This window comes from Myotis myotis, unplaced genomic scaffold (assembly GCF_014108235.1).
Source record: "Myotis myotis isolate mMyoMyo1 unplaced genomic scaffold, mMyoMyo1.p scaffold_m19_p_23, whole genome shotgun sequence".
Taxonomy (NCBI): domain Eukaryota; kingdom Metazoa; phylum Chordata; class Mammalia; order Chiroptera; family Vespertilionidae; genus Myotis; species Myotis myotis.
Genome location: NW_023416328.1, coordinates 6,809,420 through 6,880,396, shown reverse-complemented (window position 1 = coordinate 6,880,396; position 70,977 = coordinate 6,809,420). Strand labels below are relative to the sequence as shown.

The 70,977-nt window shown below is 47.3% G+C and overlaps 2 protein-coding genes across 8 annotated transcripts in view; both read left to right on the top strand.

Moving 5' to 3' along the window:
- Nucleotides 1-1,361, top strand: part of LINS1 (lines homolog 1) — an 11,063-nt gene extending 9,702 nt beyond the window's left edge. For all 4 annotated transcript variants that reach the window (XM_036355730.1, XM_036355731.1, XM_036355732.1 and 1 more), the window contains one exon: nt 455-1,361. In XM_036355730.1, coding sequence (XP_036211623.1) covers nt 455-1,340 — 886 coding nt within the window. In that variant the 3' untranslated portion in view covers nt 1,341-1,361. The remainder of the gene's footprint in view (nt 1-454) is intronic.
- A 9,869-nt stretch (nt 1,362-11,230) lies between these two features.
- On the top strand, nt 11,231-70,470 carry CERS3 (ceramide synthase 3). Of its 4 annotated transcripts, XM_036355664.1 has the most exons (13): nt 11,276-11,694; nt 13,840-13,962; nt 18,530-18,624; nt 31,930-32,103; nt 38,972-39,086; nt 44,109-44,227; nt 46,055-46,112; nt 46,969-47,019; nt 47,550-47,642; nt 49,778-49,906; nt 51,547-51,653; nt 58,749-58,902; nt 67,066-70,470. In XM_036355664.1, the coding sequence occupies exons 4-13, from the start codon at nt 31,931-31,933 to the stop codon at nt 67,228-67,230; spliced, it is 1,164 nt and encodes a 387-aa protein (XP_036211557.1). In that variant the 5' UTR covers nt 11,276-11,694; nt 13,840-13,962; nt 18,530-18,624; nt 31,930; the 3' UTR covers nt 67,231-70,470. The 4 variants fall into 4 exon arrangements, with proteins under 4 accessions (XP_036211559.1, XP_036211558.1, XP_036211557.1 ...); XM_036355666.1 differs by lacking the exons at nt 13,840-13,962; nt 67,066-70,470 and adding an exon at nt 58,425-58,591 and having other exon boundaries at nt 11,231-11,694; nt 58,749-58,901; XM_036355663.1 differs by lacking the exon at nt 13,840-13,962 and having other exon boundaries at nt 11,277-11,694.
- Nucleotides 70,471-70,977: the final 507 nt, after the last annotated feature.

Genomic DNA, 70,977 nt, shown 5'->3' with positions numbered 1-70,977 from the left:
GACAGTACTTGTTGTCGGGCAGACAAAAACTAGAACTACCAAAGTCAGTGGGTTTTGTTTATTTCAGGGGTCCTCAAACTTTTTAAACGGGGCCAGTTCACTGTCCCTCAGACCGTTGGAGGGCCGGACTATAGTTTAAAAAAAAACTATGAACAAATTCCTATGCACACTGCACATATCTTATTTTGAAGTAAAAAAACAAAACGGGAACAAATACAATATTTGTATTTCCATGTGGCCCGCGGGCCATAGTTTTGAGGACCCCGGTTTATTTTATTGAGTCGGGTTAATATAGAGTTTGTGAGAAAGAGTTTGGCTTAAATTTTTTCTTTTAAAATAGTGCATGGATTACACTGTAATCTGGGAGGTGAATTATTGCATGTGAATTATACCTACCAGAACTTATTTTTGTAAAAGGTCATTAATCTGGGGTCTCCATTATCTGTATTTTCAGAGAGTATGAAGCTGCTCAAAACTTGGCCCAAGAAAAAGAAACATGGAACCAGCACACGCACGAAAACGGCTATAACCCGCACTGCATTTTTTTATTCTTTTTAAAAAATATAGGGTTTGATTCTACTGTTCTTCTCGACTTTTTGATTTCATCCGAAACCTGCTTCCTGGAATATTTTGTCCGATACTTAAAATTACTGCCCAAAGACTGGGATGCATTTTTCACCATTTGCAAGTACTTTGATGTAACCGAATGTACCGATAGCAGAAATACTTGTGGTCGCATCGCCTCACTTGTCCAAGACACAAGCAGCAACCACACAGAATCCAGGCCGCTGGCTGCCCTTGGCAGTCACAGGAGCGCGCAGGCCTGTGTCTCCTGGGCGTCGGAGGCTTCCCCTGAACCACCGAACCAGGTTGTGATCTCCCGGGAGAGCCACGCCACGCCCCAGGCTGGCGGTCGGGCGTCCCTGCCAGCGGCTCAGAGCCTGGTCGATTACGACACCTCCGATGAGTCTGAAGTAGAACCCCCAGACCTGTGCTCAGCAAACAGTAAGCAGACATCTGTACACCAAGACGCCACGGAGAAAATTCAGGACACAGTGGGGACAGGGAGGGGTAAGAAAGAACTGAGCTCAGAGCTTCAGTCCGGGCCTGCGGTTCCGAAAGCACCCGATGCGCCTTTCTCTGTGGATTGCGACGAAGCCCCAAGGAACGTTGTCCATGAAGTGGGAACGTCTTACCGGACAGTAAAATGCTTTCAAGAGCTGCAAGCTGCCATTTCCCGTTTGCAGAGGAAAAACCTTTTCCCCTATAACCCGACCGCCCTTTTGAGGTTGTTAAAACAGATCGAGGCAATTTGTAATAAAAGCACGAACCCTCTGTGAAACGGTGGCATTTTACTTCCAGGAACTGTTTGTTTTGCCTGAAGGAGGTGCTAGTAAAAGAGAAAACCTCCGAAGCGTTTTCTAAATGAAGGCTTTTCTTTTGGCCGATTAGAGGCAGCCTGGTGACTTACAAAGATGTAGCGAGCTGGACGTATGAACCAAGAGGTCCCGGTTCCATTCCCAGTCGGGGCACAGGCCCACCTTGCAGGCTCGATCCCCAGTAGGGGGTGTGCAGGAGGCAGCGGATCAGTGATCCTCTCTCATCATTGATGTTTCTCTCGCTCTCTCCCTCTTCCTCCCTCTGGTACATGGCCATAAAGGTAGATCTATCCTAAATGGAGAGAATTTAGATAAACATTGCCTGGTTTTGCCTTTTCTACAAATGGAACCCAGGCATATATATGTGTTCTTTGGTGTCTGGCTTCGTCAACATTATTTGGAAGCGTGTTCTAAATTATTATTATTTTTTTTAAAAAATATATTTTATTGATTTTTTACAGAGAAGAAGGGAGAGGGATAGAGAGTTAGAAACATCGATGAGAGAGAAACATCGATTAGCTGCCTCCTGCACGCCCCCCACCGGGGATGTGCCCCGCAACCAAGGTACATGCCCTTGACCGGAATCGAACCTGGGACCTTTGAGTCCGCAGGCTGACGCTCCATCCACTGAGCCAAACCGGTTCGGCTATTTTTTTAAATAATGGTCACGTCGCTGCATTTCCGCGATTAAACCTCTCCGCATTGTCGCCAGCCCTCCGTGTGTGCTGGGATGGTGACATTGACCAACAGGCTGTTTGTCAGACTCAAACAGGTTATGCAGGGCCTTGTGCAATGGGCCCCAACCTGCTGCTCTCAACCGCGGTTCTCCCCCACCCATGTCTGAGCAGCGTCACCTTGATTTTCTTACATATTTATTCCTCCATCACGCCCCATCTTCCACGTTGGATCTGGGAAGCCTCCCTCATCTATTTTGTTAATTCTCACCCGAGGATATTTTTCCGTTGATTTTTAGGGAGAGCGGAAGAGACGGGGAGACAGAGAGAGAAACATTGATGTGAGAGAGAGACACACACGCACACACACATCGACTGGTTGCCTCCTGCACTCGCACTGAGCAAGGCCAGAGATTGAGCCTGCGAGTGAGGTATGTGCCCTCGGCTGGAATCGAACCTGGGATCCTTCAGTCCGTGGGCCAATGCTCTATCCACTGAGCCAAACCGACTGTGGCCTCCCCCGTCTGTTTTGAACCAATAAATCGTACTCACTGTGTGCTCTTTCCTGTATTGTAGCATTTGACACTTCATTTGACATTATATTTTAGTCATGCGTGAACAGTCTGCTTGCCAAGCCCTTTCCATTGTCCCTAGTGAATAGCCTCCTGTCAGTCCCATTCTGAGCACATGACAGATGCTGAGTAAATGAGAAGGGCTCCCTCTTTAAGGATTTATTTTTTTTACCCCTCACCCGAGGATATTTTCACACAGCGGAGAGAGAGAAACATCGATGTGAGAGAGATACATGGATTGGTTGCCTCCAGCACATGCCTGACCAGGGTCCGGGCTGGGGATGGAGCCTGCAACCAAGGCATGTACCCCCAACCGGAATTAAACCTGGAACCCTTCAGTCCATGGGCCGGTGCTCTGTCCACTGAGCCACACCAGCCAGGGCTGGGAGAGCAATTTTAGTTGGATCCACAGGGGAGGAGGAAAGCACAGAAAAACAGCGGTTTTCAACTTCTGTCTGTTCACTGAATACTGGGAATTTTTGAGTGACAGAAAGGCGGAAAACCACACCATCACTGAAGGCCACGGCCAGGTCGGCCAGGTCACCGGGCCTCAGGCTCTGCCTGTCCGACTCCTCCCACCTCTTCTGGGAGCACACGGGGGCTGCAGTCACCAGGCTTGAGCTGCCAAGGTGTTTGGAAACTTGACCTAAATACTGACCTTTTAATTGGTCTCGTCCTTTATGTAAGATGGTGATGCTTTATTTGAATGCCCTCTCGGACACTGTGGTTGATGAAATGCCTTTCTGACTGTTACCACAGGTCAGACTAGCAAACCAATTCTAACTTCTGATCATGCTGAAGAAGGTAGCGCTGAGCAAAGCCACAGAAGCCTTTACGCGGTGTATTCCCTCCTAATTACAAACCTCGCTATATATATATATAATTTAAATATATTATTGATTTCAGAGAGGAAGGGAGAGGGAAAGAGAAACATCAATGATGAGAGAGAATCATAGATCAGCCGCCTTCTGCACGCCCCCTACTGGGGATCGAGCCTGCAACCCGGGCTTGTGCCTTGACTGGGAATGAAACCCTGACTTCCTGGTTCATAAGTCCTTGCTTAACCACAGAGCCACACTGGCCGGGCTGTACTTGCATTGAAAAGAAAGCATGAAGAGAGAAAAGCCATTGGAATCCCACCAGACACATTGCTCTTAACAGCACTGTCAAAAGTCAATGAACAGCCCAGCTGGTGTGGGTCAGTGGTTAAGCATCGACCTATGAACCAGAAGGCTGTGGTTCGATTCCCAGTCAGGGCACATGCCTGGGTTGCAGGCTCGATCCCCAGTGTGGGGTGTGCAGGAGGCAGCTGATTAATGACAATCTCTCATCATTGATGTTTCCCTCTCCCTCTTTGAAATCAATAAAAAAATATATTTTAAAAAAAGTAAATGAACAGTGGTGTTTATTTAGTTCTTTAATAATAGTCTGTTGTAGAGGATGGCAAGGCTCCTGTTAAGGAAGATGTGTCATTCCATTCCTGGCAGGTCAGCCGTGACATACCCACCGTGGGAGGCTGCGCTCACACACACAGCAGCATGCCATTTGCAACACTGACATAGCACCGGTGATACTGGGATGCTTATGCATCTATATTGTCCATCCTGCCTATTGTAAACGAGCTGTTGCAAAAAACCACTGTGGTATCTAAAGAAAAGTACATGGGGCCTGGCTGGTGTGGCTCAGTGGTTGAGCATCAACCTCCGGATCAGGAGGTCAGGGTTCGATTCCCGGTCGGGGCACATGCCTGGGTTGCAGGCTCCATCCCCAATGTGGGGTGTGCAGGAGGCAGCCGATCCATGATCCTCTCTCATCATGGATGTTTCTCTCTCCTCCCTTCCTTTCTGAAATAAAAATAAATAATAATAAAAATAAAAGGCCATGAAAAAGCCCAAGGTTACTAGGGTCTGAAACTCAGGGCTTGGGCGGGGGGCGGGGTCCCCAGACTACACCACCCCACCTCCTTTATGAGGATTTCCACAGGTTCTCTTTTCATCAAGGCGCGCACTCAGCGCAGAGCAGCGCAGCTCAAGCACGTGCCGCGGACAGGAAGCCGTTCTCCTTCCGGGGCACTGTCCCTTCCGGTGCACGCGGGCCGCCACCTGCGCGGGCCTCGAGCGCCGGCCCAGCATGCACCGCGCCCAGAGGCGCCGCTGCCGCGCCTGCGCAGCAGCGCCTGCCGGACCGGGCGGCAGGGACGGTGTGGGAGACGGTGCAGGAGACGGTGCGGACCCGGCAGCGCCAGGCCAGGCGGCCCAGGTGTGTGTGCGGCTCGGGGGTGGCCTTCCCCGCAGGTGCAGTCCTGTCCCCACGCAGGTCATGTCCCCTCAGTAGCCGTGTCCGGGCCCCTGTCCCCTCTCAGGCCGTGTGTCCCGGCCCCTGTCCCCTCTCAGGCCGTGTGTCCGGCCCCTGTCCCCTCTCAGGCCGTGTGTCCGGCCCCTGTCCCCGCACAGGCCGTGTGTCCGGGCCCCTGTCCCCTCTCAGGCCGTGTGTCCGGGCCCCTGTCCCCGCACAGGCCGGACTGTGTCCCAGGCGCGGTCTCCCCCCTTGGGCCTCAGCCCCCGTGTCCTGGGCCGTGCACAGCCCAGCAGGTGGTTCCCTTTGCCTGGGGGCGGCGGGGTGGGGGTGGGGGGGGCGTTGTGGGTTGCAGGGTTGGCTCCGTCATCTCTGGATCGGAACCCCCCTCCGGTGAAGAGAGACGGGCCCGGTTTCTGCCGGTGCTGAGGCAGGGGGTTCAGCAGGGAGCCCCGGAGCCTGGCCCGCGGGGAACGAAGGCCTAGACTCGGCTCCACAGCCACTGTGGCCAGCCTTCGTTTCGCTCGGTGCCAGGGCTTTCCACCCCGAAAATGCTCCTTTATTTACCCCGAAAGCCAACGGGATTGATCAGGGACCCACATGGCTCCGGCCGAGCGTTGAGGTCGGGGTGTTGGGACCTCAAAGGCGAGAACGCCACCTCCCCCCTTCCTTGTCCTAGTTTGTATGGGCCGGAGTCACCCGGATATTCCATGCTTACGCGTGTGCAGGGTGTCCCCAAAATGCGTGCACACTTTATCGCCTGATAGCCCCTTTTTGAAAATGTATTTTAATACATTTGTCATTGTTCAAAGTGCGTGTATGCGTTCTTCTGGGGCACCCCATATGTTTTTTTCACACCATCCTGACATGTCCTTAAACCCATGGGAGTGAGAAAAGAGGAAAGTAGTAGGTGGCGATGTCGAAAGGACAACAACAGTCCACGCGGGTCGGCCTGGGCAGCGTTCACCGTGCCCCGTGAACACAGCGGTTCTCAACCTGTGGGTCGCGACCCCTTCGGCGGCCCGACGACCCTTTCCCAGGGGTCGCCTCAGCCCGTCCTGCCTAGCAGATACTTACATGGCGGTTCATCCCAGGAGCAACGTGACAGTTGTGAAGTAGCCGCGAAAATCATTCTACGGTGGGGCCGCGACAGGAGGAACTGTATTTGAAGGGCCAGGAGGTTGAGAACCACTGCCTTCACAGGACAGTAAAAGCAATTTGGTGGGTCCAGAGTCTGTTCGGTTAGAACAGAATAGGACACCACCAGTAGGAGGGATGAGGGTTGTTGCTCTGGGTTTGTGCCCGAGGTGTGTTTGTATTGTAGGTGTATCTGTTCTAGGGTCACGAGGCAAAAGGTATTTATGGTGGATTCCGTTTGAAAAATTACAAGTGACCGGTTGGGACCGGGGCGAACGTGTTCCGTAATCACACCGTCCCCCTGGCAGCAGTCACCCTCCGTCTCCACACCCACTGGCTACGTGATTGAAACCCTGGGAGCGTCAGGCGGCGTTTCTGCCCTCATTAGCTCCGCGTTTTCTACTTACTTGACATGACGTTGGCGTGGCATCCGTTTGGGTATCTGATCCGTCACAGCCAGTGCAGATCGCTGCCGATGGGCCAGGAATGGAATGGCAGGGTTGCTGTCGCGTCTGCCATCAGTCGCGCTGATGGTCGCCGATTACCGAAGCCACAGGCCATCGTTGTTACTGTGGAAATGTGCATAAATTGCACTCGGAGTACAAGGCCGGAGAAAGCGTGTGGCCTGGCCCTGCCGAGGCATCAGGGGTGAGCTCATGAAATGTTGGACCAGATACGGCAGGCTGATTTTAAGTTGATAATTGTGTATGGCCCGCGGATGATGTTTTATTTCTTATATTTTTCTTTTAAAAATATCTTTATTGATTTTAGAGAAGAAGCAAGAGGGAGGAAGAGATAGAAACATCAACGATGAGAGAGAATCGTTGATTGCCTGCCTCCTGTGTGCCTCCCACTGGGGATGGAGCCTGCGACCCGGGCATGTGCCCTGACCGGGAATCGAACCGTGACCTCCTGGTTCATAGGTCGATGCTCAACCACTGAGCCACACCAGCTGGGCAAACGTGGTGTCTCAATTTTTAAATCAAAATCAGCCTTAAAAAAAAAAAAAGAATATTTTTCCTCATTTGAGATCTCAGTAGAAGCCAGTGAGGAACACTTTCTAATCAGCTTGGTCTAAGGCATTTTGCTCATATCCCTTTACTGTCTTCTGAGGAGTTAGCCCCCACCCCTTGCTGTGTAGCTCAGTTGACCTGCTGGTAGACGCCCACGGAGGGAGAGCGAGTGACTGTCGCCATTCAGAGAGTGGGCCTCGCGTTCCAGCCAAAGCCCAAACTCGAGACTCCAAGTCTGGAGAAAGCAGGGCCCAGAGCTGCCTTGTTCACCGTGATCTCCCTATTTTCAGGCACATGGGAGGTGCTCCGTGAATCACCGTTGAAGGAATGAACATCCCATGGAAGGAGGAAGAGCAGCTGCACAAGGTACATCTGGCTTCCAACATCCGGGCAAAGAGTGGTATCACATCCTTAACTAATATTTACCCAGAGTCTCCCGTGAACTTGGGAGTGTTTGTGGGGTGAGATCTGGGCTCAGAGGGTGTTAACAGCCCCGTGCAGACAAGGCACCGACCTGCGTGTGTGTCTGTGCACAAATACACACACCGGTCAAGTTGGAATACAGAAGTATTTTTTGTACTTTATTATGAAAGAATGGGGCTGCGCATAAACGGGGAATCCTGGTGTGATTTGGATAATCAGTGTGAAGACTCAAGGAAGAGAAAGGTTGACCCAGGCCGGTGTGAGGAGCATATTTGGGTGGGGCATGAGCAAAGGTCAGAGGGGACGTAGCCACTGGCCCAGCCCAAGGGGAGATAGGAATTGGGGTGCATTTGGAGCATGAAGTGGGATAAGCTGGGTGGGGATCACATTGTAGAGGGGAGTTTCTAGGAAATAGGTAGCCATCGAAGTTTATAGTTAATGTAACCAGCATAAAGGAGCCATACATTTCAGAGCAAGGAAGGAATTTGATGAGGGCTGTGTTTTAAGATTATGTGGTAACCTGCCCAGCATGGCTCAGTAGTTGAGTGTTGAACTATGGACCAGGAGGTCAGGGTTCGATTCCCAGTCAGGGCACATGCCTGCATTGCGGGCTCGATCCCCAGTGTGGGGCGTGCAGGAGGCAGCCAATCATTGATGTTCTGTATCTCCTTCCTTCTTCTCTGAAATCAATAAATATATATATATATATTAAAAAAAAAAGAATTCATACGCAGAAGAGAAGGGCCCATTCTTGGGTTAGCCGAGCAGATCTTCCCCCAGTTCTTTGTTGGAAGGTGGCCTGTGGGTAAGGGATAGAAGGGCGAACAGGAGCGAGAGGGGAAAGATAGATAGTAATCTCCACGAGGTCAGAAACATCGTCGCATCTTTGTTTCAAACACTTTACATAAGCCATGTGTCGAATGAATGATGCCGGGAGGGATACAGGACATCCTGTTTCCTTATTGATTTGTCACACAGAACGTTGTATTGGCAACTCACATATTTTTTAAAATATGTTTTTACTGATTTCAGAGAGGAAGGGAGAGGGAGAGAGAGAGAGACATTAATGATGAGAGAGAATCGTGGATCGGCTGCCTCCTGCACGCCCCACACTGGGGTTTGAGCCATAACCCAGCATGTGCCCTGACTGGGAACCGAACCGCGACTTCTTGGTTCATGGGTCGATGCTCAACCACTGAACCGCACTGGCCGGGCGTTAAGATTGTAATAAATGCCTCAACATCTGTGAATGAGGATTCAAAATGTAAGACTAATTAAAAAATAACTTACTCCTCAAGTTTTCCCAGAAAATGAAACAGTTAAGTGTTATACTTAGAAGAAATGACCCTCACACATACTAAGTACTCTATCGTGCTTCCCAGGGGTTTCCCTCTCTGTTAGCAGTGGACTGATAAATTTATCACGAGGCACAAGTGAGACAGAGAAAGAAAAAGAGGAAGAGAAAGGCCTTGCCTTAGGACTCCTCCAAAGAACTGTACTGTTCTCCACTTTCCTCAGAGGGGCTGTGCGCAGACACGCCAGGCTTGTGCGGAGAGACACAGCGCCCCCCTCCCCTCCGCCCACCGACCCCTCTCCCCACCCCAGACCACACCTAGCAAACCCTCAGAACCTCTCACTTCCACTTTTCTGGCTGTTGCCCCGTCACGTAGGGTGGGAGGCAGGTTAATTTTACATCCGTCCTGGAAGAATGAGGAGGAACTACACCTTGACACTGATTCAAGAAATACAGCCGATAGCGATCTGCTTTTTGATGACAGAGGAGATACGGAGCTATGTGCAAATACTTCAGACTCAATGTGAACATTCCATTTCTTCGGTAGATGACATGTATTTAAGTATCAAATGACTAAAGGGAAAAAACCCCACCAAAACCCCATTAAACGTGACGGCAGTACTCTCTGGCTTACTCAGTTCTGAGACAGGGAATCTGCAGTGGAGTTCAGGCGTCTTCTCTTCCCCAGATTTCCCGGGAGTGGACGATTTCCCTGCCAAACACTGAGCCACGATGGTGTTAGAGTTGGACAGGCATTGGGCAGCGAGGCACGGTGTGAAGCTCCAGGATAGAATGATGTGTAAAGCGTGTCCCGGAAGGACTCCCAGTGCAGTGGGGAAGCAGATACGGCACCAGCTAAGTTGTAACAGTGGGGACGTGTTGTCATGTAGGTGTCAACACAGAACAGGGTGCGCTGAGAGCTGGGGGACCTGGCAGCGGAGGCAGCCCCTGGGTGGACACCGGAGCTGTCTGTCTGCTTTGCCTGGAAAATCTTGGGAAAGGGCAAAAGGAGATTTCGGAACATTGGTGGCAACCAGGCTGTGCCCGTGCTAAGGAACTAAGGAAGCCTATAGGGAAAGGGAGGCTGGTAGAGCCTGGCCAGCAGTGGGGGGAGTCATGATAAAGAAAAAAATGTTTGCCCTGGCTGGTGTGGCGAAGTGGTTAGAGCATCAGCCTGCACACTGGAGGGTCTGGGGTTTGATTCTTGGTATCTCGGTTGCGGGTTCACACCCTGCCCCTGGTTGGGGCTCGTGCAGAAGGCAACTAATCGATGTGTCTCTCTCAACATCAATGTTTCTCTCTCCCTCTCTCTCTTTCCCCTTTTCCTTCCTTCCCTTCTACTGTCTCTGAAAAGCAATGGAGGAAAATATCCTCAGGTGAGGATAAAAGAAAGAAAGGAAGGAAGGAAGGAAGGAAGGAAGGAAGGAAGGAAGGAAGGAAGTCAGTCTATTTAGGAAGGTAATAGGGTGGCAGTTGGAGGAGGTGAGTGGACTGGAAATGGACAAGCTGGGGGCAGGAGGAGCAGGCGATTCTGCAGTCTCCCCGTGAGACATGCTGAGGGTCTGACCACAGCCCGCCACACTCAGAGACGCAAGTCCAGCCCTCCTGCCAGATGAGCTTTAAAATGTACGCGTAGGAGAAAAGAAAGGAAGCCGGGGAGAGAAAAGACGGACTCGGGAGAACGGAGCGAGCAAGTGTTGAGTGAAGGGGCCTTTCCCAGTCCTCCTCCTTTGAACTAAATTCATGAGCGAAATCTGAGAAACTGGCCTTTCAAAGAATTTGAAACTGGCGTGCCCCCTTCTCCGCCCCCAGTCAGTTCTGACTTTGCTGTCATCTCTTAGCTGACAGAAGAAGAAAGGTGTCTTTCAGCAGCGGAGTCAGCCAATGAGAGGCGCCCTGAGTCGGGCTTGCAGCCAGTGAGAGGAGCCCTGAGCCGGGCTGTGGAGTGGGCGGTGCTGCCTGCACCCCTGGTAGGTGAGGTTTGGCTGGTGAGGGGTGCAGGATCCAACTTGACCAAGCTCTGTCCCTCTCAGAGCGCCTTTAAAGAACCCACGCCTGGAGTTGTTTCATCTTCAGGCGAGAGAAAGGAAAACGGCCCCGAAAGGCGCACACGGCCTCACGTCAGGGCTGTGCACAGTCGGGACCATGCCTTTGGCATTGACAGGCCCTGAGCGGGCAGCGACAACATGTATGTCCTGCCACGCGCAGGCGTGTCTTCCGTGGGCTGGGATGGTGTTTGAAAAGGGGCAAAGGGAATTACATCTGGCTTCTCTGAATAGGACAGGTGGCCCGGCTGTTGTATTTTTGTTGTGATGTGGTTCAAAAAGCTAAGAAACAGGCACCCTTGTGGGCTGATAATCCGAGGTGACGAGCTCCCCGGCCTGGGGCTGGTGGGGTGGTTTAATGAGCACAAAGCCCCGCCAGTCCTCGCAGGCTTCTAGAGAGTCCCACGGCTGCCCTACCAGCTCGGTGGCAGCGCATTGTTAACCATGTTTCAGGTTCCTTGCCACCACCGCATCACCCCCTCCTTCCCGTGCTAACAAGACCATCCTGTTCAGCAGTTGACTCATAACCCTGCGCCCCGAAAGGCCGCGCCGATGAGGCAACTCGCTGTGATTCCGTGTCGGACTGAATTCCAGTGTTCTCCTCTCCCAGTGGTGAGACAGGAAAGGACGTCCCATCTGGAAGAACCTGAAGGTGCCATCCCGTCGCTCTGCCTCACGTCACGGATCGCCCTCAGTCAGAAATCTTGACTTGCAACTTCGGAGGGTGGGTCCCTGCAGGAATCCCAGCGCACGCAGCGATGAGGAGCGCTGCCCTGTGGTAGCAGGCGCCGGGCTGGAACGCGGGCAGGCGGCTGGGCGGCTGAGGCTGGGGGCGCCTTCTGTGGACTGAAGCCCCAGACAGGTAGGCACCTCTCTGCTGATGTTGCTCGTTGAGAACTTTCAACCCAGGAGGCCTTGACTGTGTGTGTGTGTGTGTGTGTGTGTGTGTGAGAGAGAGAGAGAGAGAGAGAGAGAGAGAGAGAGAGAGAGAGAGAGGGAAAAGGGGGGTCACAGTGCTCATTTTGGCTGGATTTTCTGGGAGGGAGACAGAAAAGAGGGGTTTGAATCCCTTTGCTTGGTGAGCGGTACTTCAGACATCTTTGGTGGGGAGAGTAAGTGTGGCCTCCAGACTTCTACTTGGGACCTGTGTCACCGGCTGATGGAGGAATTTGTACTGATTCGTGGAAGGGACGGACAGGGAGAATGGCCTGAGAGTGAGATCCCAGGAGGCCGAGCCCAGCCGCACAGCGTGGTCTGCTAGGAAAGCCCGGGTTGTGGAGAACGTGTTCAGGCCGCCAGGACCGTCCCGGGATGACTTTAGCTGGGGACAAGGCAGGACCCATTCCCCCCACGGGGGGAGCTTTTCTAAGCTCCCCTGTCGAGTCATAATCTCAGTGTCTCTCTGTCCACTGCGCCAAACCGGCTAGGGCTCAGGGTCGCTCTAGAAGACACTCGCTGATTAGCTCTCAAACTGCCAGCCTCGTGGGGAGAAGCAAAACAAAACTTTATTTTTTCCCACCCAAGCACGTGTTTAGCAAGGATGTTCTTTCAAGCCATTTTATTTCCTAAAAAGCCTTATTCAGCACAAGGAAAAGAAACCCCGGGACTCACTAGGTGGTGGAGATGAACTTATTCATGAATCCATGGCGTTCAGGGGTCTTCTGTACCATGAGTGAGGGCTGGGCTTCAGACAACTCCTCATTCCTCTCCCCTCCTACCCCCCTACAATTCTTTTTTTTAAAAGGGGGGTTCCTTAAAATTTCATCGGTAGAATTCCCGCCCAAAGGGACACATTCTTTTTTAAAATATATATATTTTATTGGTTTTTTTACACAGAGGAAGGGAGAGGGAGAGAGAGTTAGAAACATTGATGAGAGAGAAACATCGATCAGATGCTGCCTCCTTGCACACTCCCTGCTGGGGATGTGCTCGCAACCAAGGTCCATGCCCTTGACCAGAATCAAACCTGGGACCTTTCAATCCGCAGGCCGACGCTCTATCCACTGTGCCACACCGGCCAGGGCGGGACACATTCTTTAAGGGGCAAGAGGCATATGTTCATGCACAATAATTGTAGGCTCTTCCTATTAAAAATATTTCTGCCTTTTCTAACAGCAACCCAATTAATTTACATAAGTTTCAAGAGAATTCTGGGTTAGTAATAATTCTCTCTCTCTCTCTCTCTCTCTCTCTCTCTCTCTCTCTCTCTCTTTTTCTCTCTGTCTCTCTCTCTCTCTCTCTCTCTCTCTCTCACACACACACACACACACACACACACACACACACTGTTGCGCATATGTGCATTTTCCCACTTAATTCAATGAGATAAAACTCACGTTGTGCAGTTTCTAGATGAGGAATTTGGGCTGAGTGAGGTTGACAGGCAGAGCAGGGAAGGGAGGGAGCCAGGACTCTGCTGCCTCACGGCACCCAGAGATCTATGCGATTGAGCCTTCTGCATTCCTGTCCTATGCCATCAGCCCTTCACGGGGCCCTCGGCCTGTGAGCAGCCCTGAGCCCACGATAACACGCTCACATGGCGTCTTATAGCAAAAGGCCAAAAGTCAGTCTATGATGTGCTTCACTGTTGGGGGCCGGCATGGTATGGCGGGCAGAATGTGGGCAGGAGAGGCAGAAAGATCTAGATTTCAGTCCCCCTGCTTGTTAACTCGGTGACCTGGGCAAGTCAGAGAATTTCTTCAAACCTGTTTCCTTATTGATAAGGCGATGATTAGAACATCCGCTGCACAGGGTTGTTTGTTACAAAGAACAGAAAGACGAGCCTGGCTGATGGGGCTCCGTGGCTCAGCATCCACCCAGGAACCCAGAGGTTGCTGGTTGTATTCCCAGTCAGGGCACATGCCCGGGTTGCAGGCTCGATCCCCAGTAGGGGGCGTGCAGGAGGCAGCCGATTGAAGCAAAGCACCTCCCGCGTGACTGACAAGTGGTGGACTTCCCATCTGTATTCACGTCTCTGGTCATTCGTTGATGCTTCCTTATATTGCAGTGAGACTGACTTTCTTAGAAAATCCATTGCGATTATGGGGATCCTTCATGCTGGAGCCGATCAACTTTGGACCAGGGTCGTGACCATCCTGTGCTGAGAGTCCCTAAAGCAGAGTAAACTTAGGTAGGAAAGCAGGAACATCAGATGCTTCATAAGCCAGTGTCCTGTGTGAAGTATTGCAGAGTTAGAGGTCAGCACGCATGCACACACACGCACGCACGCATGCATGCGCGCACACACACACACACACACACACCCCGCCTGAGTTTTCCTGGGCCCCCAAAGAAGCATTGCCGGTGGGTGCGCGTGCGAGGAGAAACAGAGTACATAGTGTGGAGACCTTTTATTTACCTTAGGCCCCTGGCAGGCCATCCACACAGCAGCCTTGGGTGTCCAAGGCTCCCCACTGTGACTAGGGCTACAGTGCTAAGACTGAACTAGAGATAACACACCTTCATAAAGATGGGTTTGAGACATGCGTGGTTGGCTTATTTACTGGCTAAAAGCCTGGAGTCACGTTTAGCAAGTAGGCGGGTTGGCATCAGGAACGATGTGTGGGCCGCCTGTCCCACCTCTGGCTCCCGGTGAAGTGTGGATCGGCACAGAGAGGCAGGTGGGAGTGCCAGGAAGCTCCTGCCGGCATCAAGCACAGTCGCACCTTCCTTTCCTGGAACGCCTGCCCTGGCCTTACCGGCCTTGCACAGCCCAGATGGTTGTTTCCTGTACTTGGTGGACCCAGAACGATGGGAGGAATCTTTGTGTCCACGCTGGACAGACCAAACAATAGGCACCGTGAAAGGCATCCCAAAGTAGCAGGACTTTTCCCCTAAGTCCTATGCGACCGTCAGTGTCATCATTTTATGACTCATACTATATGTATTGCCCTAAGATAATGTCTTGTAGCAAGGATTTTTAAATGATGAAAATGTAAACTAAGCTAAAATGCCAAGTCAAATAAATTAGGGCTTAGGTATAAAACTTCCAGTGGCAGGTGAACGAGAGATTGACAATTTGACCTTGTTCGACACTGTAACAGCCAGAATTCCCCATGGGCTTTCTGCTGATGGTGGACAGATGCTTGTATATAGACTTCAGCAATCACTGTGTTTTTAAAACAGCTAAATTATTTCCAAATTTCATTCTTATCTGACCTTAAAGTCTGAGAAAGCCCACTAATAAACAGAAGATAGCTTTACTGAGAAAAGAACTTGACTTTGAGACACATTTCATCTTTCCCAAGTATGAGACTTAAAAGTTTCTCAGACTGTAAGTGTCTATATGCCGTTCTAGTACAAAGTTAAAAGGTTTTGATTCATTTGGATTAGCATTCCTTCTTTATTTCTGCCCACCTGGATACTGGAGAGCCTGTGGAAGGGGGTCTGTGCTATGTTCTTTTAATATATATGTATTTATTGATTTTAGAGAGGAAGGGAGAGGGAGAGAGAGTTAGAAACATCAATGATAAGAATCATTGATCAGCTGCCTCCTGCGTGCACCCTACTGGGGATTGAGCCAGCAACCTGGATATGTGCCCTGACCAGGAATCAAACGGTGACCTCCTGGTTCATAGGTCGATGCTCAACCACTGAACCACGCCAGCCAGCCAGGCTGTGCTATGTTCTTAAGGAAAGTAAGCTGAACAGACTGGAAGCCTAACACATAGCTGATGCTTGGTTTACAGAAGTTCCAATTCAATGGAAAGTTTCCTTTTTATTGTTTCCTGAATTATATCTTCAGGAAATGCCAGGAAACTAAGATATTTCACCACAATTTCCAAACACCTCTGCTTAGGATTGGTGCGCGCATGCGTGCTTACACAATATACACACATACACACACACCACAAACAGGGACACACACACACCACAGACAGACTCACATACACACACATTCATGTTCATGTGCAAAATATAAAACAAAACCAAAAGACACCTATTTCCTTGTGTGTCCACCGGAGGTTTATTTCTTCTCCCATCATAGCCTGTGCTGCCTGCTTCCATCCTGCAGTGGCGCCTTCTGACACACGTGGCATGGGGTCACCAGCCTGGCAAAGGGAGAAATGGAAGTAGTTCTCCAGCTTTTTCTTTTAATCGAGATGTAATGCACATAACATGATATTCGTTCAGATGTTACAGATGATTCGATATTTGTATTCATTGTGAAATGATCACCACGCACATTTCTCAGTAAAGGGAAAATTATAAAGTTCACAACTGGAGCCTATGTTTGGGTTATTTGACGAGATAAAGTATTACATTAAAGGGCTTAAAATCATCTTCATTTACTATCTCCATGTTCTAAAATGAAGTACTTAGGGAGAAAAAGTCATATGCCTTAATCCATTTATCCTCTAGAGATACTATATGCAAAAACAAGGTCTATTTCTTTTATTTTGACTCCTTTGCCAGACATATGTATTTTAGTGGGTCGTCAGTAAATACTTGTTGATTAGATTGGCCCTCACTTGGGCTGAACAATAAAGTAATCATGTCAAAATGCAAGCAAAAATTCTGAGAGCATATTCTTCAGTAATGAGGATGACTTGATATCATTTAATAACTAAATTGGCTTCGATTTCTTGCCCTCAAAAGTGTTTTCTTGTTGAACATCTGATTAAAACTTTACAAACTTAGAATTTGCTGATGCCGAACAAATCCCAGGTTGTGCAGATGAACCGTTTTCTCTTACAGTGTTCACATCGTGGGCTCATTATCATATTCCACTGTGGGTCAAAGGGCAGGGTCCCCTAATGAGCTCCTTCTGGTGCATTAGCCATAAGCGGCTTTCCCTGACTTGTTTCCAGCGAGATCTGCTCTCTGGGAATTCTGGTCCACCGCCAGCTGGGGGAGAGTAAAGCTTCGCTCAGAGCATTTCTGGATGATGACTGTAAAGTCATATGCACGTTGAGTTTTCCTAAGTAATTGTTTCACTGATTACACTATTACAGTGGATTTTAAAAATTTTTTGATTATCATCGATGGCAAGAAAATACTTTTTAGACCCCTTCAAGCTCGCTCTCTCTCTCTCTCTCTCTCTCAGAGAAAAAAGTTTCACTAAACAATGCTTGATACATATTGATGTTTTCTTTTCTATTCCGTTCCACTGTAGACAATCTCTGGTCATGGCCTATGAATGACTTTTCTGACCCATTGATAGTGGTTCTCAATACTGGCTGAAAATAAGATCCAATAGAGAACTTTAAAAAAAAATACTAAAGCCAGGCCCTGGCCTGGTAGCGCTGTGGTTACAGCATTGTCCCGATATGCCAAGGTGGCAGGTTCGGTCCCCAGTCAGGGCACATAGGAAATCAACCAATGAATGAATGCATGCATGAAACAGTGCATTCAGTCTTTCTCTGTGCTTCTCTCTCTCTCTCTCTCTCTCTCTCATACTGTTGTAGGAGCATAAATTGGGGCAACAGCTTTGGAAAGTAGTCCAACAATGTGTGTTAAACCTGAGTATACATATCCTTATGGCCTAGCATTTCCACTCCTAACCTGAGTATACATATCCTTATGGCCTAGCATTTCCACTCCTAACCTGAGTATACATATACTTATGACCTAGCATTTCCACTCCTAACCTGAGTATACATATCCTTATGGCCTAGCATTTCCACCCCTAGGTACATGCCCTACAGAAACGCATACATATGTCTACCAAAAGACATGTTCAAGAATGTTCATAGACAGCAGCATTGTTTGTTATAGTCCCAAACTCAAAACGCCCCAGTAGGATGGAAAAATAGGTGGTGATATAGTCATGCTGTGAAATACTAAGCACCAAAGAAAAGGAGTCATCTACGGTACATGCACCAGCCTGGATGCACCTCAGTCACAAGTGCTGAGAGCAAGAATCCAGGTGCAAAGGGGATGCATGTGGTATGAATCCGTAAGTTTAAGAACCACAGCGTTAGTGCATGGAGCTAGAAGTAAGGGTTTGATAGTTGGGGAAGGTTGGGTAGTGACCGGGAGGGGTCCAAAGGCAGGGTCTGGGGTCTCTTTTCTCGGTCTGGCTGCTGGTTATAACATAGGTGTGTTCACCTTAACGATGTGTTACTTTGCTATTTGTATGCTGTACCTCAGTAAATGAGTTTGTTAAGCAGCAATAACAACAGTGCCAATGCCAGGCCGGCACCTTCAGAGATCCTGATTTACTTGGTCTGGATGAGGGGAGAGCGTGGCTTAAAAACCCCTCCCAAGAATTCCCATGTAGGGCCAGGATTGACAGCCAGGGCACTGACGGGTCACAGCTGGCCCTTTGGAAAACCATCTGCTTTAATATAACTGTAATCACATCAGGCTATGCTAGGCCATGATTACCTTTACTCAAGTTACTTGGAAGACATAATTCACACAATAAATCAAGGAATCCCAGAGTTAAGTGCCTGAGAAAGCCAGCCAGGTGACTGAGTTGGCAGTGGTCCTGGCTGGTCAGCGATGGCCTGTAGCTCCCGTCGGTAGAGGCACCCTTTGCTTTATTGCGCTTCACAGATACTGTGTTTTAAATATGGGCTCAAATTGTTTTAAATACTGTGAAGGTCAAACAAAACTGATTGGTCGGCCAAGTTCGATTGGCACCAAGTTCTTCTACTGGTTTGTAACGGTGACTTAAAGTTTTATAGTTAGAAGGAAACCTATGGATATAATTGTATAGTCTACTAATTACTTGCCCTTTTCTGCTTCTGCAGGGATGCTGTGACACTTTGATATATATACACACACACAGACGTATATTTATACTGTACCTGAATTCGTTGGAAGTGAGCTATCATATACACTCAAGGTAATTATCATTTACGTTTTATTTTACCTCTACTGTTTTCTTTTAATTGAAATGGTGGAAAATAACAGCTGTAACTCAAAAGTTTATCACGTGGTATTGTTTTTCATATTCTGGGGAGCTGTGGTGTTTGGCAAGTACCATAGTATTCTCTGTGAAATACGGTAGCTCCTAGCTTTTTCTTTAGAAAGGGGAGCTGTTGCATGAAAGACTTCACCAGGCGGTGACAAGCCTCACTCTTAGGTGGCGTTCACCCTCCATGCTCGGGGCTCACCCCTACCTTCCTCCTTCCCACCCCCAAAGCCTGCTGCTCAGTTTGGAAGGAGGGCTGGCCCTGTCCTGTAATTCTCCAGCTTCTAGTCTCTCCCCGTGGGAGAACTTCCAAAATCGCCTTTCCCCAAAAGCATCACAGATGACACTCACACCCGGTCGATGGTGTGCATGGTGGAGAGTGACTCGCAGAGCACCTCACCAGTGTTGATTTGATGACGCAGAATTGAGTCATGGCAAGAGAAGGAGCCTTTTGCCCTCAATGCCTCTATTTGCACGTGGCTCTGTGTCAGTCGGAGCAAGTCACTCGATCCCTCTCTATTTTATTCTTTACTTGTAAATCGAGGGTATTCATAGCTCCTATCTTTGTGAGGATTCAATGAGTTCACGCTCGTGGAAGAAACTGTCAATTGGGATCTATTTTATAGTTGTTACCACTTTAATCATCCATTTTGTATTCTGCGGAAAAGTAGTGTAGTTATTCTCAGTTTTTAGCAGCAAAACTGTGTGTCAGTGCCGCCGGTCATCTGAGTCACACGTCTTCAACTTTCTCCTGCACCAACGGTTCTTGCTTACACGGTCGGCGGGCCTGCCCCATGTCCGCCCTCTTCCAGCCTAACCAATTCCCACTGGGTCAGTAGCGAGCTCAGAGGGGCTCATCACCAAGCCTATACATTCCTGCTCCTTCTTACCCAAAGCTTTGCCAGCGTAGTTCCCCGTCTGCTGTCTGGTCAGGTGAGAGTGAACAGTGAAGAGTAAGGAGGGCCCGGAGCATCGGGAAGCCAGAGTGGAGGAGGGTTCAGCCATGCAGTCAGGCGTCCATGAGGATTTCTGTCTTGGTCATGCTACCAGCCCCTCTCGTGGCTGCACAGCCTGAGCAGACCCCTGGCTCCCAGAATTCCTGGGACTTCTAGGGGTGCAGATCTATTCTGAGGCCCTGTGGACAGGCCCACCCCTCACATTATCAGGGCCCAGGGCCAGAGTACATCCGGAGGCACCTGGCCCTCAGCCTGCCCCTCCTCACAGCCCCCATCCTGTCCTGCTCAGCGAGAACCCAGTGCCCCTCTGTATAGACACCTGTGTAAACGAGGCCGGGTGGGAAGGGTGGGCAGTCCTGGGCAAGGTTAGTGCCCTTGGCACACACAGGTGGTACTCGGTGGTGTCATAATGATGGGTGACAGAGGCTGAGCCGATCCAGAATTGCATGGAACATGTAAATGTGACCCTCTTCCACCACCACGCCCGCAAACACCCACCTCACCGCATGGCGAGGTAGATGCTGCTTAGATTTCGTAAGGTGGGAGGTGAGTAACATCCCCACCTCATACCCCTGCAGGAGGAAATGGACTGAGAACATTGTCATCAGCGGGGAAGAGAAGTGTTCAGGCTCCCCCTCCCCCTGAACAGAGGACTCGCTGAGGCTCAGAGGGGTCTCCTGGCATCTGTTAAGAGAATCACGCGGGTTTAGAGTGGTGTTTCTCTAATGTCTATTTCAGACACTTCTTATACCTGGGATATTTGGAGTTGAAGATCATATGGTCCTTTTGCTCACTTTCTTTCAGCTCATTCCATTCTTTTAGATCAACCTGAAGACATTTCTATTTACATGTCACTCACCTGAGTGACAGAGGAACATGAACCCCCTCACCCAGCACATGGAGCTGGTCCCCTTCCCAGTGGGTATGCCCAGCCCCCTCCCCCCTACTCTCCCCCGCAGGCTCATACATGGTTTGGATTCATTCACACAGTCCAGGCTCGGCATCCATATAATCCGCAGCAGCACTTCTGCCAGCTGCATTTTTTGACAGAAAAAATTTTGAGGAAATATCCAATAAGTCTTGGTATAAAGAAGACGACCGTTCAGAAAGACGACTTAGGCACTTTATAGACCCCAAATCAGCCAATAGAGGAGGACGCGGAAAGCTTGGCCCCTGTGCGCCCCCTCCCCAGGGAGCAGGGAGCTGACAGTGCCAGGTGCCACCTGACCGCGCTGTGTGTGAGCAGTGTTTCCGCAAGTTCCCAGCAGCTCGTCTGCACTGGGAGCAGAAATCAGAGAGACCCAAAGGAGGACCCTATAAATGCATCAGACGGACATGTAAGGACACCCCTTTGGGAAGAATGGATGTGTGAAAGCCTGGAAACCTGGGAAATTTTTTATTTTTATGTGAGTATTCATGCAATAGACTCGAGATTTTTTTCTTGCAAACACTCTTGCACACAAAATATCTCTACATTCGAAGCTATAGATTTCATCATTAATCCAAAAAAAGGTATCTTGAATAAGTGAAACATTTTCTCTGTGTTCCAGACTTTGTAGACACCCTGTATCTCTCTGTCTCTGTATCTCTTTCTGTATCTCTCTCTCCCCATGCTGGTAAAAATCTGGCCTTATACTTTTTTGTTTTTCCCTCTAAGGGGCTCCTTGCATTAGAGAGAGGCGGGACAGGAACGACTAGTTCTCCTCAGTGTTGAGAGTTGTTGGGCCATTTTCTCTAGTAAGGGCTGCCCTGCCGGCGGGGCTCAGTGGCTGAGCGTCAGCCTGTGAACCAGGAGGTCACAGTTCGATTCCTGTTCAAGGGCACATGCCTGGGCTGTGGCCTCGATCCCCAGTGTGGGATGTGCAGGGGACAGCCAATCAGTGATTCTCTCTCATCACTGATGTTTCTCTCTTTTTCTCCCTCTTCCTTCATCTCTGAAATCAATAAAAATATATTTTAAAGAAATAGTAAGGGCTGGTGTCTGTGGACAGAGGAGCAGCTGGCCTGGCTGAGGGAGAGAGCGGCGACAACCGCAGCAGGTGCCATTGCCCTGCCCGTGCTGGCTGTCCTGGCAGAGGGAAGTCTGGCCATTTGTTCAGGCTTTGTTTATGTTTTCAGAGCCAAAGAGGAAAGCCACTGAGAAGGTGGAATGGAGACGGTTTCTCTGCCCTCCTGCGCCACCTCCCTGCCCTGTCCTGTGGGCTCTCAGACCCACTCACCCCACCCTCGCTGAGGATGAGTGGCATGTTTGTCATCTCCCTCTTTTCCAAGGGGCACTTTACTCTGTGGGGGCGGCAGGCGGCACCACAGGAAACCCCGCCTTTACACATTACATCAGCGTGCATTTAAAAACATTCAAATGCGGGGCTTGCTTCATCAGTGCGCCTTAGTAACCCTGAGTCCTCCCCCTCCAGCTGTGAGGGAGATGGATGCTCCAAATTCCTTCCTGAACAAGCTGTGGCCCCACGCCCTCGTGTGGGTCCCACTCCCAAAAAATGACTCCTGTGGAGACGCTGCCCAAGACGGGTTCCGTCGTGGAAGAGATCCTGCTGGCCCCGAGGGGAGCAGGTGGCCCTTGTCCCTCTGAGAAGTGGCCGCCTCACCCACCTGGGGCCTGAGTCACCTCCACACCGCTCAGGGCCCCCCGGTGCCATTGACAGAGGTGCAAACAGTGACCTCCGCTCTGACACGCACAGCTTACTGGGCATTGACTATATGCCGGGCGTTCTACAAAGCGATGTAGACGCATGCCATTGTTTAATCTTGACCAGAACGAAAAATCATTACCCCTATTTAACTGCCAAGATAGTCAACGCTTAGAAGTCACTTCTCCTGTGAGGTCATGTCTCCGGAAATGGGAGAGGATGGGCAATCAGAGTCCCAAACCCTAATTCCTTTTTTTAAAATTTTACAAATATGTTTTTATTTATTTTGAGAGAGAGAGAGTTGGGGAGAAGGAGAGAGGAGAGAGAGAAACATCCATGATGAGAGAGAATCATGGATCGGCTGCCTCCTGCACGCCTCCTTCTGGGGATTAAGCCAGCAACCCGGGCATGTGCCCTGACTGGAAATTGAACCGTGACTTCCTGGTGCATAAATGGACGCTCAGCCCTTGAGCCACCCTGGTTGGGTCTAAACCCTAATTCCTGATAAACCAATAGGCCTTGGGTTCCCACAGGTTCTGTCCTGGGAATTCCACCTCAGGATGTTGTGGGGGGAGGTCTGGGTGTTCCCCTTGGGGGAATCTCATCTTGGGAAGGTCGAAACTAGAGAACATTGTGCAGTAACTCTCCAGGACATGCCCCTGGGTTTGCTGCTGGCACTGTGTGTGCCCATTTGTGTGCCATCACCCAGTTAGCGCTTCCCCAGCAGCAAGCCCTGTGGAGGTTTTGGAGGGAGGCGGCTGTGGAGGGTGGCCCATTGCTCTCTCTCTCGAGGAGTCTTTTGAAACTCATTATTTAACCTCATATTTAAACGAGGCTGACATGGATTCTTTCACATCCCCAGCAAGGTTAGGATGGTCAGATAATATTAGGACGTGACATTGACCCAGCACTCCATTGCATTCAGATATTTTTACGTGCCTACAGCAGCTGTTTGCAGCAGGTTGAATAAGCAACAAGTGGGCAATAACATTCGGAGAGATTGAGTTGCCCAAGACCACTTAGCTATGAAGTTCCCGGGTGGCCTGCACCCCGGGCTTTCTGACTCCAGAGCTGCAGGTCTCTCTCGAGGGTTTCAGCTGTTTGAAAGGCAGCTCGCTACCCGAGGTGCCGTGCGAAGCCCTGAATTGGTGGTGTGTTTTTTCTCATTTTTCATTTTATTCATCAACTATGGGTTTGCCATTTGTATAGCATCTTACGGACCATTTTTACCTGGGACTAAGTGACAGGGAAGCTCCGGCAGCTCCCTTCATCGGTGCGCGGGAGGGCCTCGCAGACAGGAACCATCTCTGAGGCTCAAACGGGAAAACTTGAGTCGGAATTGGGGCCTCGCCTCGGCCCCTCTGTGAGTCACTGGCAAAGAGGTTCGCAACTCCCTTGCTTTTGCATTCATTACTCACTTGTGACTGAGCCTAATAACAGAGTAATTTGTGAAGCAAGATGTGTGAGTCACCAGGCAGGGGAGGAGAGCGTGCATGGGATGACTTGGTGCAGGGGAGCAAACTATTTAATAGCACCTGGAAAGGAAGTGCTGACGTGCTGCTAATTGGGTTAAGATTTCTGTGCATCACAATACCATTGCCTGGTGACCCAGGCATTAGTGTACATTTTAGACTGCTAAAGTTACCTTAAAAACACACAGGTGGGGAAGAGAATTCCAGCTTTGAAAGCAGATTATTCATTCTCAATCCCAGGTCACTTTCTCGTGGATTTCCCCCCAGTGGTCCTGGGCTCCTTTCCTCTGAACCCTGGGAATGGCACTCTCCTCAGATCTGTCTGTGCTTGGCTTTGGTCCATGTTCTGGTCGCAGTCAGACCTGTTTTTCTTCCAGTTCCTCCCCATGTTATCAGCCTGCAGAAACTTCCACAGCCACCTGCCTCCCTCCTGGTCCTCCGCTGGGCCCTGGCAGTCTGTCACTGACTGCCCAGGGCAGAGACAAGCCAGGGTCTCCAAACAGGCAAAGAGGCACCCAGACGAGTTACATTTTGGGGACTCCTGCCTCCCTAAACTGCATTTTCCGCCTTATCTTTATTACCTCCAAGTCTACAGTCACTAAGGAAGCATTTTTTTTATTAAAAAATTTTTTAAAGTGCATATATTTTATTGATTTCAAAGAGGAAGGGAGAGGGAGAGAGCTAGGAACATCAATGATGAGAGAGAATCATCAATCGGCTGCCTCCTGCACGCCCCCTATTGGGGATCCAGCCCACAACCCAGGCATGTGAATCAAACTGTGACCTCCTGGTTCACAGGTCGACCCTCAACCATTGAGTAACGCCGGCTGGGCAGGAAGCATATTTCCTATTTCCTTTGAAACTGCTAGAATCCAAAAGATTCTAGTGTCTGGTTAGCGTCTGTGTGTGTAAAGAGGCTGAATGAGTTTTATGTCGGTAACAGACTTGCCTTACTTCAAATCGGCTATTAGCTTTTGCATAGTAAACGTTTACTTTAAAAAACCAGCCTCTTGAGAAACGTATTTGGGAAGCTGCCTCCAAACCATGGGAGAGGCGGAGGAGGAGAGCCTTGGCCGCGTGGGGTTCCTTCTGCGCGCAGCAGCAAACTGCGTTTCCCAGAGGAAAACTCCACTGGCTCCACATTGTCCTCATTAGGATGGGCCGCTGCAGGGAGGAGCCCAGATGAGGCACACCGTGACACTTTCTCACGGGGCCAAAAGACACACACGGAGAGGACAGCACTAGGGGAGAGCCCTGCCTTAGGAGAACTTGGCCATGTAGATGCCAAGTGCCTGGTTGGCGTGTTAAGGGTTTATTAGTTTTGCTGGGAAAATAGGCCGATGATGTTTGCTAGCGGTGAAGAAGTATCACCCCCGTAGAAAGCGATGGTTGGCCTGGGGGCCTTTTAAGCTGTAGAATCAGTGGGAGCCAAAGGCAGAAGCACAGCCCCCTGGCAGGCAAGTCCTCCTCTAATCTGCAGGCAGACAGCCCTGGGAGGTGCAAGGAGACGGCGCTCCCTTGGAGTTGGAATTTCAGAGGCCTTTCTGACTTGTGCAGAATTACTTTAGCTCTTGGTAATTAGTATTCGAGTAGGCACATCAAGATGGTTGGATTTTTCCATCAGGGCAGTCTTGGTCCAATCAGGGTCGGAGTAACAAAACGCCGGCCAGGAGGAGCTCTGAAGAGCACAGAAATCACAGCTATAGGAAGCTGTAGGGCTGGTGGAGCCCCCAAGGAAGACCCTCCCCCCCCCCTCCCACCCCCACCCTCCAGGCTGGTGTGCAGACCCTGATTCCTGATGCAGAGGGTGCAGAGTCTTCGTTGCTATGGTATCCACAGAACTGGCTGGAAGCCAGCCCTCTGGAACTTGCTGGAGATCTGCCCTCTTGGGTGCTGGGAGAGCAGTTCAGTGGGAGTGTCAGCTGCCACAAAACTCCTGAGGGAGGTGCCAGTGGCAGCTGCTGGCTGCTGCGGGTGGGGGGAGCCCTCACTGGGAGCCCTCCAGGGCCAGAAGCACCTTTCTTTCTTCCGCAGTGCCTCTCTACCACCCTCTGCTGGCAAAGAGAAATAGGTAAAGGGACCAGGCCCATTTCACAGAGCAGGCAAAAAGGGTGAATGGCCCCTATCCTCCACGGGTGCTCCAGACTGGTCCCCCTGGCTCACTCTGAGCAGCTGTCTCTCTCATTTATAGGTTTTGGTGTGTGTGTGTGTGTGTGTTCCATGTATGTGTGTGTGTGTTCCATGTATGTGTGTTCCATGTATGTGTGTGTTCCATGTATATGTGTGTGTTCCATGTATGTGTGTGTGTTCCATGTATGTGTGTGTTCCATGTATGTGTGTGTGTGTTCCGTGTGTGTGTGTGTGTGTGTGCGCGCGCACGCGCGTGTGTTTATTTCAGAGAAGGGAGAAAGGGAGAGAGGGGGAGGAAAGGGAAGAGAGGGAGAAACATCAATGATGAGAATCATTGATGAGCTGCTGTTGCACGCCCCACATTGGGGATGGAGCCCATAGCCCAGGCATGTGCCCTGACCGGGAATCAAACCGTGACCTCCTGGTTCATAGGTTGACCCTCAACCACTGAGCCATGCCAGTCGGGCAGAAGTTTATTTCTCTTGCATGTAACAGTCCAGGTATCGCCCCCCTTTCCAGCTGTCAGGAAAGAAGACAGACAGATACCAGGACAGGCAGCTTGGTCTTTAGGGAGATTACCCGAATCAATTCCTTGCTTGTGTCGCTGACCCAAACCCCACATGGCCACATGTGGCCACAAGGCAGGTTGGGAAATGTTGACTCACGTGACAGGGCAGCCATGAGCCTGGTAAAACTTGGGGGTGAGGGCCTGTGACTAAAAGGCAGAATGAATGGATACTGAGGACATCCTGATACCCCTCGGTGACATCTCTGAGGTGACACCATGCTTTTGTTGCAAATACTCTGAGTTTTTCTGTTGTTTTTTTTTTTTTGTCTCTGAGTCTGTTCTGAATTTCTTCAAGGCTTATATTGATAAAATTGGAAAATTTAATATGAGCGAATTACTTAAAGCTATTTTGATCTTGCTGTAGGTTAATCACTTCTCTACACAAAGTACAGTTGTGTTTGCTTTTCCACTGCCGATTTTGCACATTTCCAGGCTTTTATGCACTAACTGAATCATAACTAATGTGCTCCCGAGGTGAGTTGCTCTGGCGCTTGCATTGGCTCATCCATGTGAAGTGGCCGATTTGAGATGCTCTGAGCAGTAGGATTACACTTGGCTCTGTCCTTGCACCGTGGACAGAAAGCAAGTAGGGCCTCCTGCTTTCCTTCGTGTTTTATCTTAAAGGCATAACCAGTATTTTTGGCCAAGTTCATAGAGTTAGTTTCAAAGAAAACACAAACAGACTCAATGTAGATAAGCATGTTTACCTGACCCCTGGTCCAAGTTTCAAAAATCGTTTGGCAAGTGAAAAAATGAAGTTATTTGTAGATAATTAAATTAGATAACATTTTTGGCCATAACATCTCTTCTTGATTTTTCAGCCCCAGTAAGTTTCCCATCCATTCATTCAGCAAATCCTTAGTTAGTGTCTACTGTGTGCAAGCTTTGGGCATGCAGTAGTGGGCAGACCGGGCAAAGTCCCCACTCTTCTGGGGCTGACTTTTCTCTCTCTCTCTCTCTCTCTCTCTCTCTCTCTCGCTCTTTTTAAAAAATTTTCAGAGTGGGAGGACGAGGGAGAAAGAGATAGAAACAGAAATGATGAGAGAGCATCATTGATTGGTCACCTCCTGCGCGCCCCACACTGGGGATCAAACCTGCAACCAGGGCATTTGTCCCAAGTTGGGAATCAAACCATGACCTCCTAGTTCATAGGTCGATGCTTAACCACTGAGCCACACCGGCCAGGCTTGACTTCTCTTTACCGAAGACCCTGGCCTCCCTGTAGTCTGGCCACCCGACCTCCAAAGCTCTCACTTCCTCTCCCGCCCTCCAACCATGTCATCCTCAGGTATTGTGAACATGGGTTCTAGAATGTCTCTTCCCTTCATACACCTTTACTTCTATTTGACTTGTCTATTTAACTTCTCATTTCTCCTCACTGTCCTCTGTCTGAGTGACGTTTTCTGTTCTGTAGAGACATTTTCTTGTCACTCCACCCAAGAGAGATGTTCTGTAAGGTTCGTTATCTTCTGAGCTGATGGATTTGCAGCTGGCGTTATGTGGTAATCACCAGAAATGCCGGAAGCCCCAGCCCAACTAGAATCTCCTACCTCAGCAAGAGTTCAAGTGCTGTATTTTTATTTTATCTTTTTATTGATTTCAGAGAGAAAGGGAGAGACAGAGAGAGATAGAAACATCAGTGATCAGAGAGAATCATGGATCAGCTGCCTCCTGCATGTCCCCTACTGGGGATGGAGCCCACAACCCGGGCATGTGCCCTGACCAGGAATCAAACAGTGACCTCCTGGTTCCTAGGTCAACACTCAACCAGTGAGCCAAATTGGCCGGGCAAGTGCTGTATTTTTAGTACTTCACAAAAATGTTGCTTCAGACAGTGATCAACTTGCGGCCCAGATGGGTTTTTTTCTTCATTCCCAAGGTCAGATTTAATGGTGTTCATCCGAGAAAGTGGCTCAGCAGGCTTCCCTCCCCCTGTTTGGTTCTGTATCCATGAGGTCAGAAACTAATGACTCAGAAGAACCTACATGAGTTAGAGTGTCTTCCTGCAGACGACTGGCAGCTGGCGTTGAAAATAGGGTTTAGACATTTCACAATAATAGCAGGTGGGAAAACACAGCTGGGCCGTGATGCCACGTCTGTCACTGACACTTCCCTAAATAGAGAGAAATCAATGCAAGCATTTTTCTTGTCAATATTTTAAAAATAGCTTTAAATTTTTTATATTGATAAAAAGTACAAGTGATGGGAAAAGGGAAGTTTGAGTAACTGATGAAAAAAAGAAGTGAATAAATCTCTGCTTCCAAGAGAATACCAAGCAGAGAGACTGAGGAGCTGTTAACTGAGTTGACAATTTTTCAGGTGCCAGAAAGGCCTAGAGTTCAGCCAAAGAAATGAAGATGAGAGATGGGCTGCAAGTTGCATGTGGGAGTCAAACTGTCCAGAAAGTGACTGAGTCACAGGAAACCGCCCCCCCCCCGCCCCCCCTCCAGCGACAGATTCATTGTTGCAAAGGCTCAGATTTTTTTAAAGAGCAGTAATGTGTGGGTTTTTGGAAAAATATATGTTTTTATATATTTTTAGAGAGAGAGGAAAGGAGAGTGATAGAAACATCAATACTCAGAGAGAATCATGGATCGGCTGCCTCCTGCACGCCCCCTTCTGGGGATGAGCCCTGAGCAGGAATTGAACCTGTGACCTCCTGATTCATGGGTCGACGGTCAACCACTGGGCCACGCCGGCTGGGCCATGGATTTTTTTAATGCAGGTATCTCTCTATTTCAGTCCTTTCTAATTCTTTCTCCATCTGGATATTGTTGAAGTATTGCAATACTTAGACAGTTAACATAGCAGGAAGGTATCATTCCGCTCACCGTGTCAGTCATGGGTTTTGCACCCGACCCAGCATCTTTCTGAGGCTGTATCATGGAGGCCGCAGCCTCTTTTACACTGAACGACAAGAACAAAACGCCTTCAGTTAGCAGTAACTATGAGGGCCACTGTCAGATTTGAAATTTAGAGCCGGGTCAGGAATGGGGGAGGAAGAGAAGAAAAGGGACAAATGGGTACCCTGTGTCAGCAAGATGAGATCAGAGGCTAAACAGGGAGAAATGACAGATGCTGCAGGCTGCCAGCCCCTCCTCAGTTATCCCAGGGCGTTCCTGCTTCTCCAGTATCCTGTAGGAGAAAATCCTAGTCCAGGCACTTCTGCTAAATGTAAGGTTCAGGCAGCTGAACTGAGCTGTCAGTTTCAATCAAGAAGGTTGGGAAACACTAGGTGGCTCAGTGGTTGAGCATTGATCTCTGAACCAGGAGGTCATGGTTCAATTCCCGGTCCCAGGCACATGCTCAATCCCCAGTGTGGGGCGTGCAGGAGGCAGCGGATCAGTGATTCTCTCTCATCATTGATGTTGCTCTCTCTCCCTCTCCCTTCCTCTCAGAAATCAATAAAAAAAAGATACATATTAAAAAAAGGTGGGGAAACGAACACTAGGTGTGTCAGCCAGTGCTCTTGGTCGTAGGCAACCGTGTCCACCTCTTACCATCAAAACAACGGACTTGATTGGCAGTGACTCACAGCGTGGAAGGAGGGTGGTGGGCCAGACGTGGATGACTAGAAACAAGGAGATCAGGAAGGCCAGCAGGCGGAGAGACAGCTGTACTTTTTAGTAGCTGCTGCCGCTGGACAGCGCTGTTGGCCCCAGACTCAAGAGTCCTGAGAACAGCATCCAACTGGCCAAGCCGAGGCATCCCAGGCCGGCCGCCAGCAGATGGGGAACGGTCCACCCTGGCTTGGACAGTGGGAAAGATCATCTCCCTGCTACTGTGAGGGCCGGGTGCTGGCTTCCCCCACATGGCACTTCCGGTGTGCGGGGGCCAGAAAGGTGACTCGAGCGGATGCCAGAGGCAGCGGCAGGGGCCTGTGGCCGTGCGACAGGAGAGGTTTTCATTTTGATGAAGTCCAACTTACCTGTTTTATATTTGTCGTTTTGCTTTTGGTGTCCTACACAAGAAGGCTTTGCCTAACCCAGGGATGGGGAACGTTCGGCCCACGGGTCAGATAAGGCCCGAGAAGTTATTTGGTTTGGCCCTGCCAAGGCAACTGCAGGAGGGACTCAAAATTAAATAAATCTAGGAGCTGTTTTCCTAGCAACATAAATTTATAGTAGTGAATTATATTAAGCAAATGATGTTAGAAATATCCAAATGGCCCTTGGCAGAGAAAAGGTTCCCTACCCCTGGCCTAACCCAGGGTCACTGAGATCTCCTTTAGAATCTTCTACTAGTTCTATAACTTTAGTCCTCATGTTCAGGGCTGGGGTTCATTTTGCATTGGTTTTTAACTCTTTTGAAGCAGCAACCATGGATGTTCAGTGGCAGCTCGTGAAGAAAAAGTGAATAATGAAGATTTCCTTATTTTCTCAATTTGAACGGCATTAGGGGCCCACCCTCAACTTCTGAATTCTTTCCGTGTCTATTTCCCTTTCAATGTGTTTGGCTATTGGGTATTGAAGTTACTATGGCTCTCAACACATCCTGATTCATTGCTCACATGTGGTGCGCAGGGCATTATTCAGAGCAGCGACTCCTACATAATCACCGTAAGCTATTCATTTAACTCTTTAATCAGAACGATAAAGTTTAGCTATTCATTTATTCACTGAATTATCGATGTTGTAGTGAATATAAATGAACAAGTATTTATATTTGATTGGACAAATTCACCTGTCCTGCCTGGAATCATATTTTAGGAGTGAGCAAACTTTTATATAGCAATTATTATAACAGCATAAAAAAAAAAAAAAACCTTTCCCAGCTGGTGTGTCTCAGTGATTGAGTGTCAAGCTATGAACCAGGAGATCATGGTTTGATTCCCAGTCAGGACACATCCCTGGGTGGCAGGCTTGATCCCCAGTAGGGGGCGTGCAGGAGGCAGCCGATCCATGATTCTCTCTCATCATTGATGTTTCTCTCTCTCTCCCTCTCCCTTCCTCTCTGAGATCAAGAAAAATATACTTAAAGAAATACTTGTTGGCATGGACTAATTGGAACGAATTATAATATGAAGTAAAATGTGCTTGTTCTGTATCTGCTGGAGAAGTTCTTAGGACGCTAGTGAAGATTTACTCATATTTGGAGCTTTCGTGGTGTTGACCTTTGGCATGTTAAAGTTGTAGAGGTTATTTTTCATACCATAGAATCATGCAAGAGGAAGGTGCCTGCCCATAAGAGTAACATGTTGTACAGAAAGTATGAACAGTGCTGTGTTAAACTTCAGTTTGCCCACCACGGCCAAAATGGTTCTGACGGTATAGGCAGAGCAGTTCTTGTTGACTGCAATGAAGAGGTGTGCAACCCATCGCGCAATAATATTCTGTTGTTACCTTCTCCCCCACCCCACCCCATCCCAGAACTGTGTGGTTTAGGCATTTTGAGCCCAGGTTCTCATTGTTATCTCAGCTTTATTTGTCTTGCAGATCTAATGTGTTCTTTTCCTGTCTCTGTAGAATGTTTCAGACATTTAAAGACTGGTTTTGGTTGGAAAGATTCTGGCTCCCTCCAGCAATAAAGTGGTCAGACCTCGAAGATCACGATGGACTCGTCTTTGTAAAACCCTCTCATCTGTACATGACCATCCCATATGCCTTCGGCTTGCTGATTATCCGGCATTTCTTTGAAAAGTAAGTATTGCTTGTGTGTCTTTCCTTCCCATGCCCCTGCCTGGTCCCAGCTGTAGAAGAAGAGAGTCCTGGTAAGATCCTTGAAGAATCTGCTGTTCGGAGGTGCAGATCCTGGGAGGCCGTGCACGAAATCAGTGCACACCACCTGTTATCTAGGAGCCGAACAAGTAAAATGAGAAACAGGTGCTTTAGTTGCACAGCGAGACAGTGGAGGCCGAGAGGTTAAGTATCACAGAGCTTATCAGTGCCAGTGGCAGCGTGGGAACTCGGCTCACGTTCCCTGCAGGTCTGTGACAAAGGACACGCACCCCAGAAAGGCAGTGCTAGAGAGCTGTGTTGAGAGGGTGCATTATCATTTCCAAATGCCTACAGAATAGCAAATATGGCTCCTTAAAGAGCAAACTTCATCTTGCCTTATTGCAGCGTTTATTTTAAAGGTTTATTGAAAGCTTTAATAGCTGGCCTTCCTTCCAGGGTATAAGGAAATCAAAGAAAAAAGTAGAAATTTGCTTTGTCAGGAAAAGCAAACTTCTTTTCTTTCTCTTAATTTAAATAGATATTACTTCCAGCCTTCTTATTAAAACTGCACTAGTGTCATGATAACAGGAGATAAATGTCCATTTGTAATCTCTGTAGCTGTCTCTGTTTCAAAAACCTGTTATTAGCACATTATTTTTTTGGAGCAAAAAGAATATTTGAATGTCAAGAGTTGGAAAAACTTAAGACGAAATCTGATGAAGATCATGTTGTCCAAGACTAACCGTAATGCAGATCATATGTGCATAACCATTTGCAGGGTGCTTATCTCGAGCGTTAGTTTGACCAGCTCTGTTTCAGGGACCGCCCCAAAGGTTTCCGTACAAACAGCAACTTCCCGTGGGCCCACTATGTGCTTGCTGTTGGGAGGCACCACGAAACCCCAGCTGAGAACAGCTGAAAAGGTGCCTCCTTTTTGACAGTGGATCCTGCTTTTTCCTAGATGTTTGGATTTCCCAGGAATGCACACATAAATAAAGTAGGGTTTCGCCCCTACCTACCACATCAGCCAATGACTCCTCCCTGGTCTGAAGCCTCACTTGCCTGGTGCTCTCCGCATCTGGCACCCAGGTCCTCTGCCTATTTGCATTGCAGATTTCCTACCTTTTTGGGTGGACAGCTCCATTTTTTATGTTTTGATCGGGACAGAGAACTAGAAAATTCTTTCGGTTGCCAATGCAGCGCAGCTGTGGGGGACCAACTTGTTCGTCTTGGTCTTGGCCTCGCCAACAACAATTAGGAAGGAATCCAATCCTCTGTTAATTCCCAGGACCATTTTTCTTGCCTCTCAAGGGACCGAGTCAAGTCAGCATCACCTTTATAACTTTAACTCCCAGGAACTCACCCGGAGCTCCTTCTGTTCTGTGACGCTGCAGAGCACTGAGTGTTCTACTCGTCTCATCGCTCTTCAAGCACTGGCAGTAAGGAAAGGTTAACATGGGAGAGAAAGCATATTTAAAAGCATATATATATCTCGATTTCAGAGAGAAAGGGAAAGGAGAGAGATAGAAACATCAATGAGAATCTTTGATCAGCTGCCTCCCGCACATCCCCTACTGGAGATCAAGCCCATGACCTCCTGGTTCATAGGTCGCTGTTCAACCACTGAGCCACGCCAGCTGGATGAAAGCATGCTTTTAAAAAAATATATATTTTATTGATTTTTCACAGAGAGGAAGGGAGAGGGATAGAGAGTTAGAAACATCGATGAGAGAGAAACATTGATCAGCTGCCTCCTGCACACTGCCTACTGGGGATGTGCCCGCAACCAAGGTACATGCCCTTGGCTGGAATCGAACCTGGGACCCTTCAGTCCACAGGTCAACGCTCTATCTACTGAGCCAAACCGGTTAGGGCCAAAAGCATGCTTTTTGAAAAATAAGTTATATTTTTTCCCAGGGCTTCTATATCGTTTGTATTAGATTAAACCACTTATATCATAAATAAAATATTACTGACACCTTGAATTTGAATAGAAACTTATAGTTTAAGAGGTACATAAAATCACTAATGGTATCATCTCAGTGGAGAAAATGAGAGGTACGTGACCCGGCCAAGGTGAAACAGGAAGTATGGAAGGAGGAGATTGGGCCTTGAACCCTCTTGTTATAACATGAGGTTTAGGGTTGTTGGTTTTTTATTTTCCCCATAACTTCTTGGACTTGCACAAGGAACTACCCCTGATGGTCAAAAAGAGTAAATTATTATCTCTTAAGAATACAGAAGACATAGCCTCAAGGGATGATCGCAAATGTGAAATTTTCTGTACTCTCTTAAAAATTCATGTAGCCCTAGCTGGTATGGGTCAGTGGTTAGATTGTCGGCTGGCAAACTGAAAGGTCCAGGTTCAGTTCTGGTCAAGGGCACATACTTTGGTTGTAGGCTGGATCCCAAGCCCTGGTCAGGGCCTGTGCAGGAGGCAACCAATCGATGTGTCTCTCTCACATTGATGTTTCTCTCTCTCTCTGTCTCTCCCCCTCCCTTTCACTCTCTCTAAAAAGCAATGGGACAATATCCTCAGGTGAGGATTAACAACAAAAAGAAATTCATGTAAATTGGACACTGCGTTTCAGCATATCCTGTGTTTACCGTGAGTAGGCTTCCTTCTGTTGTCCTAGGAATTGTGACCAGGACTGGTGGTTTGGCTGCTCATTTTTACCCGGTAGTACCAGCCAGGAGCCACTGAACACCAGGAAGTGGCGCCCCTCCCTTTTCTGGCTGTAGAGAGCCAAGTGGAGACAGAGCTGGTAAAGGACAAACAAGTCGATCATGTGAAAGTGACGGACATTTGCCTTGTATTTTAGGATTTCCTTTCCTTACAAATGTTAGCTTGTGGCTTATGGTTGATTTTGTGTGTGTGTGTGTGTGTGTGTGTGTGTGTGTCTGTGTATGTGTGTGTGTCTGGAATTGCAGTTTCTAACTAGTGTATCCAGACTCTCTGCATTTATGTGTCTCAAGTGTGATGTAAAGGGATCTGAGCTACTCAAATTTAAACACTTGTGGAATAAACATATTATCTCAGAGTAAATTATGTTCCCAGAATAGTCCAAGGCAGGGGTGGAGCTGGGAAAACCAGAGGTCATCGCTTTCCTTTCACTTAGTTGTGCAGTGAATGGATTCCCCACCTTGATCACGTCTACTCGGCAGCACAGGGCACCGTGGGACAGCAACCCCATCATTCCTTAAGGAAGGGTGGGTGCAGCAGTCTACAGGAGTTCAGGAAGGATTGCTAGCCCGGCCGGTGTGGCTCAGTGGTTGAGCATCTACCTAGGAACCAGGAGGTCAGGGTTGGATTCCTGTCAGGGCACATGCCCGGGTTGCAGGCTTGACCCCAAGTAGGGGGCGTGCAGGAGGCAGCCAATCCATGATTCTCTCTCATCATTGATGTTTCTCTCTCTTTCCCTCTCCCTTCCTCTCTGAAATCAATAAAAAAAAATATATTGTTTTAAAAAAAGATTACTACTGTTCTCATTGCAGCGGTCTCTAAATTGGCACCTTAGACTTCAGTGTTATGAAGTTGCCTTGGTCCCGGTATTCTGTTTTCTCAGATGAAACCCCCTGACCAAACTCTGGCCAGAGAGCCTTCAGATCCTCAGGAGCCGGGAGGCGATCCCATGCCCGTGGGCTATTGCTCCTGTTTAGGGGAAGCATTTAAGCCTCATCTGCTTACTATCTGCCTAGGCCTGCCTGCCTTTTGTTCAATAAAATAGTATTGAAAAGAGGGGGGACCTCTGGGATTGCAAGGCTTTTGGCTCACAGGTAACCCAGGCCGTGCCAGGTAAAGAGGGGGCCGTTGGGGTGTCTGCATGGGGCCGTCTGAAGGCTGGGTTCTGTAATAATAGCAAACCTAAGAGACCCTCTCCTGGCAGCTAACCTCGCTCTGAACCATTTACATGGGAGCAGAAGTCCACGATGTTTTTTTTTTTCCTCTTGGACTTTTTTCTACTCCATATCAATAAAGTGCAAGTTCAGGCAAGCCTGGACATGTTAAAAAAAACAAGGCCGTATTTCTCTTGTTTAAATTAATATAGATATGTTTCTCATATCACCAAGTATGCTATGGATGTGTGTTTATCCACTGTGTATACTTATCCACATACTTACTCTCACATGACCCTTCGGAGGGAATGTTACACTCATCTGGCTTTGAGATTGGCTGTATTCCCTCACCACATAAGTCTTCTTGGCTCAATTCTGCTTTGCTTTTTCATTTTTTTCTGATTTCCTCATTTCTAACATTCGAGGAGATAGCACTGAGTGATTCTGATGGAGAACACTACCGTATTAAACCGTTTTGTATCTGTGTTATTCTAGTAAAAACAATGAGTTTCTTCTCCAGTAACAATTCTCCACTTGTAGGTTGGATAAATGAACCAATTCCACTGTTTATCCAAAACCCTGTCAGATATATTTTTTGAGACTTTGTTAGTTTTAAGAACACATTAGTTTTTGTTTTATCTGGACCTTTTGTGCAAAGGGGGAGATAATTAATCATATTTCCCTAATCATGGCATGCTGTCTTTTGTCTGTGTCAAGTAAGACCTCTTTTGGTTGATTGATTGGAATTAACTTTTTCACTAATTACCGTTTATCCTCAGCTCCCAGTCCCATTCCCCTCCCTGCTGGGTTTTCACGTTTGTCGATGGCTTTTCGTTTGTATGACCCCATGAAACACGTGCGTGAACATAAACTGTCCGCATTGCTGGCTGACACGCGGCACGGCGATGAGCCCTTCCTCTGCTGCTCCGTTTTCTGAGGATGGCGCCGTGCTTTGTGACGTGGCCACACCGCTCTGTGTGCATCTGGCGCATCATTCGTTCGTGTTCCTCTGTCTCTGACACGTATGGGCCCTTTCCAGGAGCGCTTAGTCCATCTGGAAGTTGGACTGGTTTGTACATTTTATCAGATTATCCTAGGAGATTTTTATTCAACTCCTATGGTTGTAAAAAAAATGAATTGAAGGGCTAAGTGATCATTCATAACCAGAACTTCCAGCATTTCATCAAACACAGAAACTCCGCAGTAAGTATAAGCATAGATGGACCTGGCAGAAGATGGAGCCTTTGTTAGAACTGAAGGAAGAATTGGGATCTATTATTATTTGTAAAAAATTAGTTTTATTGAGATATGATTTATATAACAAAAGTTCATCCAAAATTTGATGCATTTTGACAAATGTATACAGTCATGTAACCATCACCACAGTTATGACTTCGGAGATTTTTATCAGCCCCAAAACTTCCCAGTACCCCGTTTAGTTAGCCTCTTCCCTAAATACTAGCTCCTGGCAATCACTGACATGCTTCTGTCCATATAATTTTGCCTTTCCTGGATTTCCTATAAATGGAATCCTATGGATTATAATCTTTTGTGTCTGACTTGTTTTTACTTAGCACAGTGGTTTGAGATGTTTGCTGACGTTATTATATGTACGTACAGTGATTCCTTGTCATTGCTGAGCAGTCTCAGTGTATGGCTACACCACAGTTAATCTGTCCTCTAGCTAGTTGATGGAAATGTGGCCATTTCCACTTTTTGGCTGTTACAGATAAAGCTGCTGTGAACATGTGAGTACGAGGATTTGTGTGGGTATATGCTTTTTTCCTTTTGGTAAATAGCTAAAGTATCTGCTCTTCAGAAGACGTTATTAATGTTTGTATTTCTGTATAATAGATTATTAGAGAACAAGAAAAAGGAATGAACTCTGAACACATCCAAAAACTGGATGGACCTGAAAACCACTAGGCCAGGTGAAGGAAGCCAGACATGAGCAACCACATGTTGTATGAGTACATTGTATTTAGTATCCAGAAAAGTCAAACTCTAAAGACAAATCAGTGATTGAAAGACAGGGTAGTGGTGAGAGAAAACAGGGATTAACAGTAAACATGCATGAGGAGTCATATCGGGGTGAAGAAAATATTCTAAAGCTGACTCATGGTGACGAGTGCACAACTTGGTAAATTTTCTTTAAAAAAAAAAAACAAAATCACTGAATAGTAGCCCAGCCAGCGTGGCTCAGTGATTGAGCGTCAATCCATGAACCAGAAGGTGACGGTTTGATTCTTGATCAGGGCACATGCCCGGGTTGCAGGCTCCATTCCCAGTAGGGGGCGTGCAGGAGGCAGCTGATCGATGATTCTCTGTGATTATTGATATTTCTATCTCTCTCCCTCTCCCTTCTTCTCTGAAATCAATAAAAATATATTAAAAAAAAACAAAAAGAAAAAAAAAGACTGGCAATACCAGCTGTTGGCAGGAATAGGGAGTAACTGGAATTCTGGCACGTTATTGGATGGGATGCAAAAATGGTACAACCACTTCAGCAAACAGTGTGCCAGTTTCTCATAAAGTTAAATAACATACTTGGTGCACCACCCAGCAACCGCATTCTTAGACCTTTACCCAAGAGTATGACATTTTCTCAAGTTAGAACTTTAAAAAGGAACATAGTAATTTCTGTAAGATAATATCACCAAATAAAACTTTTAATCTCAAAATATTTATTTTAATCTCTGGGAATCTTAAGAAAGCTCTAAGTGGATGGCTTATCCGAATTCCTGGCTCTTTTGTATGAATATATCTGAATTTACATAAAATGGACTTTAGGGAACTGTGCCGGTATTTTATTTTTCAAGATACTGCTTGCATAAAAGGTTTCCAAATTTGTTCTCCTTGAACTTAAGGCAGATAGCTGTCGGCCGTGGGTAATCCATTGACAACACGAACCAGTGACTGAGCTTTCATTTGGAATCCAAAGTCGCCACCTGAGTTCTCTGGTGTCATTGTGCCTTCATTATCAGAGTTTGAACTGTCTTTCATTTGTTTGTAGATTTGTCGCCACACCTCTCGCAAAGACTTTCGGTATTAAAGAGGAAGTTCGGAAGGTTATACCGAACGCGGTCTTAGAGACTTTTTACAAACGCTCTACGAGCAAACCATCTGAAGTAAGTTCACATTCTTTTTGGGGGATTTTAACACCTTCTTTCATAATGTTTCTGTCATCTGGAGCTTCCCTCGTCTGTGCAAGAAATTGGTTCCAGTTAACTGGCGAATGGTTTGGTCCATTTGAATTTTTTCTCTATTGATAGGTTTTATAGCATTCCAAGCATAGTATAAAATGGCAAATAAATATCTATATATATAAAAGGCTAATATGCTAAGTGTCCATCCATCCGGTACTATGATGCGCACTGAATACCAGGGGCAGACACTCAATGCAGTAGCTATCATGACGTGCACTGGCCATTTACAGAGAAACGGCACCGCAGACCTGGAGCCCACAAAGCAACACTTGGCTTCCCCCAAGTGGGACAGAGGCCCCGCCATGACCCCAGAGCGACACCCCACCAAATCGCAGCCGACGCTGCTGAGACGCCATGGCGCAACATGCGGTCCACAGCCCAGCCCAGCCCAGAAACAGTTGCTGTGGGCGCTGGGCAATGACGTCACATAGCAACGCCCAGTCTTCTCTCTCTAGCGACAATTAGCATCCTTGCAGTTTCTTCAGCCCAGGAACACGACTTGCTTCATAGCCAGGTGCAAAAATTTCACACTTTAACCAAATGTCTGTGAAGCATTTTCCCGTGCCTCATCTCATTTGATCCTCGCAGAAGTCTTGGAGTAGGTAGATAGGAGACTCAGTGGAATCCTATTTTCATTTCATTAGCTGGAAAACTCAGATTTAGAAAGCTTAGAAACTTGACCCGACTGAAAAGTAAGAAATGGTGGACCTTGAAAATGACTTCAGTTTTGTCACTGTGCAGAATATAGTCAGACACTGCTGCAGTTAAATATTTTACCCTTTGTTCTCCCTGCGTGATCTACAATAATAACCTGCTTCGTGTTGATATTTACTGCTGTGTTGCTGACAATTACCTGAAAGAGAAGTTGGGGTGCTTCAGTGGGCTTGGAAAAAGTTTAGCTAAATCAGAAAGCAGGTCTAATTAAGCAAATTTTTCTATGTATATAAAGCTCTCACTGGCGCTAATCACATGCATGTGTTTTGATCTGTCATTGTTGATTGTGAATTTAGTTGACACTTCCGTTATAGAGAAAGGGCAAATAGTGATATTAAACTATTCTAATTAATTTCCTTTCAATGTGCATGAATTCATGCACTGGGCCACTAGTTATAAAATAACAAATGTGAATAGCTGGACTATTGTGTACAACTCTTATGTTGAACACTTATAATTAATGCCATAACTTGAGTATAAAGATCAAAATTTCATTTTTAATGGTAGGATATAGACAATATTTACTGCTTAAAAAAAGATCACTATGAAGATAAAGGAGCCCGTAGCTGACAATTTTGATGATTGTGGCACCATCAATATTCATTCTTTATGAACCTGTCCATTGTGGTGGCTTTTGTGTGAAGGACACTTTATTTTATCCAAGGCCTCAACACACACAGAAATCTGTTGTGCCCCTGCCTGCTCCCTAGAGGTAGAATTTTTAAGAGTCAAAATTCTTTACACGATGCAGGATGTCCTCGAAATGTAGTGTACTACATGTTTATGTACCAGAGAAGAAGTTTTTAATCTGATAGTTTAAAAACGATAGTGTCCCGGCAGGTCTAGATTCTTATATATATGGAAACAGCATCGATGAGAGAAATTCATTGATCGGCTGCCTCCTGCACGCCCCCTGATTGTTTTAGGGATTAGGTCGTCCTTTTCTTCATGACCCAGGTGAGGAAGCTAAGGCCTCATAGGAAGAAATGGGATGTCCAAGGTCGTGTAGCTGAGTGACCTTGGCTGAATCTGGAGCGGGAACCTGGCCCCTGCCCCCCCCCCTCCCCCGTCCAGCACTGTTCCCGTGATGCCCACGTGTCTTCTTTCCCTGTGAATAGAATATTGAAAGTGTGTTTCAGAGGCTGGGACACCTGGAGTACTTGTTGTAACTCAGGTCACACACAGTGTGGACATTTGCATCACCCTCAAACCAAGAAGAAAAATGAAGGAAAATAATTAAGATTTCTAACTTCTATTGCTTGTGGATTACAAGATCGAGGCAATATTTGCAAAGCAGATCAAGATAACAAGTTGTCCAAAAAGTGCCCATACATTAAAAGCACTGGAACGTGGGAAGACAGGAAATCATAGGGGAAGGCGAGGTACATGACTTCCTAGTGATCTCAGATGTGGAAACAAAATAATCTCGTTATACCTCCCATAGTAACTTGGCCGGGGTCATACCAATAGCATTTTGTCTGTATTTTGTCATACACATAGCCATAAATTTGGCTTAGGTAAGACACGTTGCTGGGAGAACTAAAAAAAAACACCCCAAAATTGTGCTGCTTCGAGATCTGGGTATTACCTCTAAGGAAGTTTTCCCAAGCTGTCACGGCAGAAACCGCAGCGGTGACACATGTGGACAACACATGACTCCCTGACACAGCTGAGTGCGTGGAGCTGAGGGTGCTCCTGCAGCTGTTCTCTGCGGCCTCGATAGAAGCAGAAGTATTCAGTGTGCACAGCGCCGACTCCGGCTGGTTAGCACAGGAGGGTATACAACATGGTATTGATGAGGCCCCAAACGCTGTGCACATCCGCTTCCCATGAGGTTCTGCGCTATGATTTCGCACCATTCTTTTGGGGCTGTGTATGTGCAGCTGCGAGTTCATTATTTATGCATATGTTTACGTCTCTCTATATATATCTCAGTAATAACTTCAAGATGTATTGGGAGTGAGCCCTGGTAACAGCCCAACGGCCCTGGCCAACAGATCAATTATTCTGCTATTGATAAAATGGAGCAACAGCAGAATTTAGGGTCTAGCCCAGCCTTAGGCAAACTACGGCCCACGGGCCAGATCCGGCCTGTTTGAAATGAATAAAATTAAAAAAAAAAAAGACCGTACCCTTTTATGTAATGATGTTTACTGTGAATTTATATTAGTTCACACAAACACTCCATCCATGCTTTTGTTCCGGCCCTCCGGTCCAGTTTAAGAACCCATTGTGGCCCTGGAGTCAAAAAGTTTGCCCACCCCTGGTCTAGCCCATTCCCCCCCCACCCCCCCAGAAGCCGCAGCGAGAACTGATGCAGGGAAAGCAAGTGTGTCGCTTGGAGCAGCTCTGATGAGCACGTGGCCCCGAGAGACGGACAGAAAGCCACTCACTGAGGTTCATGAAGGGATTGCAGTTTGCTCGCCTGTCTCAGCCTTAGATTCAGACTTTTCAGAGCAAAGCACTCTCTCGTTCTGCTGGTGTCACAGGCGAGCACGTGAGAGCCAAAGAGGTGGGGCCATCCTCCGCTCTCCTGGAGGGTTGGCTGGTAGGGGAGGAGCCGGGTCTCCTGGCCCCCACGCAGGCCTCTCCTCCCGGCCACGCTGCTTCTCCCCGAGGCTCTTCTGGCGTCGGAGCTAAACACACAGGCTGTGAGGACAGACTGCGGCCTAGACCAGTGATGGCGAACCTATGACACGCGTGTCAGAGGTGACACACGAACTCATTTTTTTGGTTGATTTTTCTTTGTTAAATGGCATTTAAATATATAAAATAAATATCAAAAATAGAAGTCTTTGTTTTACTATGGTTGCAAATATCAAAAAATTTCTATATGTGACACGGCACCAGAGTTAAGTTAGGGTTTTTCAAAATGCTGGCACGCCGAGCGCAGAAGGTTCGCCATCACTGGTGTAGACCATGGCTCTGCTGCAGGCGGGGCGTGGAGCTGGGCAGATGAGCCACTCTGTGCCTCAGTTTCCCCCTCTGTGAATTGAACATGATGATAACATTGCTGATCTCACAGGGTTCTCCTCCTGAGGATTGAATTATTTTTTATGTTTTTTTAAAAAATTGATTTTAGAGAGAGAGGAAGGGAGAGAGAGAGAGAGAGAGATAGAAACAGAAACATCAGTGATGACAGAGTCATTGATCAGCTGCCTCCTGCACGCCCTTTACTGGGGATCGAGCCCACAACCCAGGCATGTGCCTTGACGGGGAATCGAACCGCCACCTTTTGGTTCTTGGGTCGATGCTTAACCACTGAGCCTCACCAGCCGGGAGTATTTCTTGCACTCACATTGGAAAATGAAAGATCAAGAAAGCTAGTGCTTAAAAAAAAAAAAGAAGCTTATTTCCTTGTGGAAGTGGAGAGTAGAGTGGGTTTCTCACACAGCTGGTGTGGAGAGAATGCGACTCTGACACAGACCCGATCGGCTCAGTCACTTCTGTTTCTGGCCTAGCCTGTGAGAGCTTCAGGTCTGTGACCTCAGAGCTAATCCATTATCCATATCGGGCCCAATGTTCAGTCATAGCCTGCAGCTTCTGCCCAGAAGAGAAGCAGCCATCATTTTTATATGCTGCCAGCACTGCTTTGATGATTGGAATTCTTTCAGCTCGGTTTGAATTAGGCTCTGCATCTGATTCAGTGTGAGAGTGACAGCCAGCACCTGTGCGAGCTGCTCCTGCGTTGTCTTCGGGAGCTGTTCGACCATGTAAAGTCACAGAATATGCAGCAGCCCAAGTTCTAGTCCTCACTTGGCTACTGGCTTTCCGTCTCGCATTTACTTAAACTCTGTGTTCCAGTTTCCTCACCGGAAACATGAAGAGATTGGGTTGGATCGGCACGTGAAGCTACTCCTCTGCCTGGTCCCGAGGACGCGCGAATAACGTTGGGCTGAACGAGCTCGCTCGCTATGCAGCCTGAACATATAGATGTGTTGCTACTAACTTACGGAGAATTGATCTCTCTCTGTAACTTAAGAGTTGTGGGGTACTAACATTCTCTATGGCTTTGGGGGGCATGGTGTGTGTGTGTGTGTGTGTGTGTGTGTGTGTGTGTGTGTGTGTGATCCATAAACAAAAGAGGTAAATTCTCTGGCTCGAGTTCGAAAGCTGAGTCGCTCTCCTCTCCAGTGCACCAGCTCTCGTAATCCAATCGCACTGTTTCTTGACTGCCTGCCGGTCTGAACCTGCTCTTCATCACTCACTCACTCGTTTCATCCCTTTCAGGATGATGTTTACGGCCTGGCAAAGAAGTGCAACCTGACGGAGCGCCAGGTTGAAAGATGGTTTCGGGGTCGGCGGAATCAGGACAGGCCTTGCAGGATGAAGAAATTCCAGGAGGCTTGGTAAGAAGGACAGTCCCAGCTTCTGAAGTGCTACAATTTTAAAAAAAATATTTATATTTTTATTGATTTCAAAGAGGAAGGGAGAGGGAGAGAGAGAGAAACATCAATGATGAGAGAGAATCACTGATCAGCTGCCTCCTGCACGTCCCCTACTAGGGATCAAGCCCGCAACCCAGGCATGTGCCCTGACTGGGAATCGAACCGCGACCTCCTGGTTCCTAGTTCAATGCTCAACCACTGAACCGCGCTGGCCGGGTGAACCCTATTTTTTTCTCTATCGAAACAATCCTGGAAGACAAGCTGTTGTTCAACTTATGTGACCATGTTCTCCAGACCTGTACACCATCCTTTTAGTGCTTGGCTGTGTGACCTGGGAAAACCCCAGTGTCTCAGCTCCACAGTGGGAACATACCCATATTCCTCTTTCTTAATATGTGTGGGCGGGTTGATGAAAGCTCTGTGAGGCATTATACAAATGGAAGGAACAAATGTCATTTTTAATATTCCGTTGTTGCTTCAGCAGTCATTAGCTAAAATAGCCGTAATTAAAAGAATTTACTCTGCAACGCTATCAACATACAAATTGTAGAAAAAAGATTGGCATAATGAATAGGGTATGCCATGTCTCCATCACCAACCCTAATAGCTCTCAACCGGGCCATCCTGTGTCACCTCTGCTCCGCCCACTCCTCCCATCACAGATATTTTTGTGGGTTGATTTTTTTACTTTTACTGAGATATAGTGACATACAGCACTGTATACAGCTACGCATACAGTATAATGACTTGGCTTACATATATGGTGAAATGACTGCCGCGGGTTTAGTTTATATCCTTCATTTCATGGAGAGAAAAAGGAAAAAGAAAGTATTTTCCTTGTGAGGAGAACTTTTAGGATCTACTCTCAGAAACTTCCAAATATTCCATACAGTAGTGTTAAGTATAGTCACCATATTATATATCATATCACTGGCGCTTCCTGATCTTATACCTAAAAGTTGCTACCTTTTGACTGCTTTCCTTCAATTATGGCTGAAGATCACTTCTGAAGTAAATTTCAGACGTCGTATAATTTCATTAGTAAGTATTTTAATACATATCTCTAAAAGATACATACCACAGTAACTTTAAACATAATTGCAATACCAGTGTCATACCTTAAACAATTTATTTCATAATAGCAAATATTCAGTGTGTTCATTTTTTCCTTACCTGACTCAGATCTCCTCGACAGTTTAGTTTATTCGAATCAGGATCTAAATAAGACCCATGCCTTACAGTTGGGTTGTGTCTTTTTAAGTCTCTTAATTTCTAGGTCTTTCTCCATCATGACAAAAAGGTAATCTTTGAAAATATGCTTTTCCAAGGCAATACTAAAAGGTCGGGCCACATAGAAACCTTGTTACTGGGAATTAAATGGAGATAAAAGAAATGATTTGATAATACTTACATCAAACCATCATTTATTGTGTGTCAGGAAGTAGGCTAAGCAAATAATAATAATAATAATAATAATAATAATAATAATAACAACAACACAACTGCCTCTTATTGGTGCTTACTTCCTACTAGACACTATGATCTGTATTTTTCATAAATTATTTTCAATTCTTTTTACCTTTTGAGGCAAGTTTTGTTTCCATTTTACAAGTGAAGAAGGTGGGCTCCCTGCGCTTAAAACTGACCTAAAGTTGCGGCCATCTAAGTGGCAGAGTCTCGCGATAACGTAGATGGATCTGACTCCAGAACACTCGTGCTTTCTGCCGCACCAGATGTGTCCCCCTCCAATGTCCACCTCCCTTACCAGACTCTCCTTTCTGTTGGCAGCTGGCGATTTGCATTTTACTTAGTGATTACTGTGGCTGGGATCGCGTTTCTTTATGATGTAAGTTGTCTTTTTTATATTTTTGGTTGGAACTTGTCTTTAATTTTTAAAATCCCTGCCCTTGATTTCCTTAGGATCTAGAGCTTTCCACGAGATAGTAGCTCATAGCCCTCTCACCCCTCTGAGGCCTGAGGAGTGGCCATTTCTAGCCTGTCTTCCAGCGCCTTCATTGAACTGAGCATCTGCCAAGTTCATCTTTAACCCAGTCTCTCCCTGTTTCCACTTGGGCAACTCATGCACCCACTAAACTGAACCCTGACAATCACAGAACATGCCTGGCATGTCCCCACTTAGGGATTTTAGCACATTTCCCCTCTGCCAGGAATGTCCTGCCCTTCCCATCTCTCTACCTGTCCAACTCCAACCAGCCTCAGAGCAAATGCCACTTGCCCCATGAAGACTTTCCCTACTGGTCCATCGGAAACCAAATCTCTCCCTACCATTATGTAAACAATGACTAAGCGATTGTAAACGGAATAGTCCATTGTTTGTAGAAAGTGAAAGACAGGCAGCTTTTAGAGACTGCTCTCAGGCTGCTCTCAACTTCTCTTAAGATACTTTATTGCTCCAGCTTATCTGATTGCTACAGAAGCAGTCATGGATTTGGTTCGGAAATCATTCTGTTAGAAGAGGCATCGTTGGAAATGCTCTGTGAGTCCGGACTGGTTTTGGTCCCACATTCACTAGTCCAGGGTGTTGAATAGCCACGTGTGTGGATACCTCCTGAGGAAGAGACGTGCAGCGGGATGCAAAAGTGCATCTTTCTGCGCTGCCTGCCCCTGTCAGTGACATCAGGAGGAGCTTGCGTTTTCTGCTGAAGCCAGCCTTTGATTCTGACAAACTTTTTTCCCCCCAGAAACCTTGGGTATATGACCTCGGGGAGGTGTGGAATGGCTATCCCAGACAGGTAAGGACCTCTGATGCAGTCCCCCACTGCTTCAGCCCTCAGACCCCCGATACTGTCCCCCCTGCATCAGGCCTGCGCCCCTGTCCTGCTCTGTCCACGTCTCTGCAGGCCTTTTTCTCCTCTGTTGGAGAAGGAGAAAAATCCTAACTTACCCATCATGTGTCTCATTCTATTAGTGTGTATACAGTCATTATGTGTTTTGAGTTTAAATTTACCATCTTGCTATTTTATCTTCTATTTATACTACCTTATGCTTTTCCCTTTTTTTTTTTGTTTTCTCTTCTTACATTTTTATGGGACAATCAAGTTTTAAAAAATGATTATTCCACTTCTTCCCTTATATAGCTTTTCAGTTATGCATACTTTATTATTTTAGTAATTATCCTAAAGATTACCATATACATCCTTGAATTATTAGAATGAATGCAGATTCGGGTTCCTGGGGAATGTTATATCAATAGGTATAAGCAGTAGTTTTAGCCTTAAAATGAGTTACATGGCATTAAAGTGAATACTCTCCTTTTTCTCAGCCCTTGCTGCCATCCCAGTACTGGTACTACATCCTGGAGATGAGTTTTTATTGTTCTCTCTTACTCAGCCTGGGCTCTGATGTGAAGAGGAAGGTAAGTGTCTCACAAAGTTACTTTATTCATTATTTTTCCAAAGTTTTTATCCCCGGCCCCAAATCTTAATCTTTAAATTGTATTTTATATGTGTTAAGTTCTGGTTCATAGTTTTGTTTTTTGGTTTTTTTTTTTGCTTTTTATAGCACATAGAATAGTGCAAATTTTATTCATACTTTGGTGCCTAGGTAAGTATTTGTAGTGGAACATTATATAAACGTTAACACTGAAGCTAATCAAATCATTTACTCAAGAAATAGAATTGAAAAAAATCATTTATGTATTTTTGTACACACACACACACACACACACACACACACACACTCAGGTAGGTTGATCCTGTAATGATTCTGTCTTTTTTTCATTTCTTGAAGCAATAAAACCTTTTATTTTTTTAGTCGTTGATTTTTCTTTATCATGTACAAGGTGCATTGAGTACTTTTTAAAAAATGAAGTGTAGAGATATGTCATATGTTTGTAAACACATACCTTCAGAGACATAAAACGGTTAGGAGTTGGGTAAAGCTCAGACTCTGGGGTCAGATTGCTGGGGTTTGCATCCTCGCTTGACCCTCACTAACATCTTGAGCTAGATGGTTAAACCCCCCAGCCCTGATCTCCTTGTCTATAGCACGGAGCGGAAAAGAGTTCCTATCTGCTCTGCTTGCCGTGGGGATTAAGAAAGTTACACCACATGAAGCACTTCCTGGTATACAGTAAGTGCTCAATAAATTAGGCTATTATTATCGTCGTGTTTAGTCCCTTACTTTGGCCACAAGGAAACTTAAATCTTTTAAGTTTTTTTTAAAAAGCACATTTTTGAAATATTCACATACCATACAATTCACCCATCTAAAGCGCATAATTCAGTGGTTTTGAGTCTAGTCACAGAGTTCTGCCGTCGTCACCACAGTCAAATTTGAGAACGTTTTCATCACCTCAGAATAAATTACTCCAGCGGTCAGTTCCCATTTGTTTTAACTCCCATGGCCCCGGGCAATCACTCGTCTGCTTCTTGTCTCTATGGATTTGTCTCTTCTGGACATTTCATATAAATGGAGTCACACAATATGTGTTCTTTTTGTATCTGACTTCTTTTACTTTAAAGCGTAGTCTTTGCAAAGTTTATTCATGTTGTAGCACGCGTCAGTATTTCATTTCTTTTTTTTTAATAGTCCTTGTATGGATATGCTGCATTTTGTTCATCCACTTATCAGTTGATGGGTATTTGGGCTGTTCCCACCCTTTTGGCTTTTATGAACAAAGCTGCCATGAACATTCAGATACAAAATTTTGCACGGACATATGTTCTTATTTCTCTCGGGCACATACCTCAGAGTGGAATTGCTGGGCTCGGCGGTAATTCTATGGTTAACCTTTTAGGGAACTGCCCGGCTACTCAACAAAGCAGCCACCACTAAGAGCGATTTGCAAGGGTTGCAATCTCTCCACATTCTTGTCAACACCTATTGTTGGTCTTTTCTGTTACAGCTGTCCTGGTGGGTGTGACGTAGGATCTCCTGGGGCCTTGATTTGCATTGTCCTGATGGTTAATGAGGTTGAGCACATTTTTGTGGACTTAGTGGCTATTAGTACATCTTCGCTGCAGAAAACCTTTGTGTTTTTATGCTCAATTGTGGTACCTTTCTTAGCCTGGGTTTGCTAGTGTCGGTTATTCCACTTTTATTTGTTATCTCTTTCATATGCAACACCTCTTATTTCATTTGTTGTGTAGTGTTTGTTATATGTCTGTTTTCCTTTTTGGAATTAGACGCGGAATAAACAATACGTATAAATGTACACAAGAATATGGTTGTGTGTGTGTGTGTGTGTGTGTGTGTGTGTGTACACATTTACCCAGCGTGGGGCTGTGGGAGAAACAGCAGATGTCAGGACTTAGATGACAGATGACAGGTGATCTCTCAAAGTAAATTACTTTATCAGTGAGGATAATTCTTGTCCTATCTCCCTCACAAGGATTATGTTTAGAATTAAAGTGAAAGTATTTTACAAATTTTAAAACATGCAGATGTTGTTAGTTTTTAAATCACCATCGTCATCATCATCATTAGTTCTTCCAGTGTTGGGAACTAATTGCACTTTCTTAATGGTTTCCACTTCCCCTCCTTCTGTAGGATTTTTTTGCTCATGTCATCCACCACCTGGCCGCTCTCAGCCTGATGAGCTTCTCCTGGTGCGCTAACTACATCCGCAGTGGGACCCTGGTGATGATTGTGCACGACGTGGCCGACATTTGGCTGGAGGTAAACGCTCACCATTAACACACTGGTAACAACAGGACGTCCTTGGCTTCGGTACCCTCACAGGAAGAAGCGTGTGTGAGGGTCCAGCAGGGCTGTGTGTCCTAAAAACAGCCACAGTCCACAGATGACTCTGGGTCCCCAGATCTTCAAGCTCAAAGAAACAAAACTTTTATTTTTATTTTTAAAATATATTTTTGTTGATTTCAGAGAGGAAGGGAGGGAGAGAGAGAGAAACATCAATGATGAGAGAGAATCATGGATCGGCTGCCTCCTGCACGCCCCCTACTGGGGATTGAGCCCACAACCCAGGCATGTGCCCTGAGTAGTAATCGAATGGTGACCTCCCAGTTCATTGGTTGATGCTCAACCATTGAGCCACACTGGCCAGGCTGTTGTAGGATCTTGTCCTTCTAGATCTGGGTTCAGCAAACTTTTTGGTAAAGAGCCAGATAGAAATCTAGCGTTGTGCACCACATAGAATCTCTTGTCACATATTCTTATTTTTTCCTTTTTGTTTTTCTGTTCTTATTCTCCTTTAAAAATGCGAAAACCATGCTTAACTCAAGAGCTGACCAGGGTTAGCCTGTAGACCGGACTGTAATTTGCCAAACCCTGTTCCAGACGTAACCAGAAGCCATTTCAAAGCAACTGTCTACTATTAAAATATGAGCTGTGTAGAACACTTTGTTTCTTGTATGTAATCATTATTAGCCATGTAAATCCCAGTCTGAAGGTCAAGATGATTACATTCCCTTCAGGGCAGCAGTCGGCTTAGCCAAAGGCTTGTGCCTGGGTTTCTTTTCCACTTGCTACCCCCTGAACGTGGCCGTCACGGCTGTAATCACCCCGCTCTCTGATCCTGTCTCAGTAACTTGCCTGAGTGTGACCACATTGGCTGGGACCTAAGGACTTTATGCTACCCTGTTGCTTCTAAACCCTCCAGTTCAGCGGGCTTTGCTGTGTGTCCACTAGGAAAACAGATTCATTGTGTTATTTAAAGGGACTTAGACATTGGAGGTGAACATAAGCCCAAGGTTGTCCCTGCCAGACCTCCCTCCCCCCATCCTGTCAATGACACCAGACAACTCCTTAGGCAACCAGGCTTTCCATCCTTAGCTGTAACAGAAGACCTACCTGACCCTTAAGTATGTTGTAAAGTTGAGCTCATTGCTGTTAGATGTTCTGAGGACCTTCGGTAAAAAACACAGCAAAATAGCCATAGCTGGTTTGGCTCAGTGGCTAACAGACTGAAAGGTCGCAGGTTCAGTTCAGTTAAGGGCATGTACTTCGGTTGTAGGCTCGATCCCCAGCCCTGGTTGGGGCATGTGTGGGAAGCAACCAATCAGTGTGTCTCGCTCACATCGATGTTTCTCTCTCTCTCTCTCTCTCCCCCACCCTTCCACTCTCTCTAAAAAAAAAATCAATGGAAAAAATATCCTCGGGTGAGGATTAACAAAAAAACCCCACACATAAGTTATCAATATCGCAAATCTTGTTTCATCTGTTTCCCCACTCACACTCCACCTTTCCCCCTGATTGTTTGGAAGCAAATCCCAGACACTATATCATTTATAAATGTCTAATTTTAGAAATGTGTACTAATATTTTATCTGAACACCATTTTTTTTCTTTGTTTTCAGTCTGCGAAGATGTTTTCTTACGCTGGATGGAAGCAAACTTGCAATACCCTGTTCTTCATCTTTTCCGCCATATTTTTCATCAGCCGCCTCATCATTTTCCCCTTCTGGTGAGTAGACGGTGCCCTGCGGTCAGCCCCCGCGCCAAGGCAGCCTGGCACGTTGGTCAAGTCGGAGCATTGTCCTTTCTTTCCTTCATCTCCAGTTACTTGTGCCAAGTTCAGGGGGAGAAAGAACATGAAGAGACCCTTTTCACATAATCAAAGCAGTGCCGCCGGCGGGTGTGGTTCAGTGGTTGAGCTTCGACCCATGAACCAGGAGGTCACAGTTCGATTCCCGGTCAGGGCACATGCCCGGGTTGTGGGCTTGATCCCCAGCGTGGGGCATGCCCGAGGCAGCCGATCCACGATTCTCTCTCATTACTGATGTTTCTATCTCCCTCTCTCTTCCTCTCTGAAATTAATACACACACACACACACACACACACACACACACACACATATAACAAAAAAACTAACGCCTCCCTCTGTGGAAGAGACTCATGACAAAGGGAGGTGGGAACTGTGTGACGGGCGGGCGGGCGCACCTCCGCCTCTCGGTCCTGCCCATGAATGTGGGTCTTTCTTGTGAGGAACGGCTTTTCCAGTTACTCCAGTGAAGTGTCCGTGGCCGGCTCTTTAAAGGAGAGGCTTGTTCCGTGTGAAAATTATAGTGATTATAACCACCAGTAATTGCAGGCCAGCCCCTGGGTTAGGCCCTCTGTGTGTCTTGGCACTAGTCAGCACAACAGATACGCCCGCTGTCAGGGCTCCCGGCTCCCAGGTGAGGAGAGTGAGACTCTTTTCCTTCTCCACGGTCACTGGGCCCAACAGTGGTTTGCGTGTCCTTTCGATGCTGATGGGCTCTTGATCCCAGGGCTGGCAGTGGAGAACCTGTGTCTTCCCTGACAGCCATTCCTTTGGCCAGAAGCTTCACTCTCCCTGTGTGGGTTGACAGAAACCAGGAGAAAAGTGGGAGGCAGCCTTGGATGGCTTGGAAGGAACAGGTTATCACCAAGCAGGGTCTGGGGGCTAGTCTAGGAGTTTCAGTCCTCTCAGCAGGAAATGTAGTGCTACTGGAGATCCGCAGTTCCAGGGGTAAGAGCCGGAGCCAGGGTAAGGCCGGATTCCCGGGGGCTGGACTGCACCCCTGACTAGCGTCCAGGGAAGTCTGGGCAGAGGACAGGGCGCGGCCCTCCTATGGGAGCAGCTGCATTCTTTTTATTTTTCATTTTTAATTGATTTCAGAGACAAAAGGAGAGGGAGGGAGAGAGAGAGAGAGACACATCAATGATGAGAGAGAATTATTGATTGGCTGCCTCCCGCACACCCCTTACTGGGGATCAACCCCACAACCCGGGCATGTGTCCTGACCAGGAATCGAACCACCACCTCCTGGTTCTTAGGTTGATGCTCTACCACTGAGCCACGCCAGCTGGGCACATCTGCATTCTTTAAACCAGGACTGCATGTCTTGATTAGACATTTTCTGGCCGGGAGAGGCAGAGTGCAGTGGTTAAGTTCATGGATGCCAGGCAGTCCTGAGTTCAAATCCTGGCTCTATACTTACTGCCTGTGTGATCGTGAATAGGTTAGATCATTTATCTGCACCTCTGTTTCATCTGTAAAATGGAAATAAGGGTCGACATGAGGCTTAGCTGAAATAATACATACAAAATAGTTTTGAGCAGTGTCTGTGACATACTATCAGTAAATGCCAACTATTAGTACAAAAATGATGAATGAGTCTTGTAGACTTTGGAGTTTAATCTGGAATCAAATCTGAGATCCAGGCTTGTTCTGTTCTTCTTGGTTGATGAATCGCATTGCTGTCACTTGGCTTTGGCGGAGCAAGTGTGCTTGTGAAATCAGAAGATTGCACGATAGTAATTAATGAGGGGATGAATAGTGACTTGCAGATAACCGTTGAGCTGTGGCTTTTCAGTGTGAATTTCATGGTACCCTACGTCCAGGGTTTGCCCATCGCTGACTCCTGTTATGGTCCACGTGTCCCAGCTATCTGTATCCACATAACAAACCTTCTGAAAATGCAGTGGCTTAAGACAGCGGTGAGCAAACGTCTCCTTAAAGGACCATGGAATAACGATTTTAAGCCTGTGAGGGCCACATATGGTCTCTGTTGCATACTTTTCTTTGTATTGTTTTGTTTCTTTTAAAATGTGCCAAACCCAGCTTAGCTCACAGGCTGTAGAAAATGGGTCGCAGGCCAGATTTTGCCCACAGTTCATAGTTTGCAGACCTCACTCTTAAAAGTACAACGTTTATTGATTATTATTATCGCTATGGTTCTGGGAATTGACCGGCCTCAGCTACGTGGTTTGCATCCATGTGGTTACAGGCAGATGGTGGCTGGGAAGTCAGCTGAGGTTTTCTTGAAGGCTCCCTTACCCACATGGTAGAGGTAACACATACAAGCAATGTGGATGCTGATGGTTGGTTAGGGCTGCAGCTGGGCCGTCAGATGGAGCAGCTACACATGGCCCCTCCCTTGGCCTGACCTCCTCATAGCTCAAGAGAGATTGAGGCAGTTCAGCCAATGTGGCTCAGTGGTTGAGCATCGACCCATGAACCAAAGAGCTCATGGTTCGATTCCTGGTCAGGGCACATGCCTGGGTTGCAGGCTCGATCCCTAGTGTGGGGCATGCAGGAGGCAGCGGATCCATTATTCTCTCTCGTCATTGATGTTTCCATCTCTCTCCCCCTCTCCCTTCCTCTCTGAAACCAATAAAAACATATTTTTAAAAATAAAGAGAGAGTGAGGCAGATGCTGTCTCTTACAACCTCGCTTCAGAGGTCACACCACGTCAATTCCAGCCGCGTTTTCTACAGTGGGTCCACGTCAGGGAGTCCGGCTCATATGAAAGGGAAGGAAAATGAGTCTCCATTTCTTGATGGGAGCAGTTTCAAAGAATTTGCGGATGTATTTCACAAGCAAGCCCCAGGGAACACGTCAGTCTGGGGAGCTCTTTGAGGGCCTCTAGTATTGTGCTGTGGTTGGCTTTTGATTTAGCAACAAAGGACGCTCCCCTCGCACTTTCCCATGATGTCTCAGAATCAACACACAAGCGTCCTCTTCCCCAGGCAACAGCTGGCCATAGTGCTGGGGTTGCGTGACTGTGGAGGTGGCGAGTTGCTTTCCCACACATTCTTGACTTCAAAAATCCCACGTCGAGAACTCATTCCCATGCCTGCATTTCTGGATTTCAAGGAGAATTAGTCACATGCATTTGGCATGGTCTTGACCTTGGCACTCCAGTGAGGTCAGAGAGCTGTCTTCAGGGAGTTAGAGATCGCAAGTCAACCAGTCTTAACAGACTTGACTGTAATCATCTCTTTCGCTGGTAAAGGTTTTTCTCTGCTGATGTTGACGGATGTGCGTTGTCTGGAGGTGGAAGGAAACCTCACCGAGTATTGGACGTTTGGGAGAAGGGCTCGCAATGCTTTTGGAAAGAATCCATTGCAGTGCCTTGCGCTCCAGCTTAAATCGTTCTCCCAAAAGTTTGAACATGCCGCTCAATCGCTCTGTGATGCCAAAGAGGAAAAGCGAGTCCCCGTTGTTGCCTGTTCCAACCGTCTGTCCCGGCCCTGTCCCTCCGCACACTCCTTGCAAGGCTGTTTTAGGAGTCCAGATCGGCTGGGGTTTTCCACGGAGCGAACCATGTGCAGAGGGGAGACGACTTAGGGTTCAGACGTTTCAGAGCTGCGGTGGGAGGCAGTGGGCAGCTCCGTTGCTCTCGTCTTTCCAAACGCCTTTGTTGCACCCTTGGGGGTGAGCTCAAAGGTTGATCAGGGAGAAAGCAGACCCATGTGACATTTTTCTGGAAGCTTCGCGGGAAAGGACTGGCGCTTGCACATTACACTTGTCTCCCTTTCTTTGGCTTTTCCTGGATTTCCCCCAGCCGTGAGCACATGCGCTTTCCCTGGGGAGTTTCCTTTGGCGTTTGTACCACGGGGTCGCCTCTCCTGCTCTTCACGGGGTTTTACTCAGCTCATTCCCAGTCACGGGCAGCAAGAGTGAGTGACATGGATTTTCTAAACATGTTGCTCTCGACATTAGGCAGAAATTCCAATTGGCACTGTCCAAATTGCTTTAATCCAATTGCCTGGTTACCCCATTTGTTTGCATGTTTACTCAGAAGTGTTTAAACCTCAGGCTTATGTTTTTAAAAAATATATACTTTTATTGATTTTAGAGAGGAAGGGAGAGGGAGAGAGACACAGAAACATCAATGATGAGAGAGAAGCATTGATCTGCCTCCTGCACACCCCCTACTGGGGATGGAACCTGCAATCTGGGCGTGTGCCCTGAGCTGGACTCGAACTGTGACCCTCCTGGTTCATGGGTTGATGCTCAACCACTGAGCCACACCAGCTGGGCTAAAGACTATTAATACGGACCATTTTCTAAAAATTTTTTTTTACAAAAACAAACAAAATCATCTCCAACTGTGAATAATACTCAGCTCCTTAGCTCCCAGGGCGGACATGCTTGTGGAACCTTATTGTTCACCCCTGGCCTGTGGGCGTCAGGTGGCCCCCTGGGACGCTTCCCACGAAAGGGTTTCTGTGGGTGATGAGAACATGGAAATGCTTGGAATGGCGACGAGAGAGAGGACCGTTTTAAGGAAAGAAAAGACCAGGCTGCGCTGAAGGCACCCAGCAGGGCTCTGGCCGACGTGCATCAGAAGGTGCTGACTGAATGACACGTCAGGGGCAGAGCCAGGTCTCCTGGGCTGGGCTCGGTTTCCAGGACCCTGCTGGGGTGCCCGGGGAGGGTGGGGGGGCCTGGGCGCCGGGGAAGGAGGGGCTGTGCAGGGCGAGAAGGCTCCGTGGCAGTCGGCGCTCCCCAGCCGCAGCTGCAGATGCGTATCTCGGAACCAGACTTTCCGGTGCCGCCCTCGGGGAGCAGACAGTGCGTTGCCCGCGTGTTTGTTCAGGGTCTCTCTGGGCAGTGTGCCCTGGCAGTGCTCCCGCCCTGACCCGACGTGCCGGCCACCCCCGCTGTGTGTCCTGTGTAAGGGCCAGCACAGCCTCTTCCTCGTGTCCTAGCATCTTAGGCTGTGGGGCCTCAGTCCCAGTGTAGCCTGGCTCCCTCCTGCCTCTATTGCTTTAGAAATGATGTCAAGCTTCCCAGACAAGTTCCAGTTTGTCCTAGAGGACTCTCACTGTGCTCTGTCCCCAATTTACTGGTTAGTGTTTGTCCTGCTTGCTTCGTCATTCCTTCTCTCTCAACACCCACACACACACACACACACACACACACACACACACGTTTTTCCGAACCATTTGAAAGTTGCAAACTTCATATCCTTTTACACTTAAATACGTCTGTATTATTTCTTAGAACAAGGACATTCTAATTTTTTAAAAATAAGTTTTTATCGAATTCTGTGCAGCTATTGCATAGGATGGTAGCGATTGGCAAACTATAGCTCACAGGCCAAATCTAGCCCACAAACTGTTTTGGTTAATAAAGTTTTATTGGCACACAGCCACACCCACTGATTGATGAATTTATTGCCGATGGCGGCTTTACCACTGCGGTAGTGGAATTGAGTGGTTGCAACAGAGACCAAATAGCCCAGGGGCCTGAAATACTGGCTATCTGCTGCTTTATCAAGTGTTTTGTGGCCCCCGGTATGTAGATTATGTTCATGGACACGGACAACTCTGTAACATGTTACTGAGTGATAAAAGCGGGTACAAAAATCAGATGAGTAGTGCGATCCCTCTTCTATAAAAACGTGGTAATGGGGAAGGGGGAGGGGGAAACACCTTTATTGTTTTTAGGAAAAATATCTTAAATTAGATTCACCGAAACGTACTAGGTCACCCGTGAGTTGTGAGATTTTCGGTGATTTTTACTTAACCTCTTTATATTTTTCTGTAATTCCTAAGCTTAAAAAATATTTGCATAAATAAAATGGGTAAGTGGCTGTTATCTCTGCTCTGCAGAGGGGGGGATAGATGAACCGTGGTGTGTCCATGAAGTGGAAGACCACTCGGTAATAAAAAGAACATGCTATTGAGACCCAGGTCAACTTGGGTGAATCCCAGAGGCACTGTGCGGGGCCAGAGAGGGCAGACGCAAAGCTGCCTCACTGTGCTCCCATTTGTGTGGCCTTGAGAAGATAAAATTAAAGGGACGGAGGGCAGATGAGTGGTTGCCAGTCTTAGGCATGGGGAGGCCGTGACTACGCGGGGACAGCACAAGGGGTAGGGGGTGATGGAACTGTCGGTACCCTAATGGTGGTGGTCACACAAATCTGTGCTACATTATAATTCCTAGAACACACCAAAAATAGTTAATTTTGCTATGTGTTAATTTAAAAAATAACATAGATATGTATGGGATAAAATTGAGGGATCGTACACAAAAATTACAGTGCTGTTTGTTTAAAATTATGGGCAACTTTCCTGTTTTATTTATTTTCCTACTTCATAGGGATAAGTTATGGTTATAATTAGAATATAATACTTACAAACAAACCTGTGCCAGAACTCTACGATGTCGTGTGTGAGGCCTGGGAAGGGACTCGCTGGCCCGTCATGCTGCAGTGGCACCTGGAGGTGCCGCGTGTTAGGGTCGTCGAGGGCAGTTCACACTGTGTCCAGGAGTCTGTTTATGAAATCCGTGCAGTACGCAGCTCCCTTTAGGACGTGGGAGGAGCAATAGAATTGTTGCTTCTTTCAGAGCCTCTTTTATCTGGAAAATTGACTTTTGTAGAATTCCCCATTCACCTTTGACGCCAAATAAATGAGACTATATCGTAAGGTGGTAATAACCCCATCTAGCCGCGCATGATCTTGTTTGTTCTCAGTCTGGGAGGGGGAGTAGGGTCCGGGACGCTCTCCTGTTTGCAAAGAGGAGACCGAGGCACCAGCGCATCGGAGCGCGGGCTGGGAGGCGATAGACATCCCATCGGCGCTACCTTTCCTCCCCGGAGGCAGACGCGCTTTTTGTGGCTCGCCAGTAATGATAGAAAAGGTAATGCTGTCCACTGTTTTCTACTGAGAATCTCCTGGACGTCATGGAGATGAAATCAGTGTTGTGTGCCTTGGGAGAAAAAAAAAGCCGTTTTCTCGCTGAAAATTCACAAGTGCTCGGACTGTAACGGAATGCTCTCATCTGTTTGGTTTCCCAGGATTTTGTATTGCACGCTGGTGATCCCGATGCTCTACCTCGAGCCCTTCTTTTCCTACATCTTCCTCAACCTGCAGCTCATGGTCCTGCAGGTCCTTCACCTTTACTGGGGTTACTTCATCCTGAAGATGCTCAAGAGATGCATATTCACAAAGGTAAGTGCCGTTTAAGTCTTGTTATTCTTTTAAAAAATCTGTGTTTTTATTTATTTCTTAAAAATATATTTTTAAAATTGATTTCAGAGAGGAAGGGAGAGGGCAAGAGAGAGAGAGAGACATCAATGAGAGAGAGAACCATTGATCAGCTGCCTCCTGCACACCACCCACTGGGGGGCGAGCCTGCAACTCGGGCATGTGCCCTGACCGGGAATCTAACTGTGGGGACCTCTTGGTTCATAGGTTGACACTCAACTACTGAGCCACACTAGCTGGGCATTATTATTCTTAACAAGTAGACTTCAGTGCCAGATTGAAGGTGAGGCCTAAACAGTGGAACATTCTAGTTAGTTTATAGTTAACCAGAACTATTTTAAAAATTTTTGATCATTATTAAAAGAATTTTTCTAAATTTAGCTAGAATTTTCATTAAGTAGGTCTCAAAGGTGCTTTTAAGAAATAGCTTTTATTAGAGGACAAGTTAATTTTAAGAGGTTTTTATCTAAAAATTGATTGCTGCTTTTTAAAGAATGTCTTAATGAGTCTAAATTTGTTCCAGTTTGGGACGAGCTTTATGGTGACAGTTGAACAAAATTTTAGAGCATCTGATTTGCATATAATGTTCTCCCCGGAGTTTTCTCCTACTCTCTGAAATATTGTATATCATTTGGCAATCATTCTTTTCTGAAAACATCTGTTTTCCTAAGCAACAGATTGATAAGACAGTTTAGACAATAGAGTATTGTTTTGTTTTGAGTTCAGTTCTGGATGGAGGAGGGGGCGTCAGCAGTGAGTAAGCGCAGCGTCGGGGGGAATATTTACCTGCTAGCAGCTGTCTGCGCCGTTCAGCGTCCTGTGCTAAAGACAGGCATTGGCTCAGGGGACTCGGGAACGCTTCATGGACTTGAGGGAACTTGACTTGAGCCTTCGAGGCAAGTTAAAAAACAATCAGATCACAGCTCCTCTTCGTGTGAAAATCATCCATCCAAGGATCGAAAGGACCTTTCAGGGTGAAAGTTGGGCCATCCACGCCTGACACCGCATCGCATCCCCATCAGAAAGAGGGACTCGGATGTGAGGGCGATCTGGCTGCGGCCTCTGTCACCCCATTGATCGCCAGGGTTGATTCGGCTGATCTGGCTGGCTAGGCGGGTGTCCCCCTCCTCCCTCACCGAGCCATGTGCGTCCCTCCCGAAGCTGCGCGCTCGGTCGAAGAGGACGACCTTCCCCGCCGAGGAGAGGACCGGTCTTCGGTCAAGGGTATACGAGGAGCTGCGCTCCCCTGCTAGAACCTCCAAACAAGCTCTCAGAAAGAGGGACTTGGAGGCCATGGACGTGCGGTCATTGGTCTGATGCGCTCATTGCTCATCTCTCTGATTAACTCGGTTTCCCACCGCATGGAGGGCATGGGCCTCAGTGATGCTGGGGGAGCTGACAGTTACATGGACGTGGCGATAATTGACCTTCTACCGTGTCTGACCTTCCAGGTCTAGACAGAGGTGTGGGCAGTCAGGCTACATCTGCATTCAGCTGCAGATTCGGAAAGCTGTGTTGTCATTTTTAAAAAATCTGAATGACTGACCTGAGCTTGTTTTCCTGAGAGTAGGTTCTCCATTAAGGTTGGCGTGCCAAGAAAATTTTTCATTGACTGGTTCTAGGTTATTAATATTCTAAAGAGCTTTTCTGTTCTCTGCCAAAGCTGTCTTATCTCAAAGTGACTGATAAAGCTGAAGTGACTGAGATAAGGATACGACTGAGCAGCTAGACGGCTGCACGTCCAGGGGTTGGAGGGACGGAAGGACCCCGGACTGAACCGCCGTAGCTTTGGATCAGGTCTTCCCGGAGCTCCCGTCCCGGGGCAGGAGCTGTCTCATTGCCAGGCGAGGGCCGGTAACCACAGGCCGGGAGGGAGCCCGCAGAGCAGAACGCGAAGCCAGGAGAGATTCTTGTTTGGTTTCCTTGTGATTTTCACCTGTCTCACCCCTAATGGCCTGTACCAGGCCTAGTTAAAAGCCCAGTGGGCGGGGGGCTGTGGACAGGAAGTCCTGGTTTGTCGTGCTGCGCTGTGTGTGGAAAAGCTGCTTCCAGTTGTGAGTTGACCGTGGCGGTGGAGGCCCCTCGCCCCTCGCTGCGGTCCCTATGACTTCAGCTGGCGAGCATGTGCACTGCGCTCTCCACGCGGTGGCAAACCTGGCTGAGAAACCTGCTTGTTCCTCCAAAGCCCTAGGCCGCCTTTGAAAGAATGCTGTTTCAGGCAGAGTCGCATTCATGGCACAGGGGGGAGGGGACAGAGGTGGCAGTTGACATTCTTAGAGCAACAACTAGCAAGTCAGTTTTCAACAATATCTCATAAATACTGAAGTATTTAACACTCAACCTAGTTGTTACTAAAGTGACGAATACTTGGATATTTAATAAATGGGATTGCAGAAGTTTGTCGGCCTCCAAAAATGTCTTTTAAATCTTATAACAGAGAGTGAGAATTCGTCCCTTTTAAGTTTCTTCTGCCTGGTAGGCCCTTCGTAAGTAATTTTGAATATGCAAATGAATACATAATTTGGGAAAGCAAACCGTGCTGTTTGGGGTGGAAAGTTACAGAATAACTTATGAATCTTTTTACGGTCTCCATGAGTTTGCATGGTCGAATGCAAAAGACAAAAGTGCTTATACTACTTCATAGTGATTTTTCAAATAGTCAGATTTTGTTTTTCCTAAACAGTAGGGTCATTGCATGCATACCATGAATGAGGACCTGCCATTGGCTTCTGTGGTCACAAGCCTTACCAGAGCAATGGCACTGTCATCTCAGGACCGTGGCTTGTGCAGACCGTGGTGAGCAGGCATCTTCCTGCTCAAGACCAAGACTTGGCTCTGAACCCTCACAGGATCCCATCGGGTGGTGACGTGGTGATGTGCTACCAGCCCGCACGCGAGCCCCTGTGTTCCTCCTGTCATTCCCCTGCAAACAGGAGAAGTGCTGTCGGGAGAATTAAAGGGGCCCAGGCTGCTTTCGTTACCATCCCTAGAACTTGATCCTCTCTCAGCTTCTCTTTGCTTCTTGGTAAACAGCATGCTGGGTGCGGGCCAACTCAAGCATGTCTCTGCGACATCTTAACCTGGTGCGCAGCCAAGACACAAGGGAGGAGCCATACAGTCAGGGTGGAGAAGCCAGCCCCTTGGCAGCCTGCCCCAGCCATCTGCTCTTGACAGGCAGTGCGGCCCGAGTTCACAGAATGACACTTGACACAAGCTGCACCGTTGGCGTGAGAGAGAGAAAGGAGCCCTCTCAGAACCACGAGGAAACGGAGGCCTGCAGCAAATGCACAGGCACCTGAGTCCCTTCACTGTCATACTTCTCCTTTTCTAATTATTCTTTACTCAAACACTTACTCTTTTTTTAAAAATTGATTTCAGACGAGGAAGGAGAGGGAGAGAAAGAGAGAAACATCAATCGGCTGCCTCCTGTACACCCCCAACCAGGGATCGAGCCCAAACCCTGGGCATGTACTCTGACTGGGAATCAAACCAGCGGCCTCTTGGTGCAAGGGTTGCTGCTCAACCACCGAGCCACACCAGCCAAGCTCAAACACTGCTTTATTTGAAATAACTAGAAAATTAATTTAAAGTATTTGTATGAAGTAAAAAATAGTGAGTACATAAGTGCATTGAATAATCAAGATCATAAAATGCAGTGACAAATCCTTTAACTTGTTTTTAGACTTTTTATAAAAGCATAAGAAAACATTTTATAATAATTTTTTTAATCCCAAGTAACTTCCTGCTAAGCAATCAGGGTACTAGCTGAGAGCACAGGCTCCCGTACCTTCAGATCTCAGCTCTCCCTCCTCCTGGCTGGGACCTATTCATTGCCTCAGTTTCCTCACCTGTGAAATGGGGCTGATGGCATTGGGAGCTACCTGCCCTGTAGGCTGAACCCCTCGACCAGTGTCTGGCACACAGGAAGCACGTGATAAGTGTTAGCTGTCAGCAGCAGCAGCATAACTGTTGACTCCGGTTCTTTGTGCCAAATCACAGCGCCAGTGAATTCCAAGGAGATGGGCAGTTGGCTCCCCGTCCAGCTCACTCCTCCTCTTGCCCAGATGCTGCTGCAGCTGATATCAGGTGTCAGGTGGAGATGGAGGATTTTTAGGGCAGAAAACAAAATCCCTTCCAGGGTTTCATACCTGTGGCTGTGATGTTACAGATCGCACATACATGGTACATTTGAATACAACATGGGGCTTTGTTAATGTTAAATGCCACACAATTTCCAGTTTACATGATCCAAGTTCCTGTCATGCACAGCCACCTATATGTCCATCACACAAGCGCTCAGTCCCAGGAAGTCCTTTCTGAACCTGATTCATCATCTCGGGCAGGAGCCCTCCATCCTGGACCCACACCCCAGCACTAGCCTGAAATTAAATTCCTGGGTAATATGACTCACCTATAGCCATAATTTCAGAAAGCAGTATAATGCCACAACCATAATGAAAAAGAAATGAGATGAAAGACGTTTCTGATAAATATGCATTTCATATGTAACACGTGTGCATGGCTTCACTCAACAACATGCTGAAGTCGATAGATGCCATCTGCTTATGTGTAGACCGACTGTGAATGGGGCAGCTGTGCGCACAGCCGGCCCCAGGGCTGTGCTGGGAACTCGGGCGGTACTGGTAGCCTTGCCGTCGGTGGCGTGCTTTTCTGAAACTGTGAAGTTCTGAACAAAAAAAGCACAGTCTTCCTTTGATTTATGTGCATCGTTGCATTCCTGGGAAATTGAGAATGTATTAAAACCATGCAGGAATGGCTGTGCTTGAGTGTCAAGTGGTGTGAGGCTCTGGGCGCAGGTAATTGTAACCAGGGCTTCACCTGCATGCCGGCCCATCTGGACATCGTGCCCACTGGGGGCGGCCGGCGTGCCAGCCACTGCCCCCTAAATGTCAGGGGTGCTCCCCAACCTTCGTGACTATGGGACCACAACTTACCCAAAGTCTCATGTGGTGCAGGACGTCTTCCTGGAAGGGAGGGTGCTGACGCTGTGGCTCAGGGCGATGGGAGCGCCCTCGAGGACCACCTCACCTCTCAGCTCAAGCAGCTCCACAAAGCCCGGGCCAGTGGCGGGAGGTGTGCGTCTGCTTTTCTTTGTTAATCCTCACCTGAGGAGATTATCCCATTGACTTTTTAAAAATATGCTGGTGTTGATTTCAGAGAGGAAGGGAGAGGGAGAGAGAGATAGAAACATGAATGAGAGAGAATCATTGATCAGCTGCCTTCTGCACGTCCCACACTGGGGGTCAATTTTGAGTTAAAATCAAGGTGTGGCAGAGCTGTGTTCCCGCTAGAGCAAGCATGTCAAACTCAAAGGCTAACACGGGCCAAATAAACAAGGTTTAAGTTTATGTGGGCCGCAAAAAAACCCAAAGCTTCCATTTTCATAGAAACGTCGGTTTATTTCGATAGAGACATGCTGAATACAAAGGGATGAAATAGATGAATAATTGTTAACATAAAATAATAGAACATTTTAATAGAAGTTAATGTTTTTTCTTGAACATGAACTTACCAGACACTGAATAACTGCATAAACTAATAAGCGTAACACAAATAAACCTATTTTTCTTGTTTTCTGAAAGCAAAATATTTCCTGTTGTGCACACCAAACAAGTCAGTCCAAGACTAATGACGTGGCAATCTGCTGCTAAAATATTCGCTGCTGGTAATAGTGGAGAGAAATGGTGCGCCTGTGCGTAAGGGAAATGAATGCAACACAATTACAGTAATCACCTATTAGCAAACATTGTAGTTTGCTATTAATAATTATGTATAACTGGATATTGTAAAAATTAAGTCACAAAATTTTTATTAAAACGTTTCTTACTTACTGTTATATTGGCTGGGCCGCAAAAATATTCCTTTTGGGCTGTATGCCGCCCGCGGGCCGAGAGTTTGACATGCTTGTGCTAGAGGCTCTAGGGGAGAATCTGTGCTTTGCCTCTTCCAACTTCTAGCGACTGTCAGCCTTGGCCTGTAGCCACGCCACTCCCCTCCGCCTCCGTCTGTATATTTCTTGTCTCCGTGTCAGACCTTGCTCCGCCGCTCCTACAAATACGCTGTGATGGCACTGAGGGCCCGTCTGGGTGAACCCGATAATCTTCTCATCCCAAGATCCTTTACTTAACCACATCTGCAGACTCTACCATAGAAGGCAACCGTCAAAGGTCCAGGAACTAGGACCTAGTATCTTTGAGGACATTTTTCAACATACTACAATGGTGTTTAGCAATCAAAAGTGTGTGTGTGTGTGAGAATTTGTGTTGCTGTTGTATCTTGCAGCCTAAGTGCTAAACTTACTAATTCTAGGAGTGTTTTTGAAAGATTATCTCTATAGATAATCATGTCATCTGCAAGTAGGGGCACTTTCTTTCCAATCTGTATGGCCTTTGTTTCATTTTTGCCTTATTCCATTGACTAAGACTTCTAACAGTGTGGAATAGCAGTGGTGAAAGTGGACATCCTCGCCTTGTGCCTGATCTTAGGGGGAAAGCATTTAGTCATTCACCATTAAGTATGGTGTTAGCTTCAATTCCTTGCTAAGCTTTTTGTTTTTATCATGAATGAATGTTGAATTTTATCAAATAATCATCTATTTTTCCTTCTTTAGATTACTAGTATAATAGATTGCATTCATTCATTTCCAGATATTGAACCAGCCTTGCATTACTAGGACAAATCCTACTTCATTGTGTATTATTATTTTTATACTTTTCTGGTTTTGATTTGGAATACTCTGTTGAGGACTTTTACATTTATGCTTGTTAGAGATATTGGTCTGTAGATGTCTTTTCTTATATGGTCTTTGTATGGTTTTGGTATCAGGGTAATTCCAGCCTCATAAAAAGTTGATAAGTTTTCCCTCTCCTATTTTATGGAAGTCACTGTGGAGATTTGGTATTAGTTCTTCTGTAGAGAAGCGTCGGTGAAACCATAGACCTTGCCAGTGAAACCATCTGGACCTGATGATAATTCTTTTTCAGAAAAATTTAAACTACAAATTTCATTTCTTTCATAGCCACCTGGATGTTCGGACTACCTAGATCACTGTGGGTGAATTTTGGTGTTTGTAGTTTTGGGAAATTGGTCTCTCGACCTGAGTGGCACGATAGCTATCTGTGAAGTTGTTCATGGCATTCTGTTACTAATGCAGTGTTGACAGGCATTTCTCCTTCCTGTTTGCTGATAATTTGTGTCTTCTCTTTGCTTTGCCAGCCTTGCTAGTGATTTATAAGTTTTATGAATATTTTCAAAGAACCAGATTTTGGTTTTATTGCTTTTCTGTATTTTTATTGTTTCTGCTTTCATTGATTTTTTTTACATGATTTTCTTCCTTTTGCTTGCTTTGGACTTATTTTCTTTTTTTCTAGTATTTTTAGGTGGGAGCTCAAAATTATTTAATAATAAACTTAAATTATTTATTTGTGAAGAAATTATTATTTCTTCTTCTCGAATATAAACACTTAATGCTATGAAATTTCTTGTAAGTACTGCCTTAGTTATATCCCACCAACATTGAAATGTGTTTTCACTTTAGTTCAAAATATTTTCTAACGTTTCTTGAAATGTACTCTATGATTCATTGATTATTTGTGTGTTAATGTCTAAGTTTTTGAGATTTTTCCTATTCTATTTTTTAAAATGTATTTTTATTGATTTCAGAGAGGAAGGGAGAGGAAGAGAGAGATAGAAACATCAATGATGGGAGGGAATCATTGATTGGCTGCCTACTGCACGCCCCCTACTGGGAATGGAGCCGGAAACCTGGGCATGTGCCCTTGACCAGAATTGAAACCGGGACCCTTGAGTCCGCAGACCGATGCTCTATACACTGAGCTAAACCGGTTAGGGCTCTCCTATTTTTGAAACTGTCTTCTGTGTAATTCCATCATGACCTAAAGCATACTTTGCCTCGTGTCAGTTCTTTAAGTTTGTTGAGGTTTGCTTTGGCCTCATGCCCTGTTCTGTCCCAGGGCGTGTTTGGTGGTTTGGATGCTGGGTTTTCTTTGACGGGGGCCATAGCTCTAAACTGGGCCCACTTATCTGCTCATTCATTCAAGACTGGCGGCCAGCTGTCACTCACAGTCCATTCTCTCCTTTGTCCAGAAAATCCAGGATGTGAGGAGTGATGACGAGGAGGAGTACGAAGAAGAAGAAGAGGAAGAGGAAGAGAAGAAGGAAGAGGCCACCAAAGACAAAGAGAGAGACTGTTTGAAGAACGGACTCGGGCCCGACCGGAGCCTCCTTCCCAATGGTCAGCATGGCCGTTAGCGGGAAGCCCACGTGGGTCTCGGGTCATGTGACCAGGGCCACAGAAGCCAGGCTGCCCTCCATCACTGCAACCCAGGCCCCACAGGGACCCCAGACCCGCCCTCCCTCTCCCCAGTGCCCCCTCCAGATGTATTTAACAAAAACGTTGTTGGAATGTGTTAAAATGTTAAATATAAGCGTTCCTATGGATTTACTGCAGTTAGGACTGAGACCGGTCAGAGATTTCAAGGATTTCTCCAGGGAACCGTGTCGGTTCTCATTGTCGTTGCACCGCCCGCCTTGCCCATCCCTAGCAAGTGCCAGCAGTGCTGTTAACCCACTGTCTCCGCTGGGCTTGGCCACAGACAGAGCTCCTGCCCTAGAACGACTGAGAGGTAGCGATGGGACAGGGGCTTGTGTGAAACCTCCCAAGCTTGTCGCTCTGTCTGTCCAGGGGAAGAAGCCTGTCCCGCCGACCTCACAGGGTCGGAGGAAGGATCCAGCAAGAGAAGGCAACTCTGGTGTTACTGTCCCTGAGCCTCGTCCCCTGCGATTCCAGCTCCGTTTGGGAGAGAGAACCTGGCTAAGCTGGGCATTGCATGGGCCTGAAGGAGAGACACTAGCTTAAACACTTGCCCATTCAGCCTGCGTGGTGCTAGCTGGAAATGCAAATACCCAGCAGGCCCTTTCCATTTACCCTGAAACTATTTATTTGTTAGTTTCCCAAGGGTAATTTCTGAATTCCCTGGGAATTCTCCCTCAGGTCCAATGGCCACAGGGAGGGAGTTTGGGTCCCATTCCATCTTGCTGTGCTGGTCTGTCCTCCTTTTCTTCTCTGAAAGGCCAGCAGAGCTACCCAGCAGGCCCTGGGGGAGTGGGACTGGTCAGGCTGCTCCCTGAGCCACTATCACCTGGGAAACCGGAGCCTCTGGGCGTGATATGCGTGTGAGCTCCTGACCGAGAGGAAACCTTAGACACAGGAGGGGGGTGCTACCCATTCATCTCCCCTGTAACCAGTCAGACCGCCAAATAGCCAAACAGAACCAAAGGCCGCTGGCAAACACCCCAGGCGGTCCAAGCGCAGGTGCTCTTGTCAGCGACAGCTCCCGGGCCACCTGCGTCTCTGGGAGGATGCCGGGGGCTGGGGGCTCAGGGACTGCTCTCGGTCCCCACAGGAGGCGTGTCTCGTGAGCCCAGCATGCAGGGTGGGCCCGGGGTGTCTTAGATGCTTGCTGGCTGAGGAGAGACCACTCCCAGCAGAAGGAAAACCGGGCACCATGTGCACCCCCGCCCCACCCCTGTCTCTCGGACAGTTTTGGTCACACTGTGCACCTTCATCTCATTTCACTCAGGGCCCGTATTTAAGCCAGGGGACAGCTAGGACTGTGGGCGCCGTTCACGTGTCCACATAGGCCCCGGGAACAGGACGGCTCTCTGCGCAGGACAGGTACCTGAATTGTGTTTTACTTAAAAGATGTTTTTTGTTGTTGTCTTTTTTTTTTTTTTTTAGTTCTTTTTAATTTAAAAGATGTTTTTAAAACCTTCAGTTTAAACTGAAACCAAAACCATTCAGAATTCTTCCCCCAATGGAATCTCCTTGTGAGAACTCATTAGGACAATAGAAAGGCATGGGGGCACGTGTTCTCTGCACAGTCATGTTTGCCAGTACGAGCACCATGCATTGTCCGTATAATGTTATGTTATAACCCAGAGTGCCCACACTCCCTGACGGGCACAGCTGGGGAGCTATTATTGCTATTATATTATTATTGTTTTGGTGGCAGAAGAGCATGCTGAGATATTGTTTTTTAATGTTTTTAGTTGGCAGAGTACTTTTTCTTTGATTGATTTTGGTGTCGTCTCTGTACCAAGTATCTCCCTGCTTACGGTAAAAGATCGCTTACTGGCCGCCCTCCCCTCCAGTTCTTTTCTTGTTTGAATGTTGAAGGTGAAATGGATGTGCCAGTGTCAGCCGTCTCTGGTCGCTGGTGCACTGACCCGCCTCTCAAGAGGTAGAGAAGCTGTAGGGCTGGGGTGTGGTTGGTTTTAGAGCAACCACTCCCCCTGCAGGAAACAGGCCTCAGACTGTGCCAGGCGACTTTATAAAAACGCAGCCCGCCGGGCCCCGATGGGACTGTCATGGTAATGACTGACCGCGAAACAAAGGCCGGTCCAGCACGCGCCCTCTCGGCTTCTGAGAGCTGGTGACGGGTCTCACCTGGTGTGGAGCCATCTGCCCGTCCTCCAGACCCTAGAGATGCTGTGCCAGGGAGCAGAGGGCATGGAGCCACGCTAGGACACTGGGGCTGCTGGCCGTGGGGTACCGACCCCGGACAAGAACTGGCGGTTGGTCTTGACCGGGGAGAGCCTCTTGGCTCTGTAGACAGACAGACACCTACGGGCTGGGACCTAACTCGGTCCTGGCCACAGGGCCCTGCGGCAGAGACGCTCGCAGGTGCTCAGGGAGGTGTTTTCTCAGCACCTTTTCTCACCTGCCTTTCGGAGCTGGAGGAGGACATCGGTCCATCAGCATTCCCTGTGGACCTAAGCACGCCTTGCCTGGCGCCTGCTGACATTTCAATCCAATGCTTTGGGGCGAGAAACAGATCTGCATCTCAGCCGCGTCTGGGTGCTTCTGAAGAGCAGTGAGGGTTCTGGGGGGGGCGGGGGGCACCCGCTTCGTTCCTACCAGCAGTTTCTCAAGCTGATAGATGGGGACATGCCCTGACACAGGCTAGTCAACCCCAAATCCGTCACCAAAGCAGACAGTGGGCAGGTCACAGGAGAGTAAAAGCTAGCGCCTTTGACGTCCTTGCCTTTCTCAGATTGTTGGTGTTATTTGACCACAGCCTTTCCTTTTTCCTAAAAACTTTTAATACCAAAAATACCTTTAAAAGAGGCCATAACCTCACTATGTCAATATATTTGAAGGTGTACGTAAAATGTGTAAGTTCCTAGGAAAATACAGCTTGTCAAACGGGCACAAGAGGGAATAGCTACCTAAATAGTCTTCTGTATAAGACAAAATGAAATGTGAAATGATAAAAGTCACACACAACCCCACAAAACAGTCCTTAGGCCCAGATGGGGATCCTTCCAGTATTTAAGAAAGAATGTACACAGCGTTACACAAACTTTTCCAAAGGAAGGAACACATCCACACTTGTTTTATACAGTAAGACCAGCACAAACTTGACACCAGAATCTGACAAGAATATTAGAAAAAAAAACCCCGAACAATTAAAGGATGTCATTCATGAACATAGGCACAAAATCTCTAAACCAAAGCTAATCAGTGATTCTCTCCCATCACCGATGTTTCTATCTCTCCCTCTCCCTTCCTCTCTGAATGCAATAAAAAATATATTAAAAAACAAAAATAAATAAATGAAGAGGCCCTTTGCCAAGTTGCCAAAGTCTTGGTCCTTGCGAATAAAACCTTCCACCAGGGGGCTCTCAAGCTCTGGTGAAGAGAAGAGGGGAGAGGACAAAATCCACTGGTGGTTAAAGGGAGAGAGGGTCCTGGCCAGTGTGGCTCAGTGGTTGAGCATCTGCCTATGAACCAGGAGGTCACAGTTCCATTCCCGGCCAGGGCACATGCCTGGGTTTTGGGCTCGATCCCCAGTAGGGGGCGTGCAGGAGGCAGCTGATCCATGATTCTCTCTCATCATGGATGTTTCTTATCTCTCTCCCTCTCCCTCTCTGAAATCAATAAAAATATAGGGGGAAAAAGAGAAAAATAAAATAAAGCTCAAAACCCTGGAACAA

Coding starts and splice junctions, on each gene's coding strand:
- CERS3 (XM_036355664.1), top strand. CDS start 31,931: ATGTTTCAGACATTTAAAGACTGGTTTTGGTTGGAAAGATTCTGGCTC. Junction 32,104..38,971: donor ATCCGGCATTTCTTTGAAAA/GTAAGTATTGCT, acceptor ATTTGTTTGTAG/ATTTGTCGCCACACCTCTCG. Junction 44,228..46,054: donor AAGAAATTCCAGGAGGCTTG/GTAAGAAGGACA, acceptor TTCTGTTGGCAG/CTGGCGATTTGCATTTTACT.